At 41.6% G+C, this 68462-nt stretch overlaps 1 protein-coding gene across 1 annotated transcript; it reads left to right on the top strand.

Moving 5' to 3' along the window:
- The first annotated feature begins 9121 nt into the window (after window positions 1-9121).
- Window positions 9122-39263, top strand: ALG14 (ALG14 UDP-N-acetylglucosaminyltransferase subunit). The gene is made up of 4 exons (XM_063427302.1): window positions 9122-9390; window positions 11239-11390; window positions 21512-21634; window positions 37671-39263. Exons 1-4 carry the CDS (start codon window positions 9255-9257, stop codon window positions 37899-37901), a joined length of 642 nt encoding a protein of 213 aa, XP_063283372.1. The 5' UTR covers window positions 9122-9254; the 3' UTR covers window positions 37902-39263.
- The last annotated feature ends 29199 nt before the right edge of the window (window positions 39264-68462 follow it).

Here is a 68462-nt window from a genome sequence, read left to right as displayed (position 1 = left end):
CACCCCCCCTCGTACTAAATCTCCCCTTCCGGAACCAGAACCCACCCCCATTAGAAACGAATATCCTGATTTGGCGCCACTTCAGACTTCCGGTCAAGCTTCATCTAGCTCGGCTCGAAGTGTTTTATTTACGACCTTTTCCCAAAACCAACCTCCCACATCCCCATACCCTATCTCTCCCCGACCGGAACCCATGACTGACGCCTCTCTACGTAGCCCCATCCAAACCCGACAGTTGACTGGTGCCCAACAATTAAAGCACTATCAGATGCCTCTTCGTCTGAATCCCGGGTCAGCTTATATCGATGCCGCAGGTCAAATGGCACACGCTGACCCAGTCTTCGTATATGTCCCATTTACCACAACCGAACTTTAAACTGGAAGACCCATAATTCCTCGTATACTGAGAAACCACAAGCTATGACTGATCTGTTCACCTCAATAGTACAGACGCATAATCCGACATGGGCTGATTGCCAGCAGTTACTAATGACTTTATTTAACAATGAGGAAAGGACAAGAATAAATCAAGCAGCCATAAAAGCACTAGAGGATAGAGCCCGTGTTTTGAACCAAGCTAATCCAGCAGCATGGGCCGCAACACATTATCCCAACACTGATCCCGATTGGAACGTAAATGGTGCTGATATGGTTCAACTCAGAGCCTATAGAGACGCTATAATTGCTGGCATGAAAGCAGGAGGAAAGAAAGCCATTAACATGTCGAAGACAGTTGAGGTGATCCAGAAAAGCGATGAAGCGCCCAGTGTCTTTTATGACCGATTATAGGAGGCATACCGCTTGTATACCCCCTTTAATCCGGAAGACGCAGACAATTCCCGAATGGTTAACTCCGCCTTTGTCAGCCAAGCATACGGAGATATTAAGCGCAAGCTACAAAAGTTAGAAGGGTTTGCAGGTATGTCCATCACCCAACTAATGGAGGTAGCAAATAAGGTCTATATGAACAGGGATACAGAAAGTAAGAAAGAGGAAGAGCGCAAGATGCGTAAAAAGGCTGATATGCTAGCGGTAGCGATCGCAGGCGTAGATAAACGGGGCCCAGATAGAGGCAATAATAGATGGAGTAGGGAGCCTTTGAGTAGGGATCAATGCGCGTATTGCAAGGAAGAAGGGCATTGGAGGAACGAATGTCCGCAAAGAGAGCAGTACGAGAGAGACCAACCCAGGGCAGGCTACGGAAACTTTAGAGGCAGAGCGAGAGGTAGAGGAGGCCCCGGAGGGAGTAATGGTTATAGAGGGAGTAATGGGAACAGAGGAAGTGTTAGGGAAGACAGGTATATTCCAGCAGCGCAAAGGTCCCGCGATAGAGAAGGTAGGGACTTTGTAGGATTGGCTGACACGGTCATGGAGGACTATTGATACCGACCGGGCTCCATCCCCCTTGGTCGAGCGGAGCCTATGGTCGATGTATCAATAGGGGGAAAAAGGAGTGCGTTCATGATCGACACTGGTGCTGAACATTCAGTGGTGACTAATCTAGTTGCTCCTCCATCTGGAAGGACTATTACTGTGATAGGAGCAACTGGAAGAAGTGCTGAAAAACCGGTTCTTAAAAGTCGACTCTGTACATTGGGAGGCCACGTAGTAAAACACCAATTCCTTTATATGCCTGAATGTCCAGTCCAATTGCTGGGACGTGATATGCTATCAAAATTACAAGCGCAGATTACGTTCCTACCAAATGGAACAACATCCTTAAAGTTTAATGGACCTTCAGGTATTATGACTTTATCCGTACCAAAGGAAGAAGAGTGGCGACTTTATACAGTGTTGACTAGCCAAAACCCTAGGAGTGATGAGACATTGTTTAACATACCAGGAGTTTGGGCAGAGAACAACCCACCAGGACTGGCCCGCAATATTCCACCTATAAAAATTGAACTGAAACTTGGGGTTTATCCAGTGAGCCTAAGACAATACCACATCCCACAGAAGGCTAAGAAGAACATCCAATCCTATCTGGATAAGTTCATACGGTATGGTATCCTAAAATTCTGTACTTCCCCCTGGAACACCCCATTGCTGCCTGTTCAAAAGCCCGGTACAGATGAGTATCGACCTGTGCAGGACTTGAGAGCAGTCAATGATGCGGTTGTTAGTATACATCCAGTTGTACCCAATCCATATAACCTGCTTGCTTTAATTCCGGGCGGGGCTACTTACTTCACAGTCTTAGATCTCAAAGATGCCTTCTTTTGCCTCCGAATTGCCGCAGAAAGTCAATGTATTTTCGCTTTCCAATGGGAGAACGCTGTAACGGGCTCAAAACGCCAAATGACTTGGACAAGACTGCCCCAAGGGTTTAAAAATTCACCTACCCTATTTGGTTCAGCTCTAAGTCAAGATCTACTGGATTTCGAGTCTATCCCAGGAGAATGTGTATTGTTACAATATGTAGATGACTTGTTGATAGCAGCAGTTACAAAAGAAAAATGTCAGCAAGCAACGCACGATCTACTACATATTCTCTGGAAGGCAGGATACAAGGTGTCCAGGAAGAAGGCTCAGTTGTGTTTGCCAACTGTCAAGTATCTGGGATTCCATATCTCTGAAGGTCAAAGGATTATGGGGCCAGAGAGAAAAGAAGCTGTCTGCCAAATACCAATACCCAAGAATAGAAGACAAGTGCGAGAATTCTTGGGGGCAGCAGGCTTCTGTAGGATATGGATTCCCAGCTATGCGATACTGGCAAAACCTCTGTACGCAGCCATCAAAGGTACAGAGCACGACCCCTTCTTATGGACCCAAGAACAGCAAACGGCATTTGAAGATGTGAAGAAGGCTTTGATGAGTGCCCCAGCATTAGGTCTACCTGATCACACACGACCATTCTACTTATATGTACACGAGCAAAGAAGAATGGCTGTGGGAGTATTGACACAGTACTTGGGATCATGGCAAAGACCTGTTGCCTACATGTCTAAGCAACTGGATGCAGTGGCCAGCGGACTTCCACCTTGTCTAAGAGCCGTAGCTGCAGCCGCCCTGCTAGTAGCTGAAGCCGATAAACTCACTCTGGGTCAAGAACTTTATGTACGAGTCCCACATGCAGTACAGACGTTGTTGGATTACAAAGGAAATCATTGGTTTAGTAACAGCCGTATGACCAAGTATCAAGCAATGTTGTGTGAAAACCCAAGAGTGCATTTAGAGACTGTAAACACCTTAAATCCAGCTACCCTTTTGCCGCAACCTACTGAAAGTCAACATGATTGTTTGGAAGTAATGGATGAAGTATTTTCAAGTAGACCAGATCTTCGTGATTTTCCCATCCAGAACCCCGATGTTCAATATTATACCGACGGCAGTAGTTATGTGAAAGAAGGGATCCGCTATGCAGGATATGCAGTAACAACAATAGACAAGGTGATAGAAGCTCGGCCACTGGCGAAAGGAACATCAGCACAAAAGGCAGAATTAATAGCACTAACACGAGCGTTACAATTGGCTGAAGGTTTAAGAGTGAATATCTATACGGACTCTAAGTATGCGTTCTTAACCACTCATGCCCACGGAGCTTTGTATAAAGAAAGAGGACTACTGAATTCAGAAGGCAAAGAAATCAAATACGCAGCCGAAATCCTACAACTATTGGAAGCAGTGTGGGAGCCGAAAGAAGTCGGTATCATACATTGTCGAGCGCATCTGAGAGGAGATGGTGATGTAACCAAGGGAAATCGGATGGCAGATAGTGCAGCTAAGCGTGCTGCTGAATCAGGAAGACAGGAGTATGTGGGGCATATAGCTGCTCTTATACCAACTCCACTGTCCCAATGGACTCCAGTTTATACAGCTCAAGAAGAGGAGTGGTTAAAGACTGAACCGGGAAAGTATTTGGAGAACAAGTGGTATCAGCTAGAAGATGGAAGAATAGTCATACCAGCATCACTAGCGGTAGAAATTGTCCAAAATTATCACAACGGGACACATTCTGGGAGAGACAGTACTGAAGAATCTCTCAGGAAACATTTCTACATACCAAGATTGTCCAACTTGACTCAGGCCATTGTACGCAGATGTGTAACGTGTGCTAAGAATAATGCAAGACAAGGACCAGTAAAGCCACCAGGAGTCCAGTTTATGGGGGGACTCCCCATGTCCGATCTACAAATAGACTTTACAGTAATGCCTAAATCGGGTGGACATCGTTACCTGTTGGTAATTGTGTGCACCTATTCAGGCTGGGTAGAAGCATGTCCTACTCGTACAGAGAAAGCAGGAGAAGTTGTAAGATTCCTGCTACGAGAAATAATACCCCGATATGGACTACCCTGTTCTATAGGATCGGACAATGGTCCAGCTTTTGTTCACCAGTGCCTACAACAACTGACTCATATGCTTGGTATAAAGTGGAGGCTTCATACTGCATATAGACCCCAGAGTTCTGGTAAGGTAGAGAGAATGAATAGAACTATTAAGAACCAGTTGGCTAAAATGTGTCAGGAAACCCAACTTAAGTGGAACGTTCTCTTACCCATAGCTCTATTGCGAATCCGCAGTACCCCTACCAGAAGGATGGGCCTCTCTCCTTTTGAAATTATGTATGGGCGACCACCTCCCGTACTTGGTAACTTAAGGGGGGATTTGAGTCAGTTGGGAGAAGGAATTACCCGGCAGCAGGTTGTAGAGTTGGGTAAGACTATGGAGGAGGTACAGAAATGGGTACAAGATAGATTACCTGTGAATATTTATCCCCCTGTTCATAGTTATCATCCAGGAGACCAAGTGTGGATTAAAGAGTGGAATAATGTACCGTTAGGGCCCAAGTGGAGAGGTCCTTATGTTGTTCTTTTGTCTACCCCTACAGCGATAAAAGTAGCCGAAGTAACTCCGTGGATACATCACTCCAGGGTTAAACCAGCAGCAGTCGATTCTTGGCAAGTTACAGCAGATCCAGAGAATCCCTGCAAGATCCGGTTGAAACGCACTACTCAGTCGGAGTAACGAGGAATTATTGTGGATTACAAATTTTATTGCTACAGGTGTGAGTGAGAAGGCCATAATAAAGCCTGTCCGCTTACCAACACATAGTGTATAAGCCAGGAAAGTCTCGAAGGGACACCTGTGAAGACGAGCAGAACTCCATTCCCTGCAGCCCTCACATCCTGGAAGCTGAGGTTCCATCGCACGGACGAAGACTGAGGATGACGGCGAAAGATGTGCTTTTGATTGTGTTTATTTACATGTGTTTTTATATTCAGGAAGGTAGAGGTACCGACACTCCTAGCTGTGAGGTATGCATTAAGACTACGAGAACAGGTAACCATATTTCCCAAACCCTAATTTGGCATTCACAATACGAATGTAAAGGAGAGGTATCAAGATGTAGATACCTAAATATAGACTATAGTGTGTGCCATTTAGGAGTAGGAGAACCTAAGTGCTTCAGTCCAGAGTATCAACCTCGTACAATTTGGTTGACTCTCAGGAATGGAGATCCTCAGGGGACCCTAATTAATAAGACGGTGTTAGAATCCGTATATTCTTCGGGTGTTCTGCTATTTGATGCATGTAAGGCGATATCAAGTGGTAGAAAACCGTGGAATGTATGTGGGGATCTTAGATGGGAGAGGACGTATGGGTCTAATGATAAATATATTTGTCCCAGTAGTAAAAATAAATATGTAAGTCCTAGATGCCCAAATAAAGACTATAACTTTTGCCCATATTGGTCTTGTGTGGGGTGGGCGACTTGGGGACAGACAGTAGATAAAGACATGATAGTGACTAAGTTGCCGACTAGCCCTTATTGTAAGTCTATGGAATGCAACCCAGTCCATATACTTATTAATAACCCCGACAAGTTCCTAGATAAGTATGGAAATTTATTTGGGTTTCAGATATACGGGACGGGTTTAGATCCTGGGACATTATTGTTTATAGGAATAGAGACTGATACGGTATCCTCCCAGACTCATCAAGTATACCATTCCTTTTATGAAGAGATGAGTATAGATAATAAGATCCCCCATAACGCTAAAAACCTGTTCATTGACCTAGCTGAAAGTATTGCCGGTAGTCTTAATGTTACCAACTGCTATGTGTGTGGAGGTACTAACATGGGAGACCAATGGCCTTGGGAAGCAAAGGAGGTAATGTCCGGTTCTGAGGCAGTTGACCAACTAATATCTACACAAGCCGATTATCATTTGAGTGTTAGAGGTAAATCTGAGTGGAGATTAAAGACCTCCATCATAGGTTATGTTTGCATAGCAAGGAAAGGAATAATGTATAATACTTCTGTAGGAGAATTAACTTGTCTAGGGCAAAAAGCTTATGATGATGATACTAAAAATACAACTTGGTGGTCGGCTTCAAATGTCTCAGAACCATCTAACCCGTTTGCTAGATATGCCAGTTTAAAGGATGTGTGGTTTGATTTATCCATCACATCTACCTGGAGAGCCCCAGCAAATTTGTACTGGATCTGTGGTAAGAAAGCCTATTCGGAGTTGCCACAGGACTGGGAAGGGGCATGTGTGTTGGGTATGCTCAAACCATCCTTCTTCTTGTTACCGATTGAAACAGGTGAGACTTTAGGTGTTAAAGTGTATGATGTGAATCATAGGAAGAAAAGGGGACCCTTAGAGATAGGCACCTGGGAAGATAATGAATGGCCTCCCCAACGTATCATAGATTATTATGGGCCAGCCACGTGGGCAGAAGATGGTACCTTTGGTTATAGAACCCCTATTTATATGCTCAACCGCATTATAAGATTACAGGCGGTGGTTGAGATTATCACTAATGAAACATCACAAGCGCTCAATCTCCTAGTGAAACATAATACCAGGATGAGGACAGCAGTATACCAGAATAGATTAGCCTTGGATTACCTTTTGGCAGTAGAGGGAGGTGTATGTGGGAAGTTTAACCTAAGCAATTGCTGTCTTCAAATAGATGACGAAGGGCAAGCAATAGCTGAGCTTACTAGCCATATGGTTAAACTAGCGCATGTGCCTACTCAGGTATGGAAAGGGTACAATCCAAGTAGTTGGTTTGGTAGCTGGTATGAGTGGTTTGGAGGGCTTAAGGCAGTGGTAGGTGGAGTCCTACTGATTTTACTGTTGTGTCTACTCCTACCGTGTCTTATACCCTTAGTAGTTAGGTCTGTGCAAAGCCTGATAGGAAGTATAGCAGAGAGGAAGGCTGCTGCACAGATAATGGCGATATATAAGTATAAGGCTCTAGATCAAGGAGAACCAATGCAGGAAGATGAGTGTTAAAAGATTCACATCATAAGATAAGTCTGGTCTGGTTCAAGGTAACTTGCGGTGTAAGCAAAACTAAGGTTATGTGATGCCTCAAGTAATTGTAAAATATCAAGAGGCATCAAAGGGGGGAATGTGGTGGAATCTCGGTAAAAATAAATTTAGTAGGCCGAGATTACCACGTGGCATGTGTACGTGCATATGCTGACGTATCGATCAGTTGGTTGCACGAGGCAAGATACGATCAGTAGTGTACGGAGCATGTGCAAGAATACAGGATATAGTATTCCCCTTCTCCATTGTGCTGGACAAGCCATGCGGTCAAACAGGAAGTTAATTCTTATTTGTGTTGATTGGTTAAGAGAATGTGCGGGTGGAGCTTAATATGGGAGGAGTTATATGCCTATATAAGGAGCCTGCACTATTGTCCGGGGCTCAGAACTTGTGGTATTTTGGTGACGCTAGTCCCTCTGAGTCCCGATCGGTGATCCAATAAAGAATCTCTTCCTTCCTGAAGAAACCTGTGTCCATCTCTCTGTGCTTGGCTTCCGTCAGTTTCTCCGGTATCAATATAGGCACATAACTCCTCCCATATTAAGCTCCACCCGCACATTCTCTTGACCAATCAATACAAATAAGAATTAACTTCCTGCTTGACCGCATGACTTGTCCAGCACAATGGAGGAGGGGAATACTACATCCTGTATTCTTGCACATGCTCCGTACACTACTGATCGATACGTCAGCATATGCACGTACACGCCACGTGGTAATCTCGGCCTACTAAATTTATTTTTACCGAGATTCCACCACAATATCTAGATATGAGGAAAGTCAGTCATGGTTAGCTGGAACCTACGTGCAGGTGAGCCTGTAGAAAAAAGTGAAGCCCCCTGGCAGCAAATAAAGGGTTAATAGCCCACATTTTACTTACCTGATTCCAGCGCCGATATCCCTCTGCATTGGATTGGGCTTCTGCTCCCACGTCAGAGCGATTCGTAAACGTGCGCTACATGCCGACATACATTAGGACTTACCCATAGGAAAACATTCAATGATTTCCTATGGCATTTTTTAAGACACTGTGGCGGCCTCATGTAAAACTCCATGAAGTGCCTCTAGTGGCTGGGAGGCGTTAACTCTGCAATATAATTATTTCACGTTCAATTAACATTGCAGAAGTACGTGGACAAGGGCATTGCACCCAGACCACTTCAATTAAGATATATATATATATATAATGCCAAAATACCAGAGTATTGCAGTATGCAATTACACCTTTTTTTTTGCATTTACCTAATATTTCCAAGACAAGCTTTCAAGAGTTTTCCTCTCTTTCTGAGGTCTGAAGCAATACTGATCAATCTGATAGAGTTTAACACTTAAAAGAACTGATGTTAGAGAAGGGGAGGGAGGAGTTAGGACAACTCTCGAAAGCTTGTCTTTGAAATATTATGTTAGTCCAATAAAAAAAGTATCATTGCATACTGCAATACACAATGGTATTTGGTCTACTGGACTAATACGGCTAATCCAATCTACACTCTATATATATTTATTTAGCACGTGTTACTACGTCATCCATGTTCAGGCCATTGAGTGATGCTGTAACCCCAAACACAGTACCTCTCTCCCACTAGTCACCCCAGTAACAGCAGCCCTGGGTCAGGGAATGATAGAATTATTTTTAGGGTGTGTGGGTGTTCTCTAACTCCCCTTCCAACCCTCCTACAGGTCTGTGTGTCTGACTTCTCACTATTAAAAATTTGGTGAACCATGTCTGCTGTTCTCAACAACAACTTTCAATAAAGCTGCAGGTCTGTTGAAAGCGCGCGCCATGCGCCGAGGGGCGGGGCTAGTGACGCCAGAGCTCGCTGTGGCCGCAAACCCAATGGGAAGGCGGCGGGTCATCTCCATGGCGAGACGCTGTTTGTGTGACGTCACCGAACCCGGAAGCTCTGAGCCGCCTCGGACTGTAAGACAGGTGCCAGTCAGTCAATCGGTGTGTGGCAGGTTGCCATGACGACCCTGCTTGTCGGCTTCCTGGCGGCCGCCTTGCTGCTGGCAGTCAGAGCCTGGTGTGTGCTGCGGGGTCACGGCACCCCTCGGTCCAGGAAGAAGGAGGCAGTCAGCCTGCTGGCAGTAGCGGGCTCTGGTGAGTGGCTAGCTGCTTGCTGGGGTGGGCAATGGTAGCCCCCAGGCTGCTGTACAGGGACAGTCTCTATAATGCTCTGTCCTCTTTATGGCCTGCAAAGCATTATGGGAGGTGTAGTTGTACAATAGTTGGAGTTCTACCATTGGCCACCCCTCTCCTCCCAGGTGATGTGTTTAAGTGTAGTCACTGCCCTAACATAAACCTACACTCTGTTATGCCTGTGCAAGAACAGTTACAAAATATTACCTGCATAAAGTGTTTATCCTTTGTATATATCAATAACTGACTTGTATTATCTAAATATAAAACATATAAAATGATATCCTGTTGAAATGCTCATGTTACAAAGTTTAGTATTCATCAGTTTAAAGCACCATAAGGTGTACTGGTTAGGCCATGCCAACCTGGCACCTTACCCTGTAATGCAGAGGTCCTCAAACTCCGGCCCCCAGATGTTGCTGAACTACAACTCCCATGATTCTCTGGCCATCTATGTAATTCAAAGAATCATGGGAGTTGTAGTTCAGCAACAGCTGGGGGGGAGGGGGGGCGGAGTTTGAGGACCCCTGCTGTAATGCATGGACATAGTCATTGTGGAGTGAATACGACACACCTGGAAAGTGTATTTTACAATCCTCATTGCACCTTTTTTTTTTTTTTTTTTAACGTAATGACTTAAGTGCTACCTGGATACACTTAGATGTTTTGGTTTTGGTTTCACACAAATGTTTGTTCGCATAAAATAAAAAGATACACAAAAACCAAGTGCAGAGCTGGAAAAATGTCAGGACATGCTCCACAAATAATGTCAATAGATTTATTAAATAGGTCACTAGTATTTTTCCAGTCTCCAACAAATGGTGCTGCACACACTGAAGCAAAGTGCCTCACAGACTCTGGGGTCTATATATCCCGTACAATTAGTATACAAAATTGAAAGATGTCTGGGCAACTTTAAGGTTAGATCCTATAGTAGACTCAATAGGAACATATGCAATGTTTTGGCTCCCAGTCAGAACTTTTCTCAATTGGATTTAATCTCAGATGTCATGGACATCTTTCAATTTAGTATTTTTCCAGTCGACTGTATAGTAGTGCTGCTATTGTTATAGGACAGATCGGTAACCTTGTGTTAAGTGGGAGTAAAGTAAACAAGGCCAACCTGAAGGTTTAGTTTTAGTGAGTGAAATGCAAAATGCCATTTAAGCCATATACTTGTTATAAATAACCCAGAACATTGTAAAAAGCAAGTACGGTGCTTGCTATCCTGTTTCCTGCTAATTACAGGGTAGTGTACAAGACAGAAGTCTTTCTGCTATCAGTGTGATGGATACTGGTTTACCACACATGCTCATGTTTGGAAGAATAGGCTACCGTGCATGCATTATAATCACCATACATTTTAATGTTTCCTGTTGTAAAGCGCTGCGGAATATGTTGGTTATATTACTAATTGTACTTAAAAATTGTATCTGGGGCTCTACAGTCTGCTGCTAGCCTTTTTCATGTGCTGACTCCATGCCTGAAGTCCAAAAGGTAGATCCCCTGATGTTGTAGAACTGCAACTCCCAAGCTGCTTTGTGGTGCCTTTAAAATGCATTAGAATGACAAAGGATAATGGAAGCTGTAGTTTAAAGGCATCTGGGGACCTATATTTTGGGCACCCCTGTCTTAAAACACAGAGGTGCTGGATATTTTGGAAGCATGCAGATACCAGTGTACCACTTATACCCCCTCATACATGTAGTTTATTACATTATACAATATTACATCTCATACATACATTTTCTAACCTGTTAATATGTTTGACATCACTGACTTGTAATGCCTTGTGTTTTTACTCTATAGGAGGGCATACAACAGAAATGTTAAGATTGCTGAGCAATCTATCTACAGCATATTCCCCAAGATATTATGTTCTTGCAGAAACGGACACTATGAGTGAAGAAAGAATACGTTCATTTGAAAGCACTAGAAACCATGAAAGCAGACCGCCTTTGGTAAGAATTATGCTCGAGTAGAAGGATTGCGGGGTTTTAAATACTGTGTTACACAAAACTGATTTCCATCATCACAAAGTGAATTAATACAGGAAAAATATCCTGAATTGTCACAAAGTGTAATGGGGAATATCACTTTTTTAGGGTTTTTAATATTATATTCATCCAAGCCTTATTATTGACAAATATGTTTGTGAGATCTGAAAACTAGAAACAATGTTTCTGCGTCTCATAGACCAGGGGTTCCCATCCTGTGGTACGTGTACCTCTATGGGTACAATCTAGTGCCTCCGGGGGTATGCGAAAAGCAATAATGGTGGTTCTGACGCCAGTTCAGCCGCACATGCTTCGAACTGCGGGTCCATCGGTTGGCCCAGGAACTCAGGGCCACCCGATGGACATCTGCCATAAGGGGCTCGGTCGTGCACAGCGCGCTTTAACAGCGCAACCAGGCCTCTTTTATCCACAGGGAGAGCTGGGAGGAAAACAGTCACTTCCTCCCAGCTCACTCAGATTCTCACTTAGCCACCTGCACAGGAGGGGAGGACAGTGAGCTGAGAGGGGGTGCCGAACCGAGAGAGCAAGCCCCTAACTCCCACCAGCCGCAGCAAGCAAAGGTAGGACACTGGAGGGTAACTAAAAATGTTAACTGTATGTGTGTGTTTTGGGTGTCTGTATCTGTGTCTGTCTTTCTGCATGTGTGGCAGTGTCTGTATCTGAATGTGTGGCAATGTTTGTATCTGTGTGCCTGCTGTACATCTCTGTATATGTATCAGTTTGTGCCAGTCTGTCTATTCCAATGTGCAGTAGTGTTTGTATGTGACTGTACATCTGTATGTTTATCAATGTGTGTTTCTGTATGTGTGTATCTGTGTGTCTATGTATCTGCATGCGTGACATTGTGTGTGTTTCTGTATGTGTGACAGTGTTTGTATCTGTGTGTCTGTGTATCTGTATGTGAACCCAGAGAGTTCCATCTTTACACAAGTCCTTTTGTTTGATCTCTTCCCCTCAGCTATACTATAACCTTATAATGTTGTGTAAGAAGTGGCCAGTCAGGGTTGTTTTTTTGGGTAGGTTGTGAGCAGGTCTGGACTTCTTTTAGTGACAGGATGGCTTTGGAAAACACATACTTCCATGGCTATACTTAGATGTTAATTACTCCAGGTCTCCTGATCTATGATCTCCTGATAACATGTATGAAAAACTGGTTGGCAAGAGAACTGCTGCAGGGATGTAAGCTTTTGTTTTAGCTGGGTGCTGTAAAATGAAACTGAAAGCTTTCATCATTTTCACACTGTTATCAAGTAGATGACCCCAAGTTGTGAAACCAGTCACATACACAGAAAGTTATATACAATTAGTGCAGTTTTGCATATCAGTTTCTTACTTCTGCATGTGTGTCAGTGTATGTCTGTATCTGTGTGTTTGTGGATCTGCATGTGTCGCAGCATTTGTATCAGCATGTGTGGCAATGTTTGTATCTGTATGTGTCAATCTGTATCTTTATATGTGGCAGTGTTTATACCTGTGTGTCTGTGTATCTGCATATGTGGCAATGTTTGTAACTGTGCCCGTACCTCTGTATATGTATTTGTTAGTGTGTATGTAAATGAGTGTCAGTGTTTGTATCTATATGCCTGTACATCTGTATGTGTGTCAGTGTATGTCTGTATCTGTGTTTGTATATCTGCATTTTTAGCAATGTTTGTATCTATGTGTCTGTGTTTGTGTCTGCATCTGCATGTGCATCAGTCTGTGAAACTGTGTGTGCACGCGCATCTGCATGTGTGTATGAGTATAAAACACTGATATAGAGATCCAGACATACAGATACACACAATGGCAAATACAAATGTACAAAACCCACAGAAACAAACACTGCCACACATTCAGATACATACAGACACGTATGCAGATACACACACTGACCCAATGATACACATACTGACACACGTGTAGATACACAGCCATAGTATATCTGCATGTATTTCAGTGTTTGTATCGGTATGTGTGTCAGTGATTGTACTGAAAACAAGTAGGAACAGGGGTATTATAGCATACAAAATACAGAATTGTATCCTTTATTTTAATTTTCTCTTTAAAGCGGTACTGTAATGCCGAACCTTTAATAGACCTTTCTTTAATAGATTCCTCTTCTCTCCCTCTGTCGGGATCTGTACTTAGGCGTGCGCACAGGGTGTGCCTGGCACGAGCTATGTGCCTCCCTCAAAGATCTCCCTCACGACCCACAGGCATGGAGGGAAGCAGGAGAGGACCCGGGGAGCTCTTGCCAGAAACTTCGCCGGGTTCCTCTCGCGAGGTCGGAGTGTTGCCGCGGTTACCGCGGCAACGCTCAGATCTCGCGAGAGTGAACTCTAGCCTTCTGCGGGGCTAGAGTTCACTCTCCAGTGGACCACCAGGGATGGCAGCAGCACAGTCCCCCCTCCCTACAAAAGGTAAGAATGGAGGGGGGATATTAACTAAACGGCCCACACAAACCGCACACACACACTAACAGCACCCTTACACTAACAGCACCCTTACACACACACACACACTCACTAACGGCACTTTTACACACACACACACACACACACACTAACGGCACTTTTACACACACACACACACACACTCACTAACGGCACCCTTACACACACACACTAACGGCACCCTTACACACACACACACACACACACACACACACACTAACGGCACCCTCACACACACACACACACACACACTAACGGCACCCTCACACACACACACACACACACACACTAACGGCACCCTCACACACACACACACACACTAACGGCACCCTCACACACACACACACACACTAACGGCACCCTCACACACGCACACAGCACCCTCTCACACACACACACACTCACAGCACCCTTACACATTCGCACACATAGCACCCTTACACACTCACAGCACCCTTACACATTCGCACACATAGCACCCTTACACACACACAGCACCCTTACACACACACACACACACTAACCGCACCCTTACACAGTGGTGTATCCTGGTTTTGTGCTGCCCTAGGCAGGACAAAACTCAGGCGCCCCCCTCCCTTCCCCCCACCCCGCCTTCTAAATATACACATACGCATACACTAGCTAACAGAATCACACACTCGCTAACAGAAACACACACACACACATACTAACAGACACACTCACTAACATACACACACTAACAGACACACACTCACTCACTAGCAGACACAAACTAGCAGACACACACACTCACTCACAGGCAGACACACACTCACTCACGGGCACGCACACTCACGGGCGGGCACACACTAACAGACACGCACACACACACTCACTTACATGAACACATTTTTTATTATTATTTTTTTATTTAACCTCCCCCCAGCCTCCTTACCTTTGGGAATGCTGGGGGGGGGGGAGTTCTCTTTCTCCCTGGTGATCCAGTGGCTGCTGGGCGGGCGGCTGGCGAGGGAGCATTTCTTCTGAGCTGTCTGCTCAGCTCCCTCGCGCGCCGCAGAGTGGGGCTGGGAGCCGGAATATGATGTCATATTTTGGCTCCCAGCCTCACTCTGCGGTGCGCGAGGGAGCTGAGCAGAGTGCTCAGGGGAAAGTGCTCCCTCGCCAGCCCGCCAGCCCAGCATGTCAGTTAGCCGCAAGGCTAACAAGGCATTTGCCCTGGACATTTGGGGGCGGCGTTTTTTGCCGCCCCCTGGAATATGCCGCCCAAGGCAAATGCCTTGTGAGCCTTGCGGCTAAAACGTCCCTGCCCTTACATATACACACATACATTGCTCTTACACACACACACACGCACAGCACCTACACACACACACACAGCGCCTTCACACACACACACAGCAGTGTGTGTGTGTGTGTATGTATATATATATATATATATGTATGTATATGTGTGTGTGTGTGTATACATACATACACGCGGCGTGTGTGCAATAGGCTGCGCACGCCTATGGATATGTTCTTCATTTCTTCCTGTCTGCTCTAGTTTTCTTTAAAACATAAGACAAAGTAGAGCCTACTTTGTTTTATGGAGGTTTCCTATGCTTGACCAGCTTTCACCAGCGGAAGAGCAAAGTGTGCTTTGTTTCTGGTGATCAAAGCAATTTTCCCACAATTATCACCTTTGGTCCGTGATCTCGCGATGCTTCCTGTCAGTATTCCCGAACGTCCTGTGACTTAGACAGAATGGTGGCGAAACTACAGAACAGATCCTGACAAATAAAAGTCCATAATACTCGTCGCACTTTGAAAATAAAATAAAATACCCGAACCAAAATATAAAAAAAAACCAAAAAAAAACCAGACTCTAAAAAAGAATCCATACCGTGGGAATTAGGGAGTTATCTACTAAGTGGCTGCAAGATGCAGCCGCGGCACGAATAGGATCGGAGTCTCATTCATTAGAATACAATTCAGATCCGAACAAAGTCCCGAATTGCGTCCTAACACAAAAAGAGAAACTGTTCTCATTCTGTTAGGACGAAATTCGGTAGTTTCTTCAGCATTCTTTTTAAGTTACAGTACGTTTGGGAAGACTGACAGGAAGCATCGTGAGATCACGGATCAAAGGTGAGAATTATGTGAAAATTGCTTTGATCACCAAAAACAAAGCACACTTTGCTCCTCAGCTGGTCAAGCATAGGAAACCTTCATAAGACAAAGTAGTCCCTACTTTGTCTTATGTTTTAAAGAAATCTAGAGCAGACAGGAAGAACAGATCCTGACAGAGGAAGAGAAGAGGAATTGATTAAAGAAAGGTAAGTTCGGCGTGACAGTGCCGCTTTAAGTGTCCTTTTCCCTTTAATACATTTTGATTATTTGTCTGCAGCTATTTGCTCAGTGCATGCATTATAAAATCGTACATGTATGTAAGTGTTTTGCTTGTTTGTGTGTTTTTTTTTTTTGCTTTGGTTTTTTTATTCCCAGAGCCTAAAAATAACTTCACAAAAATGTTTTTTTACGTGTCTTTATTGAACAAATTGATCCAACATTCATTGTATCTGTTGAAAACATGTGACTGGTATAAAGTAATTAGGAAGAGCACAAAACAGGGTGCAAGTGAATACTGAGAAAGGTTTATAGACTTTTCCAACATTTGTGTGTAGGTGTCGGTGTGCCTGAGACATCATGGGGCAGCAAAGTTGCTTTCTTTGAAACATATATTTTTTTATTTTTTTTTATTATTGTAACTGCATTATTTGCCCAAATAAATGCTTCAATTAATTGCCTTTTGTGAGAAGAGATAATGTTTACATTTGTCACTAAGAATGCCTCTTGTGGCCTTTGATATGAGAGCCACTAGAGGCACTTCTTCACTGAAAACTTTCAGCTATTGAAACTCTTCATATTTGTCATCGCCTCTCATGTCATTTGTCATCCCTCTCATGAAGAAGCATTGCATTCAGATCTTCTCTATGAGAAGTATCTTGTTGGCAGAATGCGAACTATTACAGTGCATGTTTTGTAGGGCCCCAATGGTTCTCTATGAGTAACAGTAATGTGACCCAAGACCAATGTTCAGGATGATCTCACGGCTAACATAGCAGTTGCAATGCAAAGACCAGGACATCACTGGACTCAATCTAAACATGAACAGGTACACTAACATTATTGATGAATGTATTGTTTTATAACAAAGTGTTCCTTTAAAAGGACACTATAGTCACCAGAACAACTACAGCTTATTGAATTTCTGGTTCAATAATTCTGGTGGGTAGAATCATTGCATTCAGGCTTTTTGCTGTAAACACTGTCTTTTCAGAGAAAATGCAGTGTTTACATTACAGCCTAGTGATAACTTCACTGGCCACTCCTCAGATGGCTGTTAGAGATCCTTCCTGGGTCATGGCTGCCAAAAAAAAAAAAAAAAAATTGTTATGCGCAAGGATAATGTCCAATCCATTTGGGTTTGTAACGCTTGGGACATTACTTAAAATGTCGTCTAGATAGATTCAGTCGTGCCTCTCTGCTCTTTAGAAGAGCAATCATTGGTTTTTGTAGTTTATCTCAGCCACATTTGTAAATATTTTGATGCATGTGTAGCAGGTACCCTCAGCAGATCTAGGGTGCTTTATATGACCTGGATCAAAAAGGGGTTTACACTGCCATCTAAAAAGATATATTCGATTTCTCTGATTGTTACATTTCTTTTGGGTCTGAGAAAAAAATTACAATGAAAAGATTCCACATCCTTATCTGAGGACTCCGATTCAGAAGAGGAAGAGATTTCGCTTGAGGATGTTTTATGAGTCTGGTTTGACTCTGAGTGGCCTTCCGAGCCCATTTACATTTTCCTTCTTCTCGACAAAGTTTGTGGTGTGATGAAATAACACCTTTATCCATTTTGCATTGATAACGCATATCATCAAGTGTTTCTTGATCCCTCCCTATAGAGCATGATTTGAAACGCTTAGGGGATTGAATAGGATTATCTGAACAATGTATTTTCTGGGTGGCCTTCCGAGTTTTCCTTAACTCTTTTTGACAAGTTCCTGTAGAATACTCTGCTGCCCAGAACAGGTCAGAAGGGCCTTGAATTTCTGTCCTCTCTGGAGCGGACTGTGAAATAACCAAAGACATTGACTTAGCAACTGAATCTTGCATTGATGGCATTTCTATCATGATGGCAGTAGACCTTTTATTAACAAACTCATTCAGAAAAGTCTGCAAATTACTTCACTGAGGAATTCCATTTCACCTGCTGCCTCAGACTGTTCTTTGTTTGCCATGTCTAGAGTGGGAAGCAAACACCTATAAGGAAACATGAGTAAGTAATATATGGGTAGAGACTCGCTAATGAACTGTGTGACAATTGAAATTATAGTCCTTAACTGTCCAGGCGAGCAGCAAAGAACGATATATATATAGGCCACTACTCCATACTAATTCTTCTTGACCTCTCAGCGGCCTTTGACACCGTTGATCATGCACTCCTTCTTCAAACTCTTCAATCGCTTGGTCTCTGTGACTCTGTCCTCTCGGGGTTTTCCTCTTATCTCTCCCAACGCTCATTCAGTGTCTCCTTTTCTAATGATACCTCCTCCTCTCGCCCTGTCTCGGTTGGAGTCCCCCAAGGCTCCGTCCTTGGTCCCCTTCTATTTTCTCTTTATACTGCCTCTCTTGGCAAACTTATTACCTCTTTTGGATTCCACTACCACCTGTACGCTGATGACACCCAGCTATATCTCTCCTCCCCGGACCTCTCCCCTGCCGTCCTGCAACGTGTCACTGCTTGCCTTTCTTCCATCTCTGACTGGATGTCCTCCCGCTTTCTGAAACTCAATCTCTCAAAAACTGAGCTCCTTGTCTTTCCTCCTCCTAATACTGATCCTCCTCTTTCACTCTCCCTTCAAGTTTGTGGTACCAACATCAGTCCATCCTTGCAAGCGCGCTGTCTTGGCGTCATACTTGACTCTGGTCTCACCTTTGAGCCTCACATCCAGCATGTTGCCAAATCCTGTAGATTCCATCTTAAAAACATAGCCCGCATCCGCCCCTTTCTTGCACCAGATACTACCAAGGAGCTTGTCCATGCTCTGGTAATCTCCCGCATGGATTACTGTAACCCTCTCCTGATTGGTCTTCCCAAAAGCCGTACTGCACCCCTACAGTCCGTAATGAACGCTGCTGCTAGACTGATTTTCCTCTCTAGTCGTTTCTCTCACACCTCACCCCTCTGCCAGTCCTTACATTGGCTTCCTGTATGCTATAGGAGTCAATTCAAGGTACTAACTCACACCTATAAAGCACTGAACAACTCTAGCCCCTCTTATATCTCCTCACAGATCCATAGGTATGTCCCTTCTCGGTCTCTCCGCTCTGCCCGTGACCACCTCCTGTCCGTTGTCCGCACTCGTACGGCCAACTCGCACTTGCAGGACTTCTCGCGGGCGGCTCCCTTCCTATGGAATAGCCTGCCTACCGCCATCAGACTCTCCCCTAGTCTTGCATCTTTTAAGAAGTGTCTTGCATCTTTTAAGAAGTGCCTTAAAACCCATCTCTTTAGGAAAGCATATGGCCTCCAAGACTAACCCTTACCTCACATACCTGTCTCTTGCCCTCTCCTAAAGGGCAGTCCACCTTATTTGATTGCAAATTCCTGTCCTAATGTGTTTTACACCCCACCTCCTATAGAATGTAAGCTCGATTGAGCAGGGTCCTCTTCAACCTATTGTTCCTGTAAGTTTATTTGTAATTGTCCTATCTATAGTTAAATCCCTTCTCATAATATTGTAAAGCGCTACGGAATCTGTTGGCGCTATATAAATTGCAATAATAATAATAATATATATATATATATATATATATATATATGTGTGTGTGTGGGGATACCTGTTTTATAACCTGTGCCTTATGCCGATTGGCTGTTCATGTTACCTATGATCATGTTTGGTTGCCCTATGCTTTTTCTCTTCTACCTACACTGTTGAACCCTTTAACTGCTGTGAGTTGTAAAGAGAGACGATTGCATGATATGAACCTCCTGTCTGCCAAAATGTTGTTGTTTTTTTTAGTCCCCCTACTGTTGTGCATTGCAATGTTTACCACTAGATGGAGCAGCACACTCATGCATTTTCATTTATTTTTTGTTCCTGCTTTATGAAGAAGATGGGATGTTATTTTTCGTTAAACATAGCTACTTATTTCAATGGTTTAGGTTCTTGAACTACAACCATTTCTGGAGACAAACTAAAATATTAAATGGGTTCTGCGTTTTGGGTGTCCTGCTGGGAATTATTTTGAACAATGCCATGCAAGTATAGAAAGTGCAGAATTGCACACATTTGTCTGTGCTTACTCAGAGTTGTAGAACAACAATAAGGTCACTTTAGCCCTAACCTGCTACAATGGTTTTCACTGACCATCTGCTGTCTGATAAGTGACTGCTTAAGGAGGTTGGGAGCTCCAGAACAGGAACATTTCTGTATATTTATGTTGCATTCTCTCTCCGTTTTCCAACCTATTTTTTCCTATTCCTTTTCCAGCACTTTTAGCCCACATATATAACACCAATATATTACACAGAGAGCACCCGTCAACTAAACAACATCTAGGTCTAACATGCCCCATTCAACATCTGTACATTATCAGTCAATTGTGCCGCATATATCTAATACCTATATTGCTGTAAGTATTCAGTCAAATACAATACTCTGCATCTCCGTTATTCTTCATACAGCTCCAATCAAGTAGGCAGCGTCTGTTTATCACCCACTCAGCCAAATAAATACACAGAACCCCATACTTCCTCCATAGTATGCCAATCTATTCTACAGAATCTATATATATATATATATATATATATATATATATATATATATATATATATAAAACCTATGCAAATTCCATAAACGTGACTCAATCCATATATAACCCTCAAAGCACCATGTAACTACCCGCAAACCACCATATAACTGCCTGATATTTCATGGGCAAGAAGATGTTACAAAGTACCCCTCTGGAGGCATGTTTGTGGTGTAGTAGGTGACATTTGTTATTTACTGTTTGGGTGTAAATGTCTCATGACACTTTCAAGGTACGGTGCCAGGCCATTTGCGCTAGTTGTTCTAGGCAGATGTGATATGCTTGCCTTACTAGAAACCTCTTGACTAATTTATTTGTTTATCTCTTTTACTTAATAGTAGGTGTGTCCTAATAGTTTTAAAATGTAGGAGTAAGTCAACAACCCACCTGTCTGAAGAGGCAGAAGAAGTTATGCAGCAGAATTATGCTGAAGTAACATATTCAGATACCCTCTATATTCAGATACCTTCAAACTATGCTCCTCCTCCAATCTCCAGTCTGACAAAGGGTGGTTGGACATATTCAAATTTACTCCATGTGCTGGGGTAGTAAACTCACCCGAAAATGTACAGATTTAAAATGTATCGTTTTATTAATGTTTGTTGTATTTTCTATTACCGCTTTACTAGTATGGAGTCCTATACTAATAGCCAGGTCTTTAACATTACTCACCACTGCAAGCCTGGAGGGTTCATGGCCCACTCACCAGGGGGTGAGTAAAGTAGAGTTTTCTGTCTATCTAATTGTTTTATTAATTATAATGGTTTAATTTTGCATTGTTTGCAGTATTCCATCCATCGCATTCCAAGGAGCCGTGAAGTAAGACAGTCGTGGATCTCCTCTGTTTTTACCAGTATAAAATCTGCACTACACTGTTTCCCTCTCACTGCTCGGTTGCGGCCAGATGTGGTATGTTCAAATCTATCATAAAGTTATTTAATTTTCATTAATGAATGTCATGTTTAAAGTGACTGGACTGTAATAAATGTTCTGTTCTGTGTCTATAGTGTTATATGTATGTTTTGTGGGGGGGGGGGGGGGGGCGGGAGTTTGCAGGGTTCGTGTGGGGGCTCTTTACTAAAATGAACTTGTTAGAAAAAACATTTTTTGTTCTCCATCCCTCCCCCCTTCCCTTCCTCATGCCTACCATTCTCCTGGCAGGTCGGAAAGTGGGACAAAACAGGGGAATAAGTAGACCGGGAACTCCATGGCGCAGTGGCCGTATCGAGTTCCATGGAGTTGACAGTTAACTACTGTTGGGGTCGTTCAGGAGACAAAATGACTGCCGTTTGCCAGGGAGCATGCGTTTGGTAATATGTTTGGTAGAGGGGAAGGTACAGAACCAGGGGGGCTGTGAATAAGTCTTCTAGAGAACAGTAAGGGTACAAAGACAGGATCCGCCACACATGCATAGCACCAGAACACTTCCCTCCCCCCCCCCCCCCCCCCCTCCAGCCCTTTAGCTTCCCTCTGAGTTCTTCTGAATATTATTTTTCTAAAAGTCTTGCTGGACCTAATGTTCTCCATACAGTTAAACCACCGCTCGCTGATTCAGTTGACATAGAGCAAGATTGAATAATGTAATGAACATTTTTGCCCGTTCCATCTTTTGTAATAAGCCGCAATCGTGCAATGCTTCAGCATCAAGAGTGTATATGGAGCCAATCATTTTCCAGCAACTCGTTATATTTACAACTGCCGTAAAGAATTCAGACTGAGCTGAAGTCAAGAGTGCACTACCTGACCAGTGTTACGTTATACAGATGCCACTTTATCTAATATTTATATTTATTAATAAGCAATACATTTTTAGAATAGTAATGATGTATGCAAACACTAGGGATCGACCGATATTGATTTTTTAGAGCCGATACCGATACCGATATCCTGTGAACTTTCAGGCCGATAGCCGATATAATTTGCCGATATTCTGTACATTTACCATTTTGGAAAATAAAAAAAATATTTCTAAAGGTAAATGCACAAAATATACATGCAACGTGTAGTGGATGCAGTGTGTTTAGACAGGGGAGCTGTGTATGTGTGTGTAGTGGATGCAGTGTGTGTGTAGTGGATGCAGTGTGTGTTTGTATAGTGTGTGTTTGTATAGTGTGTGTGTATATAATGCAGTGTGTGTTTGTATAGTGTGTGTATATAATGCAGTGTGTGTTTGTATAGTGTGTGTATATAATGCAGTGTGTGTTTGTATAGTGTGTGTATATAATGCAGTGTGTGTTTGTATAGTGTGTGTATATAATGCAGTGTGTGTTTGTATAGTGTGTGTATATAATGCAGTGTGTGTTTGTATAGTGTATGTATATAATGCAGTGTGTGTTTGTATAGTGTGTGTGTATATAATGCAGTGTGTGTTTGTATAGTGTGTGTGTATATAATGCAGTGTGTGTTTGTATAGTGTGTGTTTGTATAGTGTGTGTATATAATGCAGTGTGTTTGTATAGTGTGTGTGTATATATAATGCAGTGTGTGTTTGTATAGTGTGTGTTTGTATAGTGTGTGTGTGTGTGTGTGTGTTTGTATAGTGTGTGTGTATAATGCAGTGTGTTTGTATAGTGTGTGTATATAATGCAGTGTTTGTATAGTGTGTGTATATAATGCAGTGTGTTTGTATAGTGTGTGTGTATATAATGCAGTGTGTGTGTTTGTATAGAGTGTGTGTGTATATAATGCAGTGTGTGTATATAATGCAGTGTGTGTGTTTGTATAGTGTGTGTGTGTGTGTATATAATGCAGTGTGTGTGTGTATATAATGTAGTGTGTGTGTTTGTATAGTGTTTGTGTAGTGTGCATTATATATACACATACTATACAAACACACTGCATTATATATACACACACACTATACAAACACACTGAATTATATACACAGTGTGTTTGTGTAGTGTATGTGTATAATAATAGTGTGTGTGTGAGGGGGCATTTTTTATTAAAACATTTTTTTTTTAATTTTTATATTAAATTATTTTTATTTTTTTATATATTTAATTATTATTTATTTTCTGTTGTCCCCCCTCCCTGCTTGTTGCCTTGCCAGGGAGGGGGGATATGTTAATCCCTGGTGGTCCAGTGGCATTGGCTTAGCTGGGGGAGGGGAGGGAAGTGGGGTGGGCAGCAAGCGTTTACTCACCTCCCAGCAGCTCCTCCAGCTCCCCAGTGTAAATCTCGCGAGACCCGCGGCCGTCAGAGCTGGCCGCGGGTCTCGCGAGATTTACACTGGGGAGCTGCTGGGAGGTGAGTAAACGCTTGCTGCCCGCCCCCCCCCCCCAGGACCGCCGGGCTTGTAATGAGCCTGGCAGTCCTGGGGAGGTATTATCGGCAATATCGGTATCCCTATTGGCCGATACCGATATTGCCGAAAATACCGAATATTGGCCGATTATATCGGTAAAACCGATAATCGGTCGATCCCTAGCAAACACCCTCCATGCAAGTGTTTTTTTTTTTTCTCATTTCTTAAAGATTCTTTGGTTGAGGCTTTAGCATCTATCAAAGTTACACCAAGTGTAGTTTCTCTTTCTAATACCACAATATTGATTAAGACCTTTCAGATTCAGATTTTTTTTTCTCCAAATTAATTTAGCATTCTAAAATTGTTTTATGTTTTGATCTTTTCTTAAAAGCCTGGCACTGACAATAAACTAATGACAAAAAAAAGTTAAAGTTCATAAAAAAAAATAGTTTTTTTTGTGTGTGTAATTCGTTTTTTGTTTATAAATTTAAACTATCAGTGGTATTTTGAGCAAAGAAATGTGGAGGTTCCTGTTCTTTAATGTCGGATAATATCTTGATAAACAAAAGTACTTAAAAATAGCAGAAAATAAATATAACACTTCCTCTCAATAAACTTAAAATATTTCAAATCAGTTTACTAAGTTTTCCTTCTCAACCAAGAGAACATTTTGTTCTTTGGTGCCCTCAGGTTTGGGCCAGGTTGGCTACTGATTTAATAGTTAATCTGTGAATTTCTTCTCGCCAGGGCTAAAAAACCAATGGCTACTGGGGATATTTTGAGCTATGTACTAGAACTCTAAACAATTATGGAAAAGCTCTCTCTACTGGCTGATACTTATTCATTTAATTTAACTCTGGGCCTCTGGTAACCATGGTGACTTCAATCTATGTTTATTTTCAACAGTCAATTTCCTCAAAATGTGAATTGACCTGTAATGTAAACTCCAAGATGGCATATAAAATGCTAAACTCACTGCTGTCATACTTTTTTCATAAATGTTTCTGTCGCACGAAAATAAGCAGCGGGACTTGGTTGTCGAGTGTCTGGAACTCCAAGTCGGACACTCGACTCTGCGAACATCGGTCAACTTGCGAACGCCTGCTTCTTTTTCACAGGAGAGCCCTGTTCAGTAGGTTTATTTGCACGAACCTGGTGAGCAAACGCTACCAATGAGCCAGGGGAACCGTCCGTGGTTTTGTTTGGTTTGGGACCAAAATTGACTGACTTCTACTCATGAAACTATGGAACTGTTTGGGCAAGCGCCTCGTGAGCGGTCGGTCAAAACTTTATCCGGTGGCAATTCGTATGTTTTTGTGGGATCTGAGCGCTATCTGGACAACTTGGGCGCTCAGATCCAGGCTATCCAGGGATATGACATTCATGGGGGTTCCCATAAGATTTATGTGTATCATGTCGAACAATTGTGACTCAGTAATTTAATGAGCGTGTTGCGGGAGTTTCTGTGGGTGTGTATACTGTACCCTTGACTTGCATAAAAGCCGGCCATCTGGCCTGATTAAAACATTCCTGTTGTACCCTTCATCTAGTCTAGGCTGATGTTTGGGTATTCGTCTGACTACCCGCTGTATTTACTTGTATGCTGTAATTTATTCTGGAGAACGTACGAATCAGCACCCGAACTGCGAGCTATGATCACCAAGTACCTAGCAGTTCAGGAGGAACCAAACTGACGGGTTTCTGAAATACCAGCGTTCATTACACCTGCCGCCCCAGAGTACCATCCGTACCAGAAACCCTCAGCACAATAAAGTAATAACTTGTCTGTCTTGTCTGTCTCACAGTAGTATACTGCAAAAAATAATATGCATGCACACAGGCCATGATTAAGGCCTTTTTGTCAAAACTTATTTCTGCTGTATGTTTGCATAAATTATATACTTTACTGCATGCTTCCATGAGGCCGTCCAATTACTACTGTTTTTGATGCCGTTGGATTTCTCACAGCCCCACTATTTCTTATAATATAAACTGAATAGAAATTACTGTAAAAAATAATTAAACAAATTAAATAGGATTTGCTGCTTTAGAAATAATCCCACTCAGAACAAGGCAACAGAGTTAGTCCTCTTACAACTTTAGTATGAACGCACACTTGTAGATAGCGTTGTAACAGACATGAACTCATAGACTGTCGAGACTTTAATCTCCTATTGCTGCATGGAGTCTCCAAGATCGCAAATATGGCTAAGACAGAGATTATCTAAACCTTGTATACTTCAAAAACAACCAGATAACCAGAGAGCTGGCTCTCGTGTCACCCAGTGACCCTGAAAATGAAATTTACACTATTTTGTGCTGTGAGATTTATTAGTTGGCATAAAGAACATACTGGAAAAATCCAGTTGTTGTCAAAGCTGATTCCATAATGGCAACTTGTTCTGTGTGCTGACATTTGGAAAATCTTGATCTCCGGTGTTGTGGGTAATAATTATCTACTGTGCCATTCCCAGCATACTCGAGTTCTGGGGGAGACAATAGGTTTTTATTTAGAAACTATAAATGTAGCCGTTGTCTTGAAATGGCAAAAAGGAAAAAGAGGAAAAAAAAAAAAGTCCTCTTCTACCCTCTCTGTACCCTTAGTTTCAAAGTGTTTTTGAAGTATTTTGTAGATAAAAGCAATAAAGCGGTATTGAAGGTCACAGTTTAATGTACACATCTAAACGTTACTGAATTCACTGGTTATTGAGACATTCCGGGGTACATCTATCATTCTTTAAATGCATTATATAGATTATCAATGATCTAAAAATGTTGAATAATGCTTGAGTTAGCAATTATGAATGAGTCCCGCTTCATCAAGTGAATGGAAACTTGCTGTTATCACTGTCTTGTATAAATGCCTCCCTTTCATTCATTTTTTTATTTCTCTGCATCAAAATAATCTGCCGCTTCCATCTGTATTTTCAACAACTCTGTGCCCATTGGAAATACAAGAAAATGTAATATAGTATAAGTGCTATACCACATTGTGTTAGACAGGGGTGCCCAAAAGGTAGATCCTTAGATGTTTTAAAACTACAGTTTCTGTGATGCTTTGCCATTCTAAAGGCATTCCAAAGGCATGCACGGCTTCATGGGAGTTGTAGTTCTACAAAATCTGGGGATCTGCCTTTTGGGAACCCCTGGTGTATGATGTGGGAGACAAATGATCTGTAATCTTTCATAAACATATGCCCCTTTTATTTTACTACTGCCTTTTCTTGCTGTTATTAATTTAAAGAGAGAGGGTGCATTGGGACCACATGTATATTATCTGGTCCTATATTGTTACCTGTTAGCACCAACATTGCAGAAAGAGACTGAGTCAGTCCACTATATTGTATTTCATCACACAAGCGTATTACTTATAGGTGTTTGATGATAACTGTTTGACAATCTTTCATCTGTGGTTAACTTTTCCTTTCAAAGTGCCTCCATTGTTTTCCCATAATTGCTAGCAAATACATAATTTAAAAGATATTCTTGCATGCACCCATGTTGCAGGAGGAAGCAATCTTTAGGCAATAATCCTGAAATAGCTAGCATGCATGGTATCCCAGAATTCCTAATTTATGGGTGCATTTTGGATGATGCACGTTTCTGCCATAGCACTTGAGGTAGTGTATCACATGCACAGCCATTTGTGGCCTCCAGGCACGTAGTGGTATAGAGTAAGGATGGTCAGAGATCATCATTACAGATGATCTCAACATGGCAGCTGCTCTGCCCACTGGGAGAACAGGATAGTGCTGGCAAAAAAAGTTTATTTTGATTCCCAAAATAGGGTCCTGAATCTAAAAGTTAAAAGGAACATCCTAACGCTAAGGATTTATTTGTATTCATGTCATTCGTGTTTATTTAAACTGATTTGCTGTAACATGGGATGAGAGGGCTTGTGGCCTTGCAGCATCGTAATGTTTCCTGATTATACAAGAGCAGCTGGCCGCTCTAAAGCACTGATGTTTGAGGCATTCATATAATGCAGCAGTAGAACATTATCACTCCTATCCTTGTTAGGATTCCTGTCATCAACTTGTTCTTGATTGACTGAGACATTTAAAGGGTCAGTCCAAACACTATAACAACTTTTGCATTGTTGCAAGGTCTAAGGTATACAGAGTACTTTGCACCCACTGGGAGATCTAAAGCTGCCGTAGATCATCTACTTGAGCGATATCTGTGAAAAGGAATCAAAGGAGACCCAGATAAGTGTCAAACTGTTTAAAAATGTGAAGACTCTTAACATTGGGACTACAGAGGGCTCTATTGTTTTAGAGTGCCCCTTTAAACTGTCCAATAGTAACTTGTTCATAATCCTTTACTTTCTCTTTGCTTACTTTGAAAACCTGCCCTTGAATGACTGCAATTAGGGCTATATGTCCCCCCCCCCCCCCCTTCTTTGAATTCCTACATTCTTAGCATTAGATCTTAAATACACAGGAAATTGTCATCATTTCTCTTCTGTCTGCTGATGTTTATGAAGGTACACCAGTGTGTGCTTTATGGATTCGTGCCATATTATTTTTATCCTCAGAAAATGTATATCTATATTATAGCTGCCACAGAATGTATAGTTTAAGCAGTGGTTAGCAACAGTTTTTTCCTACTCATTTGGAGTCCAACAGGCAATGTTTCGACCTGTCTTTATGATGAGACCTTTTGATAGATAAAGAGATGGGTATGAACAAAATATTGTGTTTTGCCTGGGTTGTCACTGCTTTCTGTGAAATGCTGGGGCCCTGTTTAACTGCCCCATGTTCTGCTTGGAATAGACCGATTCCATGTGGGATCAGAGAGAATTCCAGCTGCCCTTTGAATGTCCTGGGAGAGCTGATGAGTAAACACAAATACAGGTGCAATGAAGGGATTTTCCTCTAGCAGACAGCTCGTTCAATGAACCTCTGACATCAGGAAGGAATAAAAGGGATTTAACTTTGTAGTTTAACTGAAAAATGCTACTTTCCACTGGAAATCCTTGGGCAGTTTAAGCTTCATTAATCCCAGTCATGGAAAAAAAAAAATCCTTTATTGCACTTCTAGTCCCTTGAGTATTTTGCTCGGCAACAACATGAGCTGAATATGCAATGTAAATATGTATTTGTTATTCCTAGTTAAATGCAAACTGTAGCCGCGTTTTGCTGAATTTGAAATCCTGAAATTTAGCAGGTATGTTATATGGAATTCCTTGAGGTTTCTTGGATGTTTAATTGGACAACCAGGAAAGTTAAATTCTTGCTAAATTGTCTAGACTGGGAGTGATTGAGTAGCAATTTAACAAGAGAACACTTCATTGAGAGGTTTGCTTGCACATATTTTGTGTGTAAAGTGTAAAGTGAGCTCATGATGCGATGTACTTTCCCTTATATAGGTCTTGCAATTGCTGGTGATACAGATATGGATTTCTGCAAATCTTTTGGCAGACATTCTACAAACGACAGAGCCAACCCATATGTTCTATATTACTGAGAAATGTAACAAACCTTACTCCGCACTTCTGTTCCTTGGTTATTGGAAACTAACTCGAGGTGCAAATGTCAAAACGTATTATAAATAAATAAATGAAATAAAATGGACACGATGTGGGTGGCATTAAATGTTTGTTCATGGGGAAACTTTTTTACAAAGAAGATATGCATTGACATTGTTAGTTTTTCATAGATTACTTGGAAACATTTGGAATCATTTATTTTAGTTTATCATTCACTGTTCAATAAAACCAAATTATGCTTTTCTATTATAAACTCACCCATGGCAGCCATTTTTAAAGGACACTATTCTTCACTAAACATCAAATTATAGTGAATAAAATACTCAAACTGCAAATTTTAGGATAAAAAGCCAAGATGAATATGAGAATTTTTTGTTTTATTTATTATTTCTCCTAAATTTTGTATTTTGGCCTAAAATTTCTAAATCCCTGGTAAATTCTTAATTCGCAGTTTAGTGGTTTTTGGGGTGTTTATTTTTTTTTTGTTTTTTGGAGGCGTGGGGGCGGCTAATACTCCACTTATGCATTGCGCTATCCAGGCAAGTGTATAAGTATAAGTACACTTTTCTAATGATTTTATGGCATAGAATGGTATGTTTAAATGCCTAGGTCATGACCACTATGAGACCCATGGTAAATATTAGGGGATTATAATATTTAATTGGTGCTTGTGGGCAGTGCCACTAATACAGCATATTGAATGTCATTAAACATTATTGTACTAAAGGCAATTTTAAGGATTGTGCACTCACTGGTTTTAAATATCAGCATTAATGCTGTGTGTTCCTGTTACCATCACAAATTCTAAGCTACCTGTTTCAGCAGATCTTGTTCTTTGCATATTGGCAATTGTAGGTTCAAAAGAGTGACCATGCAGTTGGGGATATTGCCTCCTTTGGTTTGTAAAATAGACTGCCCTATAAAGACCACTTTTCAATTTTAAAGGATTAATGGTATTTAGGTTAATGCAGCTTCCATGCAGAGGAATCAGTTTGATGGGTTCTGTTTAATATAAACATGTTGTCTATTTACCATCACATATACATCTTTCTATCTTTTCATATGCTCATGGACTATGATTTCTGTCTGAATGTACAAAGAGCTGCAATGTTTTTTTTTCTTCTGGATTTTAGGCAAACACTCATTTTATGGTTTTGTTTTTCACTGAGCCACAGATGTCCTTCATTAAAGGCAATAAATATTTTTATGTTTTTAAGTTTCAAAATAGCTCTACAGGTCATAATCTGAATTACACGTCATCGGCACTTGGTAAAATATTTGTAACTGCCGCATTCCTGAAACCCTTGGATCTAATAATCACTTCTTTGTGACCATACCATTCTATGTAGCTTGTTTGAAATGTGGGCTTCGACATGCAAAGATCATATGCTCTATAATGTTTTTGTTTTTTCTCACAAAGAAGCCAATGAGGGAGGGGAGCATGGAGCAATAGCCTAACTGAGCAGACATCTCTTAGCGAGCTCCAATCCAATTCAGCAGTAAAGCCTGATTTTATCCCTAAATTGCAGATATACTTACCTCATATCCAGCTATATCCACCAGTGTTGATATGGGGTAGAAGGGATAAGTAGTTCCTCCAGCGCTATCTGGAAATATCCAGGATCTTCTCTTACAAGGCTTCAAATTAGCCCATCCTAAAAGTGCAGTTTCACATGGCCAGGACAAGAGGTACTCGAAAGGACCATCACTGGATGTCATCGACTAGATATCGCAGAGTGGGGACTTAGAAGACACATCCTCTGAGGAGGAAGAGAATACGCCTGCCAAAAAAAAAAACATGAAGTCATTATTGAAGGACATTAGGCAACTCTTTGATGCAGCTCTCTTCTTTTTAAGAGAAAACATCCACACCTTAACGGACCAGGTGAAATCCAACATCCTCACAATGGTTAACTTACTCTACCGATATTTTTTTTCGGTCATGATTTTCATTAATGTTTCTCCTAAGAGAGTCCAAGGGCAATCCAGTGTAGGAATGGCCACTGAAGGCTTTTAGCAGATCGTGTTAATGTTTAGAAGCTGATGAACAATACAGAGTAGAAGTTTCAGTAGAGAGTATTTAGATCCCATTACATTAGCCGTAGCTAAGCCTGCTTAATTCATTCCACCTTTGTTAGGCTCTTTTAATGTATTTACCAAGAGTGACAGTGTAAAACTATCCTCTTTCCACAAACACCCCTCCCACCATCACAGGACAGAGAACTTGCTAATCCCTTCTCTCTTGTTAATAAGTGCAGAAAGCATTTCTTTTGAAGCAGCAGTGTTCAGACGTTTCAGTGACCGCTTATTATTTGTCTATTTAATATCCAGCTAGAGATTGTTGGCATGTTTGATTTTAGCTCTAGTGTAAATCTGTGTAATCTTTCCATAAATACTCTGGAAATCCTTTTAAGCTTCAAAAAGTCACATTGTGCAGGTAACACAGTAAACATATGAAACAAATAATTATAATTGGATTACGAAAGGAAAGCATTACTTGCCTTTTACAATTCTAATTAAATTGCAGAACTTGCACAGATGAGTGCTACAGCTGGTAAATCCCAAGCAGACTAGAAAGAGGCACCACAAATTGGGAAACTCATTCTGGTCTATGAAGATATTTTTCTTTTGGTTTAGTTTTGACCCCATGAAACTGCTCAATGAACTAATAGTGGCTATACCATAGTTTTACAGACTGATTCACACTTTTGTGACCTTCCAAGTAGCCAACTGGTTATGTGTGCATTCACAGGCTGGAGGGAGGTCCATCTCAGATGTCCATGAGACCATGAATCTTAGACAAGAAATTACATCACTGGTTCAGGATGTTTTTACAAATCAATGCATTTATAATCCTCAGTGGGCATGGAGACCTTGGACCAAGTAGCTATGTGAACCATGGCCTATGCCATGGAAAGTTGACCTTCAGCACTCCAGATGTTGTTGACTACATCCCCCGTAATGCTCTTACACCCATAATGCTGGCAAAGCATCATGGGAGGTGTAGTCCAAAACATCTGGAGTGCCAAAAGTTGCCTATGCAATAAGCCTATGCTGCTATGGTGCTTAACAAGTAGGTTGTTTGAAAGTGTCCTACTCCATGCACTCTAAAAAGTTAATGTAGGCACATCCATCTCCGCATTTCACAATAACATTAAATTCCTGGTATGGTTATATAAAAAACACTATAGTGCTAGGAAAAGAAACCTGCATTCCTAACGCTACAGTGTCCCTATCTTCTGTTTAACCCGGCCAGTGCAGTAGAAGCATCTCTAGTGTCAGTATGACCTCTTCTAGAGGCTTGTTTAACCCTTCATGGTAAACAATGCAATTTCTGCAAAATATCCGTGCTTTACCTTGAGGGGTTAATTATTCAGAACCACTGTACTCAGACCTAATTGAGATTAAATGGTCTGGTTCACTTTAGTGGTTCTATAAAGGACCACTAAAGTCACAGAGGCCACTTCATCTCAATGAGGTGGCTTGGGTGCAGTGGTTCTTTAGTTTCCGTCAGGATTCCCTTTTATTTCTGAAGTTGTGTCCTTAAGGGGGTAAACTTTTTTTTTTTTTTAAATACAGGTTTGTATTCCTAAAGCTTTAGTGTTATTTTAAGCTCAGGGAGTGCCTGTCCCTTTTAACCAAAGTCTGTCAGACAAGTACATCTTCGAGCTGTAGCTGTTGAAAGATAGCTGTTCCAGAATGAAATTATGTTGCAGCAAAGAGTTTAGTATAAGATCACTCACTTGTTCTCCCATGTCTGGGCAGATTAAAGACTTTATAGTAACTTTTACATGCAACAATTCTATCTACAAGATCTAATAACAGGGCAAGTAGAAAACCAAATGCTTGCAGAGGCTCCAGAATTACAATTTCTATAACTGCCAAAGCCTGTATATATGTATATAGATCGTATACTTTGATAAGAAAGGAAACCAAATTGATTTATTACATCACAATAATAATAATCATCTTTCAAGTATCGCTTGAAACCTATTTATGTGAACAATATTTCAGGAGACGGGTTAGAGACGAGTAATCCAAGAGGGAATATAAAATCCATGTTAATGATCCATGGTAGTAGAAAGTCTAGCGATGGTTAAGCAGTAGCACTAAGGCTTACATGACTTAAACCATTATTCACTTTCTAATAAATTATTCATCAACTTGATGGGAGTCGGGAAGTTGGAACATTCATTTTAGACACGGAGCACAAAGCCTTACTTTAACACCCATAAAAAAATATTTATGCAAATGAAGTGATGCTGCTTGGTAAGACTATCCATCCTGTGGTCTTTTATTTTAATGTTTCTTTATTTTTATTATCCTGACCTTTGTAATCACCAGTGGGTGTAATGCACACATTTTTCTAATCCTGTGGCATGGGTGAAGTCATAGTTGGCTGCAGTAATGTTTAACTCTGTGCCAGAGATATGGTCAACTTAAAGGAACACTATAGTCACCTAAATAACTTTAGCTAAATAAACCAGTTTTAGTGTATAGATCATTCCCCTGCAATTTCACTTCTCAATTCACTGTCATTTAGGAGTTAAATTGCTTTGTTTCTGTTTATGCAGCCCTAGTCACACCTCCCCTGGCTATGATTGAAAGAGCCTGCATGAAAAAAACAAAACTGGTTTCACTTTCAAACAGATGTAATTTACCTTAAATAATTTAATCTCAATCTCTAAATTGAACTTTAATCACATACAGGAGGCTCTTGCAGGGTCTAGCAAGCTATTAACATAGCAGGGGATAAGAAAATCTTAATTAAACAGAACTTGCAATAAAGAAAGCCTAAATAGGGCTCTCTTTACAGGAAGTGTTTATGGAAGGCTGTGCAAGTCACATGCAGGGAGGTGTGACTAGGGTTCATAAACAAAGGGATTTAACTCCTGAATGGCAGAGGATTGAGCAGTGAGGCTGCAGGGGCATGTTCTATACACCAAAACTGATTCATTAAGCTAAAGTTGTTCATGTGACTATAGTGTCCCTTTAATCTGACTTCCCTCTGGCTTCTAAATGGTGACTGCTATGGAGCCATTGTTTATTAATTTACTGAAAAACAGTTTGCTAGAAATCAGAGTGATGCACACATGGCACTTGTTTCTATGGTTTTTGGTAAAATGTAGCCATACAGCACTAATGCTATTGGAGTTACTAAATAGGCATTTGAACTAGTGCAGAGGTAACTTTTTTTTCTTCTTCTTTGTTTTGTATGCATTAGGGTTGATGGGTGCTATGGCCGTTGCTGCTACCCAGAAGTTTGAGCGCAGGACTTGTTTTTGTATATTTGTATTCACTTTTGCATCACACAGTCATGTTGCAATCCTGCCACCCGTCCCATGTGTTCTCTATTCAAGGTTAAAGGACCACTCTAGGCACCCAGACCACTTCAGCTTAATGAAGTGGTCTGGGTGCCAGGTCCTTCTAGGGTTAACTAATTTTTTTATAAACATAGCAGTTTCAGAGAAACTGCTATGTTTATCAATTAGTTAAGCCTTCCCCTATTTCCTCTAGTGGCTGTCTCACTGACAGCCGCTAGAGGCGCTTGCGTGATTCTCACTGTGAAAATCACAGTGAGAGCACGCAAGCGTCCATAGGAAAGCATTATGAATGCTTTCCTATGTGACCGGCTGAATGCGCGCGCAGCTCTTGCCGCGCATTCAGCCGACGGGGAGGAACGGAGGCGGAGAGGAGGAGGAGAGCTCCCCGCCCAGCGCTGGAAAAAGGTAAGTTTTTACCCCTTTCCCCTTTCCAGAGCCGGGCGGGAGGGGGTCCCTGAGGGTGGGGGCACCCTCAGGGCACTCTAGTGCCAGGAAAACGAGTATGTTTTCCTGGCACTAGAGTGGTCCTTTAATAAGTATGCAAGATAATGTATCTTGGATGTAAAAACCCAAGGGCAGAGTACAGAATATTTCATAGAGTCCTAACCTCAACATCTGAGGAAAGGGATTTAGAGATGATAATTTCAGATGACTTAAAGGTAGGCAGACAATGTAATAGAGCAGCAGGAAATGCTAGCAGAATGCTTGGTTGTATAGGGAGAGGTATTAGCAATAGAAAGAGTACTCATGCCGTTGTACAGAACACTGGTGAGACCTCACTTGGAGTATTGTACGCAGTACTGGAGACCGTATCTCCAGAAGGATATTGATACTTTAGAGAGAGTTCTGAGAAGGGCTATTAACAAGGTTCATGGATTGCAGGATAAAACTTACCAGGAAAGGTTAAAGGAACTTAACATGTATAGCTTGGAGGAAAGACGAGACAGGGGGGATATGATAGAAACATTTAAATACATAAAGGGAATCAACACAGTAAAGGAGGAGACTATATTTAAAAGAAGAAAAGATACCACAACAAGTGGACATAGTCTTAAATTAGAGAGGCAAAGGTCTAGAAATAATATCAGGAAGTATTACTTAACGGAGAGAGTAGTGAATGCATGGAATAGCTTCCAGCTAAAGTGGTAAAGGTTAACACAGTAAAGGAGTTTAAGCATGGGTGGGATAGGCATAAGGCTATCCTAGCTATAAGACAAGGCCAGGGACTAATGAAAGTATTTAGAATTTTGGACAGACTAGATGGGTCGAATGGTTCTTATCTGCCGTCACATTCTGTTTCTATATAGGGGTTTAGAAAAATACCCCTCTCTGTCTCATTAGAGATTTCTTTGCCTGAAGCTCAAGGAAGCAAGGGGAATTGTTAGTGTTGGGCCCAAGAGGCTTGCCTTGACGTGGCAGGTGGGCTTACATCTAATGGCCATTGGTGTTATTAAAACCCCCAACTTATTTTAATATGCGTACGGATTTGGGCTAGTGCGCAAGTAACTCTCTTGCTTGTTTTAAAAGTAACGCTATGACATCCCTGTGTGAGGAATATGAGGAAAATGTCACCATTACTTGGGGGACATTCTGAAAGGGAGACATAGAATTGTGTGTGTTAAGTGTGCCATGTGTCAGTGAATGTGTACAGCCATAAAACATTTGCTGATGCCATTACTCCTAAAATGATGAAATTTTTCCCTATACTTGTATGAGTTAATAGCCAATGAAATGATATAATGGATAAAATAAATTTTATTTTGAAATGGAAAGGACCATTTAAGCACCACAACAGCATATACTTATTATATAGTTTATGGTGCTTGGTGCATGGATGTTCCAGTTGCTAATAACTGTATACAAAAATCACTGCAGCTATTAGACTATATTTATCCCTCTGCCAGATTAAATATTTATACATAATGCACACACTGTTCAGATCCCTACTTCCCAGACTGTGTGAGAAGAGCCTGGGCAATGGCTGCTCGGTTCGGTGATCCGTTACAGCTCAGTTCACAAAACTAAACAGAACTTTCATTAAAATTGATAGCAGTCACATTGTGGCTACTAACTGCTTATTCAGCAGTTCTATTCATCTGCTATGATGAAAAGACCTTCCCTCAAGTATATATCCCATAAAACCTTGAGCAGAAGACTGTGTTTCTCCTCTCCTTCAAACACACACTACTCTTGGGTGGCAGCAATGGCTATTCACCAGTCCAATTATATACACAATATGAATTCAGAAAATTTACCGGCACACTATCCCAAATCGATATGTTAATGTATATTAATATTATTATTGCCATTTATATAGCGCCAACAGATTCCGTAGCGCTTTACAATATTATGAGAGGGGAGATGTAACTATAAATAGCACATTTACAAGAAAACTTACAGGAACAATAGGTTGAAGAGGACCCTGCTCAAACGAGCTTACAGTCTTTATAAATGATTTTTGGGGGCATTGCTACAGCAATTCAAGTGTAAGCTCACCTGCCAACGTCAAGTCAAACATCTTGAGTGAGTTTTATGCAAACCGTTTACCTTTTGCTGCGTTCGGCCAAAAGGCAGAATCTTCTCTCTTATTAGCGATTTCTGTTATTTATATAGATAGTGATTTGGGATAGTGCACAGGTAAACTGTCTGGCTTTTTCTTGAAGGAAAGGAGTTTTGGGGATAAATTCAGTTCCTTTAGACTAGACTGAAAACTTTCTGACTAGCAGAATGACTTCTTTCTTAGCTTGCCGTGCATGTGCAGCAGTTGCAGGAACTTAAATTAAATTTACAAAAATAAAACTAACGTCCCTTTAATCCACAAACCTTATTTTACAATTTTGTTTCCTTTCATTGATCTATATATATTTTCTTTTTCTACTCTAGATCTTATGTAATGGCCCTGGCACGTGTGTTCCAGTTTGCTTGTCTGCGCTTCTTCTTGGGATCATTGGCATCAAGAAAACAATCATCATTTATGTTGAAAGTATTTGTCGCGTGGAATCATTGTCCCTAACCGGACAAATCCTCTATTATTTTTCAAATGTTTTTATCGTTCAGTGGCCTCTCTTAAAGGACAAATATCCCAAATCTATATATCTAGGACGATTAGTTTGACTTCCCAAAACATAATAAATATAATTGCAAATCCAGCATTTTCGTACAAAACAGGAGGTTTGCAGTTTGTGTTGGCCAAATCTTATGGGACCAGATAAATAGGTGGGAATCCATACAGTCTCCAAAAAACAGTTAACAAAATACCTTATGTGATTTTGTGAATGTGGCCAACCTCAAATTACTGTAAGGAATCTGAATGTAATCAAGTCTCCTCGTAACTTTTATTTACCAAGCAAAACAGAAGGCAGCAAAGAAATATCTCACACAAAAGCAGCAGGGTAAGCAGTCTGAAATATTGGGATTTTTTTTTTTTTATAAATGTGTATTTTTTTTATTCAGTATTTAAATGGTATGATAAAATGTAGTGGTATTTAGGTGTACTGTTTTCCCAATCTGGCGATTATCAGCACTTTTGTCTCCCATTAACAAAGCTACAATCACTACAACAGAGAAAAGATGCATAGTTTCCATGTGTTTAACGGAGAGTAAAGGCTAAAAATAGTTTTTTAAAGGTCTGTTAAGTATTAGTGGAGTAAAGAAAAATAAAACGATCAGCCTTTAACATGTGCCTATTGAGTAGGAAGTTCAATTTTTTCCCATTTTAATGTGCTTAAATGATCGCTAACATATTCTCTGCAGGTTACTCGATATGCACATTATTCAAAGTAAAATTTGCACCTTAATGCGAATTAGTTGTAATGTTCCAAGGGAAGAGAACTATTACCACGTATGATGTGAGTGAAGTCCCTTCTGGTTACACTGTGTATTTGTTTTATGTATAAATTGACTTGCGGTAGTGGGCCTGATTACTTATGCTAATAGAGCTTCTGAAAAGCTTGGAGTGTGCAGCCTCCTACACATAAATATGAACCTTAGACCTTGCAGAGGAGCAGAGGAAATGGCTATTGATTCCACATAGCTCAGCAGGATATATGATCTGTACCAGAGCAGTAATATAGCCACTGACTGTATCTGTGGGGGTTACGGCTGCTCTGTTGCATTAATCATAAACTGTGTCTGTTGTTTTTTTTGTTGTTGTTTTTTTTTTTTTTTTTTTTGCCAGGCCAGCGGAGGATTGTTGTATGCGCATGGCTATATCTCATTGACCCTCATAGTTTGAATCCTCTATATTAAATGTTATCTTTGTGATACATTGTCTCTGTCTTCCATGATGAGTGAATGTTCTGGCTGGTAAAATCACAGAATTATATAGCTATGGCTCATAATAGGGATCTGTGGTTTCACCTACTATTGGCTGAAATTGGCTGTCTGTCGTAGTTTATAGTTGGAGGTTTGGATTACATATGGGTTGACTTATTAAAGGGACATACATCACTTTGAGACAATTGTCTCATTCAAAGGTTTTAGCTTTGAGTGAGACAGATGCCTCACTATGCAGGCTGGAAAAAGCAGATACATTTTTGTTTTTTCTTGTTTAATCTTTACCTACTTCTTTTTTATGCTTTCCACACCCACTCCTGGGGTGACACTGATATAAACAGTCAGTGTCCTATCCCTAGGAATGCTGGAAAACTGCACTTGGCATGGCTGACAGATTTACACAAAAGTGAAGGTGGAAGATCTCTTCACCTTAAAATATCGTGACGGGGAGAAGAGAGGGAGTCCGATCAATTTGATTCATGCAGGGCAAACTCCAGTGTTTGCGTTCTCTCTCTTACTGCACAATGGTGTACTGTTCCTGTCATTAGTGGACTGGTCTGAAACTGAGACAGGTAGGTAAGAGGAGGCTGAAGAAACTCCTTAACTGAGGGGCATGCTCAATAATGCAATCTGACCAAGTTTAATAGTAAGTTTGTAAGTTTAGAATACTTTTTACATTTTTTTCTTGCTTCATTTTGGTTTCTATATTTGTTTTAAAGTGTTTGCTTGCTTGCTTAAAACATAATTGTCCTGGGATGCATGTCACTTTTTTAATTAAATGGATGGGGTAAAGAGGCCTAAACAGTTATAGCTTTGTTTTATTTACTATAAATATTATTTATGTACGTTATGCATTCTGCACACAAAAAACTGACTTATGATCAAAATCCTGGGGGAGTATAAGGAAATGTGGGCTAGTCTTGTGTTACTCCATCAATATGTTTTAGCTGCACTAAATCACTGAATTATTTATAACGAGTCACCATATATTTGTGCCGTGCAATAGAATGAGAAAACTAACCCATTACCATCATTTGAACATAGGATAATTTGTGTTCTTGAGAGCTCACGGTTGTAAGACATTAGATTAGCCAATCTGTGTAAGATTGGTCCATTCTTAGCGTGACAAATCCATACTAATACATTCTTTTTAGTGACACTAAACCTTTCACATCATTTTTCACATTTAAAATAGTGGGCAGAATTATAAATACACTTTGCTTTTGTATGGGAAAATTAAACTTGAAATGTGCAGTACTGGCATTGTTTAAAGAATTGTGCAGCCTTTATTTCCCTTATCACAATGCATATCTCTCTTCATCATTCATAGCACTGATCGGTCCATAAATAATTCCTGAGTAGGATTTTTTACGCTTTCACCATTAGCACCATATTCTAAGTAAAAGATGGGAGCAGAACTGTGAGTTAGGGGGCATGATGAACATTTCAAATAACCAACTAAAAGTAAAAAAAATGTAAATTAAATGTCTGCATCAAAAACAAGTCTACGTTGGAACAGTTTGCATACAGTTCCCAACAAACAGGGACAGGGGTGTCAGTAGGGGCGGGGCCAGAGGGGGCCATGGCCCCCCTACATCATGCAGCCGCCCCCCTCCCCCAATTGAAATTGAAGCCGGAAGAACTGAGTCTTCCTACAAAAGCTGCAGGAACATACACATACAAGATCACATGTTTTATAACTGCCCCCCTACTTTTGTCCTTGGCCCCTTATGTGTACCCTCTAAATATGAATCCTGGAGATGCCACTGAACAAGGAATTATAGAACATAAGCGGAGCATCTTGAGAACATGGTAGTGTTTATCGAGAAATACTGTGAAGGTAAGTGTTTTTGTGCATCTGCTAAACCTCAATAAAGGAGGTACAGAAAATTGGCAGTTCTTTATTAAGGACATCTGTGCATCAATTCCTTAAGTGTTTGAACAAGCATAACTATAACTCTTAAAGGAACTTCGGTTTACCCCAATGGTTGCTTTCCAGCACAGATCTCCCTGTGACAACTGGTTTCTTCTATGCAGTTTCAGGAAACGCGGACTGCCGCGTTTAGAGTGGTTAGTTCATAATATAAGCCAATCAGTAGCTACCCATTCATAAAATAGTGCATAAGTTGTTATGGTGACCATACAGTTTGAATGCAGTGTCTAACTTTCATGGGGTGCTACTGGGGGGAAACTTTAATAGAGTGTGTGCTGTGACATATTTGTCAATCCACAACCAGTTTATGCTATCTTGAAAATATTTAGTCAGTACAGCCTGAAATAAATGCTCACTCTCAATTCAATATGAGTTTAGAACTTTACATGGACCTAATCTGGGCTTGCACAAGCCTTTTTTTTTTTTTTTTTTTACCAAAATGGGAGCTGTCAAGTGAACTAAAATTTTCAAACGACCACAAAAGGCATTCTTCTGGTTTGTTTTTTTTTTTTCTGACTACTGTTGTACATTATTGAGCATCCTATTTTAAAACTTAACCTAAAAGTACACAGTTTTCAGTTCTGATATTTTGCCTACACTTTGCAATTTATTCTTTACCCCCCCCCCCCCCCCCCCCAAAAAAAGCAGATGTTCAGCCATAAAAAATAATTATAATTGCTGGAGAATGACATTGTATGATCCAGAGGAGTGTTACTAAGTCCTTGTGTCTGAGAATTTGATTTGTTAAATTCATGAGCTAGGTGGTATTTGCACATGATGCTACAAGCTCTGTCAGCAAGTGTGAATGTAACTAGCAGAAAGTAAATAGTGATAAACACGTGTCTCTGTGATAAAGAATGAATCACACTGGCAGTCTGAGACTTACTCGTACTCGTTAGCACTTACTCGTACTCGTTAGCATTTATTTGCTCACCCTTATCCAGCGCCGGGCTCCCTCGGCACTGTTGACCTCTCCTCCTCCATCGACGTCAGCTACTGGAGCCGAATGCGCACGCATGGCCAGAGGCGCGCCAACAACAAACATGTATTCCTGACCCTATAGTGCTAAACCCACCATTAAGGTGGCTAGTGCCCCCTTTGTGACATCATCAAAATGGCAGATTATTTTTTTTGCCAATCCAATGCTTTCCCATAGAGAGCATTGAATTGGCTAAAATCAGCCAGGGGGTGGAGCCAAATGCCATTTTGGCCAATCAGGACCTCCTCATAGAGATGCATTGAATCAATGCATCTCTCAGAGATAAATTCAGCGTCTCCATGCAGAGCGTGGGGACGCTGAACATCAGGGCTGCTTTTTCGGCAGCACTGAGCCAGGAAGCCCCTCCAGCGGCCATCTAAGGAGTGGCCACTTGGAGGTGCCCCTAGAGGCAATGTAAACACTGCCTTTTCTCTAAAAAGGCAATGTTTACATGAAAAAATCCTGAAGGGATCTATTATACTCATCAGAACAACTACATTAAGCTGTAGTTGGTCTGGTGACTATAGTGTCCCTTTAACATCTGGCAGTTTTTAATGAATCCATTTTTCCTTTTGTATCACTCCCCATTATTTCCTTTCAATTGTAAGCTCGCTGACCATCTTGGTCGGTACTTTAAATAAAATGACTTAATGTGCTAGTTTTGGTAGATACCAGCTTGTCATATAATATATCGAACTGTCTTTTAACCTGTTAAAGGAACACACCATAAAGCTTAAGTGCTTTATGTGTTAGTTTGCCTTTAATCCATCCATCCATCCCTTGTCATAAACTAAAGCCAACACATTTTACATTTCTATACATGCGTACAACTGGTACAAGTAAAAAGACAAAGGTACTATACATGTAAGAGAAAATACAAAATGTGACAAACAAATACTGGTGGAGCGGAGGGTGCTCTTCCTGTAGGAATTTACAATCTAGATGGATAGGAGGGATGAGAATCAAGAGGTGTGGACTGAAAAGGTAGGAATGATGTTAATATGGAGTGAGAGGAGGATGTTTAATGGTTAAGTGAAATGCTTTGGCTACTTAGTTGAGTGGTAGGTTTCTCTGTACAAGAATGTCTCAAGTGTGTTCCTGGGGGTTGGTGCTGCACAAGAGAAGCCCTGTAGTCTAGAATTGGAAGAGGTGATAATAGAAGGGGCAGGTCATTGTTAGATCTTCATTGGTTTGCTTAAGTATATTTATTGATTAGTGAGTAAAGGTAGTGAAGAGCGGCGTTATTAACGGCTTTGTAAATGAGGGTGAGAATTTTGACTTTAATTATATGTGCAGAGAGGTGAAGTAGATACTGGGCAATGAGTAGTGTGGATGAGCTTGACAGAAGCATTTAGAATAGACTAAAGGGAGTAGAATCTGGAGACAGGATGGTCAGTTTGTATGTTATTGCAGTAGTTGATACAGAACAATAGCAAAAAAAGTGGATGAGTTGCTTAGTGGAGTATACACTCAGAAACAGACACATTTTGGAAATATTGTGTAGAATGGTTCTTTGTAAAACAATGGCTAATGTTTGCCCTTTATAAATACAATAAACAGATTATTTAAAAATCAGATTAGTTATGACCGTGGCTTACAAAAAAATGAAAGAAATGTGGTGCAGGGTTTCATGTCTGTATCAATTCCATGAGATCCTTTGTAAAACAGCTATTTAAATGTGTTTATGCATCTTTCTGGCATGTGCATGTGTCTGTCTTAAGAATCAGCTGTCTTAATGTTTTCAAAGGATTTTCACATGAACAGATGGGGTGGGAGGGAACACTGTGTACTGGCTGTTTATGGTTCTATTATGTTATAGAAAGTATGTGAAACTTGAATTAAAACCGTGTGGCAAGGAATTGGTATAGGATGATACGGTAGAAAAGTGGAAGCCTTATGGGTATAAAACCTTCATAGAAGCTAAGAGAGCAACCTAATAATTGTAGAAATACAGTACAAACCCACATACATGTTTATCGCAAATTATAATAAGAGGGAAATTTGGGTCTGATTTTAGTAATGGGGAAATGTAGTCACCTGAACATTGATCTAGAAAAAAAACACAAGGGAAACAAGTTTAACAACTAGTTAAATGGCATTCCTGTCTCACAAACTAGACAAACAGATTCTTGTCTGGATCCGGTAATGAATAATGTTGGTTTGTTTTTCAAAGATCTTGGTTGTGGAAGTGAGAAAAAAAAAACCCATAATAGTAATACCTTTATATCAAAGGAACACTTTTTAGTGTAAGGAATGCATTGACATGTTCCTCAGCCCCTGCGGCCCCCTTTCCACATTTAAAGGGTTAAATAAACCTTTATTCACTTGCCCTATCACAGTGCCAAGGTCCCTTGGCTCTGCATCGTGATCTGCCTTCTCCGACATCAGCCGTTGTGGAGAGCGCAACAAGCGCATTAGGCCTTCCACATATGCTTTCCTATGGGGTCCTCTCTTACGCTGGATGTCCTCATGCAAAGCCTGAGTACGTCCAGCGTCGATTCACAGAGACAAACTCTTTGAAATTCCAGAAAATTGAGGTTTTAGTGCCTCTAAACCTGCAATGTTTTACATTGCAGGACTAAGGGGGGACAGGGACTCTGCACCCAGGTCACTTTAATGAGGTGAAGTGGTCTGGATGCCTGTAGTGCCCCATTAATTTTGCAAAAACGCACTCTATTTACATCATTAAACAAATGATAAGAAACCGTTAAGTGAGATTTGACTACAGTTCTGGATGGTGCAGAGGTTCTCCGTTTAAAGTGGTTTATTAGCAATCTTGGCTTGAGAAAGACACATGCGTGTCGAAATGTTGCTCTTTCACTTTGATGGCTGAATAAACAACCTGAAACACTAAATACAATACTCTTTGTAGACAGCAGCCACAAGTTGAATAAAAGAGTGCTACTTACATTTGTCTGAGTAATCCTTAAAGCTTTAGTGATTTGTAGAGTAGTTATAGATGAGAGGGCATCTAGGAGCAGGATAAAAAAAAAGTAGCTTTAGTATTAAACTAATATGAAAAAAAAAAAATGTTGTAAAATATGCAATAAAAACGAACGCATTGCCACAGCAAAACATATACCACATAAAGGCTATACCTGGCCAAGATACATAACAAGAACGACAAGCCCTCACCACTTCACTGGGCACGTACCCCTAGCTATAAAGTACCACTTACCAGGATGCGACTAAAACATAAAAATGTGCAAGACTTGACAGGCCATACAAATGTTATTGAATGTATGTTATATCGATCTACAGCACAAGCTGTTGTGGCTGTGCTACAATATATGTTCTTCTATGTACGATCAAAATAAAGAATTATAAAAAAATAAATAAACGAACGCATTGCACCTTCTCAAAAGGCTTGTTCAAAGTGTATGGGGCACTCCTGGAAGTTGCCGGCTTATATAGGTGTTTGAAAATTCAAATTTGGCGCCAAAATAATGTCATTTGGGTTAATTGATTACCTATAAAATGACATCATAGGTCAATGGAGAAAGAGAAATAACAATTTGAATTGAGTGTAATGATTGGGGAAAAAGAAGAGAGTACGGTAAATGTAATTAATAATGTACCTATTTATATCTTTGATGCTATGAAAGGACAAACATCCAAAAATTATATAAATAAAAATATTGTAACGGACCGTTTCAGCATAAAAGGGGAAAAATCCGTTTAGGCGATAATCCCCTTTTCCCAAAAAGGCACAGCTACTGTAAAAGCACCAAAACTCACGAACTGGATATAGGTGAATAAGGTAGCACTCCAGCTGGAACCTCACAAATAGCTGCTAGCAGATGAATAGGAAAAGCAGACATCAGCTTACACTCCTTAGCAATCAATCTCCAACAGCATACAGTGAATCCCCCCAAGAACGAGACAAGGCTCCGTGTTGAGGGTCAAGCAGTGGTCTGAGGTGCTGGGGCACCCAGCCTGGTTTTTATTACATGAGTACACATACAGGCCACACCCAGGGGGAGGCATAAAATAACCAATGACGTAGATGTTACATCCCACACATCCCCTCCCCTTAGTGTGACACATAATCCCATTATGCATACAGTTCAACATATACTTTTACACAACTTTCATAACTTTAAAACCATACATCACATTCACATAAAAATACATATCCTCAATCAATCCAGTCAGGGGAACAACATTAAAAAAATGGCATGGATCAGACCAGGGGTTCAAAAGTTACTAAAAGTATCTTTTATTCCCCATGGCTCAAACAGTAAAAGTAAAACATCCCCACAATGCATCCTGGCTTCCTCCCTTCTGCCCTGGAGATAATTGGAGAAGGAATCTAATTATCCAGGACTAGAGGCAGACTCTATTAACCACATGGTTGCAAAACAACATAAAACTCTTTAAAATACATAAAGTCACATTTTATACATTAAACACAGACATTTAACATATCCCCAGATAGCTCAGGTCTGCGTGCACATTATTAGGTGAATGGCACGCAGACCACACAAATACAGTTTAATTGCCATGGAGCCAAAGTCTTTCCCATAGTCTTTCATTATATGAATAGGCTCCATGGCATAGCCATCTGGGGGTATCACTGCTCACACAGGGCAAGCACCGAATGGCCCCACTGTATTTAAAGGGCCAGAATGAGTGACATGCACTCTGTTAGGGCCGAATACTGTTTGTAAAGGGCCCAATCTCCCAGGGCCATAGTCCAAAGGCAGCAGGCAGGCAACCAGGCTCCTCCAATACAATGTGGCGAGATTGGTTTCGTCACATCTCTCCCCCTTTCCAAAAAGACTAACAGGGTACCTGACCTCCTGCCGGTCGGTGCCCTTGTTAGTCCAGCAACCCACCCACAAAGCAAAAAAAACAGTACAGCCCACCCACAATAAATAGTTACTACACCTGGGTAGAGGAGAAGTCTGTCCATGTCCAGGTGCCTCACCACGGCTGTGTAGGGGACTGGTAGGCTGCCTTGGTGGGTTGCTGAGTGGGCAGAGACCAGTGGTACTCTGTCCTGGTGCCAGCACTATCACCGGAGTAGTCTGGTTGGAGCCTGGTTGCTGGAGACGGACTGTCTCCCCCTTAGTTGCATAGCTCTGCTGCTGAGGGGGGAGACCGGTTGTCTCCCCCTTGGATACACAGCTCTGTCGTGGGGGGGTAGGACCGACCATCCCTACCCCCTGTGTGGTAAGTGCAGAGACCACGGTCCCATCTGCACTGGTGCGGGGTTTACAGTCTCCCCCTGGTACATTAAGCTGCCGCTGGGGAGAGGGGGTAACAAGCTCCTCTCCCGATAGAACACTCTGCCCATTAATGATCCGTCGCTGGGGAGAGGTGGTAACAAGCTCCTCTCCTATACATATTTCTAGTCTTTGCGGAGGGAGACCGACTGTCTCTCCTCCCAATACAGAGTCCTGCCGCTGGGGAAAGGAGACAGGGCTCTCTATTCCCTGCTGGATACTCTGCCGCTGGAGAATGGAGACTGGGCTCCCAATTCCCGAAAAATCACGCTGCCGCTGGGGAGGGAGGACGCTGCTCTCCTCTCCCTGTTTTCCACATTGCCCTCCTGGCATATCACTCTGCTGCTGGGGGGCAGGAACAACTACCTCTGCCCCCTGTAACTCAGCCTGCCACTGGGGAGGGAGGATACTGCTCTCCTCTCCCTGCACTTTACATTGCCCTCCTGGCATATCACTCTGCTGCTGGGGGGCAGGAACAACTACCTCTGCCCCCTGTAACTCAGCCTGCCGCTGGGGAGGGAGGATACTGCTCTCCTCTCCCTGCACTTTACACTGCCGCTGGGGAATGGAGACTGGGCTCCCAATTCCCTGCCGGACCGGTGGAGAGACCTCGGTCCCATCTCCACTGGCCACCTGGGGTTCTTCCCAGTAAAACTGTACAATATCTTCCCAGCGGAAGGGGTCTGGATCTGGGTCTGTCACCTTACTGTCCTGCTGAGCCTTCCCAATGAAGTGGAAGAGATCTTGGTAGTTTTGCTCCAGTTCCCACTCCAGGGTTGCTAGGTGAGCCAGGTCTTGCTCTACCTCATGGGGGTCATCCCACTCATGCCTAGCCTCCCTCTCATAGAAAATGTCCTGCAGTCTGGTTTGCGCAGGGCTCCCGAAGCCAGGCTCTGCAAAGGACTCCCATAACAAGCCAGGACCATCAAATTCTTCTCCCTCTGGCTTGTCATGTTCGGCTGTCCAGGGTATATACTGTGCCATATACCACCAGAGCGCCTGGAAGGCATCCTCCAGCCATAGCTCCTGCCATACCCGGTGCTCTAGTTCCTTCACCCATCCCTTCAGGGGCTGCTCTCCCAGGAAGGGTATCCGCAGTGCCAGTCGTGTCTGCCATCGCTGCTCTTCACTGGGGAGACTCTTGCCCCGCTGGTACTGTACGTTATCCAGGGCCTGGTACCAGATGCCTTTCCTTAATGCATCCCGGTCATCCATGTCACCCTCATTGTACTCCACTGCTGGTTCCATCTTGGTGCTGTCAGGGTCGCTGTACTCAGACATGCGTTGCCCTCAAATTGTAAATCCAAAGAAATGGTGTTCTGTAGCTGTCCTTCTGGCTGTAGGAACGATCCCGCCGCTTGCCACCAATTGTAACGGACCGTTTCAGCATAAAAGGGGAAAAATCCGTTTAGGCGATAATCCCCTTTTCCCAAAAAGGCACAGCTACTGTAAAAGCACCAAAACTCACGAACTGGATATAGGTGAATAAGGTAGCACTCCAGCTGGAACCTCACAAATAGCTGCTAGCAGATGAATAGGAAAAGCAGACATCAGCTTACACTCCTTAGCAATCAATCTCCAACAGCATACAGTGAATCCCCCCAAGAACGAGACAAGGCTCCGTGTTGAGGGTCAAGCAGTGGTCTGAGGTGCTGGGGCACCCAGCCTGGTTTTTATTACATGAGTACACATACAGGCCACACCCAGGGGGAGGCATAAAATAACCAATGACGTAGATGTTACATCCCACACATCCCCTCCCCTTAGTGTGACACATAATCCCATTATGCATACAGTTCAACATATACTTTTACACAACTTTCATAACTTTAAAACCATACATCACATTCACATAAAAATACATATCCTCAATCAATCCAGTCAGGGGAACAACATATTAAAAAATGGCATGGATCAGACCAGGGGTTCAAAAGTTACTAAAAGTATCTTTTATTCCCCATGGCTCAAACAGTAAAAGTAAAACATCCCCACAATGCATCCTGGCTTCCTCCCTTCTGCCCTGGAGATAATTGGAGAAGGAATCTAATTATCCAGGACTAGAGGCAGACTCCATTAACCACATGGTTGCAAAACAACATAAAACTCTTTAAAATACATAAAGTCACATTTTATACATTAAACACAGACATTTAACATATCCCCAGATAGCTCAGGTCTGCGTGCACATTATTAGGTGAATGGCACGCAGACCACACAAATACAGTTTAATTGCCATGGAGCCAAAGTCTTTCCCATAGTCTTTCATTATATGAATAGGCTCCATGGCATAGCCATCTGGGGGGTATCACTGCTCACACAGGGCAAGCACCGAATGGCCCCACTGTATTTAAAGGGCCAGAATGAGTGACATGCACTCTGTTAGGGCCGAATACTGTTTGTAAAGGGCCCAATCTCCCAGGGCCATAGTCCAAAGGCAGCAGGCAGGCAACCAGGCTCCTCCAATACAATGTGGCGAGATTGGTTTCGTCACAAATATATATGAAGAAAAAGTGGGCAAAATCGTGGTCATTACACATAGAATGATTTATAGAGGGCTTCATCAAAATGGCAGACAACATTATCACAATCTTAGTCTTTATTTTACCCTTACATTTTATCTACCTCACCCTCTGTATCTAATATATGAAAACATGCAACAATTCCTACAATGTTTGTTTGAGCTATCAGAGATGGCTACTACAACCTCACCCATAAGTTTATCTGACAAAAAACATGAAAATTTAAAAGATATTAACTTTTCACGCAGAGCTGCAGTCTAGGGGTCAAGTAGGTCTTCAAGATATCAAAACAAACTTGCCATATCTTGGCCAAAAATGCGATGTCCTTGACCAATCAAATGTTGCCTTGGTTCATCTGGATGGACCTCAAGTCTCTTCTAGGTGGAAAGACATTTCAATATAGACCATAACAGATCTACCAACCTTTTTGATGGTTTTATCTACAATTTTATGCAGGCCTGGCTGTTTGGTACCTAGCCTGAAATGGGAATCTTCGTTATGGGGACTTTTTAAAATCTTATTTGACCCCTATGAGAAGCTCATATGATTGCAAACCCTGCTATAAATTACCTTAAAGATTTTGTAAAAACAAACGCCTTAAATGATGCATATAGACTAATCTGCACCATTATTAGTTACAACATATTTTATTCCCATCATCAGAATTGCTATTCTTAAATCAACTGCATCAATCACCAAAAACTCTCCGTGCTTTTCAAAAGCTGTAAGATAATGTGGTCTGACCATATTATTTTGTATTGCACTACAGACTTATTTCCTCAACACCAGAATTCTATCATAGATTCCGATATGAGTACTATTCTAATATCCAACTGTGGCAAACACGTACAGCCTCCATTAGAGGCACTCTCTTCTATATCGCGAGTATACTTAAGAGCCAAATAGCTACCCTAATAATAAAACCTTTGAGAAAACATTCAAGACATAGAAAAGAAAACACAAGAAAATTCTTTCCCCAGAACATGGCTTTTCACTGCCAGAGGCAAATAATGTCTGAGCTCTCAGTTCAGACGTTATTCAAGACCTTATTCAAAATAAGCACAATATAAAGCGTTATTCACTAAAATAAGAATTGTTGAGAGTTCACAACGGAACTGCAAATGTTAGGCAAAAATAGTGAATTAGAATATACAAGCTAAAAAGATGTTGAATTTTTTTTCCAACTTTAAATTGGCAGTTCCCTGATCAATTCTCGAAATTATCAGTTTAGTGAACAACTAAAATTATTTTTATAAAAACTTTATATATTTCTTTATCTATTTCAATTTCTGATCCTTTACTCAGATACTGATAACTTTCATACCCCCTCCCCCCCCCCCCCCCCCCACATATTGGCTTTCTTAGAAATGCTACAGTGTGCTACTGTACTTCTAGCCAGATGTTCCATAACTCTCCAAGTAGACAATCTCCTGACTATGCTACCAGGACTTGGTATGTGATATGTATAGAAAAAAATGTGCGTATGAGAAATTCATGATCTGACCTTTTTTTTATTTCTTTAAGTATGCCAAGAATGTAAACATAGGTAATAATATTAATGGCACTGTAAAATCAGACATACTAATCCTGGACTGACTAACAGGGGAGGTAGCGCAACTAAATATATGCTATGTTAGTCGTAACTTACTTTGTGTCTACAGTAGATGTGAGAATGGATTTACCATATAAATAAGTTCAGCCATGCAAATAGGTATAAATCTGTGGACACTGGAAATATAATGTACTGGCTGAGAATTATGGGAAATATATATATTACCGTATTCTGAGTGGTGGTGCTCCCAGGGGTGACACCTAGGTGCAGAATGTTCAATGCAGTTTAACATGTGACAAGGTTGGTGAGCATGGCTTATAGGTAGGCATATGACTAGGTTGGTTAATCTATGCAATTCAGCAGGTATTTGGCTGTATGGGGATATTTGACGAATGAACATGACTGGGTGTTGATGGGTAACAGGTTATGGGTATGTGACAGGGTATATGACGGGTGAATGTAACTAAATGGGGCCTGTGATAATGACAGCGTAACTTTCACAGTACAGCAGCACATCTTGGAATACCTATTTTTAGTGTAATAACAGAATTTCTGTTATAATAGTGCAGAGTGTCTACTATAATTATATGCGGAACATTAAGGGAAAAAAAACACTTTAAGGTGTTCACTCACAATAAAAAGAGCCCCAACTTGGCTCTTGTTTAATCACCCTGGAGCCTTTAGTAAGAGACTCATTCCCTCTTGTGGTGGCACTGTTGTTTCTTCAGGTACTGTTGAAACACCAGTACTACCACAAAAGGTAAGAGGTCTCCCTTGATTAAACAAGAGCCACATTGGGGCTCTTTATAGTGTGAGTGGACACCTAAAAGTACATTTTTTTCAAATATTTGTTCAACCTATAATTGTAGTAGACATTGTGCACTATTATATATCTTTTCAGTTTTTGGACATTTTTACTGACTGAAAATGTCACTGCTGTTAAGTATCAGAACATTTTTATTTGGTTTTATTACTTTTTATACTTAAAAGGTGCAATTTGGCAATTGTGTCACTTTAATGTAGAAAATATTTGTGTGTTTTAAACAGAATACACAAAATCACTTACTCTTTGCCTTAGCACATTACAGCTGTTGCTCCTAAAGGTATAGTCACACGTTTACAGGGATAATATAATATAACTGCATGCATCATTTGTTGTATTTCTCTGCACTTTATATTATTTGAAAACTAAGCACTTTGTCAATTGTTTTAGGTCTATCGTAAGCGCTACACTATATTTTGTTTTGTATTTCCCCCAACCCCCCCTGCACTCAGCTCTTCTTGTTCACCCCAGGGTCAAAGCTCCTCATCTCAAATCAAATGAACCTGTTCATCCATTGTCTGTGTCGTATATATTCCATGATACGTAATAAGTTACAGAACTTAACCAACCTGCTGATTGCCCAAAATTCTGCCAAACTGTAATACGTTTGAAACGGTACGCACAAGTCTAGCAAAATTTCTCAGAAGTAGCAGGGTACGTAATACTATTATTTGATATACTACTTTAAATATAATTTAGTAGTTTAGAGTATGTAAAACAATTACTTGCCTTCAGTTATATGGCCAAAAAAATACATTTGTTTCTCAGAGTTTAACTAAAAATATGTCAAATGTTTATTCTAATAAATTTATCAGGAAATTGAATTGCCACAGAGGGAATGTAAGGGTCAAGGCAAAGTCATCAGCATTGAGCGTGAATTTATTATTGTCTTTATTTCAAATATTGTGTCTCTGTGTAATGGATGCATTGTAATCTCCTGTATCCAGCAGTGAAAACATCTGCCTTATTTACACTACCATAATTTAAGACCGGCAAGTCTTGCAAAAATTCCTTTCAGAGAGCCTTCTCTCTTACTAATGCAATGAACAAAGAGTCAGTGCCCTATTTATATGATAAACAGAATTTGCCCAGTGCCTCTCAGGACAATCTAAGTGGATTAGCCACTTAGAAAATCTCATACTATAGTCCTATCCACAGTCATTTAGTCAAATGGTGCAACTGGTCACTTATAAATGTTTATTAAAAGCTGTCAGAGTGACAATTGCATGTGTAATAACTTTTATAATTTCCTGGTGTGTTTTACAAAAACATTCTTGCCAATGCATCTTTACAATTTAAAAATAGGCCTTGTCAAATGTAATGTACATCATTATTATTGTGAGTACTTAGTTTAAATTATACTCTTTAATAATGATAGTACAACCAGGGATGTATCTTACACAAGGCAAACAAGGCATCTGCCTTGGGCGGCACTTTGCAGGGGGCGGCAAAAAAAAGCCGCCCCAAACGCCCAGGCAGATCTCTTGCTTGCCTCGTGTCCTGGGGGGCTCAAGACCTGGCCAGCTGGCCATTTTGAGCCCCCCCCCCCCCTACCCGACAGGCAACGAGGGAGCATTACTCACCTGAGCTCTTCTTGCTCAGCTGGGAGCCAGAATATGACATCAGACCGGCTCCCAGCATCACTAAATGGCGCGCGAGGGAGCTGAGCAGGAAAATCAGAGCTCCCTCGCCTACTCAGCCTGTCCGCCCGCTGCCTGCCCGACCAGCAGCTCTACTGGACCGCAGGTAAGGAATCCACTCCAGCTCTCCCAAGGAGGCTGGGTGGATTTAAAATAAAAAATAATTTGTGTGTTGGGGGAAATGTCTGTGTGTCTGTGAGTAAATGTGTGTGTCTGTGAATGTGTGTGTGTGTCGGTCAGCGAATCTGTATGTGACGGTCAGTAAGTTTGTATGTATCGGTCAGTGAGTTAGCGCGTCTGTCAGTGTGTGTCCGAGTAATAGTGTGTGTCTGTCTATCAGTGAGTCACATCAGTGAGTGTGTGTGTGTTTGTCATTGTTTGTCAGTGTATATGAGAGTGTGTGTCTATCAATGAGCGTATGCATCTGTCAGTGATTGTGTGCGTCTGTCAGTCAAAGTGCGGCCTTGACTGGAAGGGGTGGGGAAAATATAAATTAAGGGGGGGTGTTAACCACAACACCTGGGAGGAGTTTCTTTCCTCCCTTGTGGTCTCTGAGGTCATCACTGTGTGCCGGGTTACATGACCGGGTGCAGCACACATATAAGAAAGCTGCTCTGGAGCGTGCAGCGTCAGACACACTGCCAGTCTGGAGACAGGGACCAGATGACGCCGCTCGCTGTGATGAGGTAAGCAAGGTCGCCGCGAGCGGCGCGGGGGCAGGAGACCTGACACTAGATTTGCCCTGCTTGACAATTCGTCCCAAGCATGGTTAATTAAAGAAGAGATCAGGCATAGAGCTGAGGAGAGGAGGATAGCCTGGAAGTGGTTGTTAGATGAAGATTAACTCCCACAAAGCAGCTCTGGAGTGGAGGAAATGTGAGTAAATCAATATATTTAACATGAAATACATCATGTATATTTGTGATATATGGTGTATTCAATGTATATGGGAGCGATTTCAGGTAAGCGAAAATTTGCAAATAGCAGATTCATGGCAGTAAATCTCTCAATAAGTCCCTGTAGGTCAGGGGTGCCAAAAAGCTAGATCCCCAGACGTTGTAGAAGTACAACTCCCATGGTGCTTTGTGTGTCTTTAGAATGCTTTAGAGTCCATTAAGCAGTTTTAAAACATCTGGGGGATCTACCTTTTAGGCAGCCCTGCTGTAGGTCGTTCCAAGAATAAACGTGCCTATAGCATTTCAGTCTACATGTTTCGTCCTTTTGGACTTTATCACGACTAATTCACCGGGCCAGACCACCCAGGCCATCAGTGAGTTGAACTGTAGAAGCAGAGAGCAGAACAGCTAGTAAATAATACTCCTACTAAGAAGGTTTACGACACCACGAGTGTTGTTGCACTAATGCAATTTTTCAGCAACAGACATAGTGATTGATAACCAGCTCAGCTTCCAACTAATGAACGATGATTGTATCACAAGCTTTTCCTTTTAGTTGAACAAAAATTGTAGTCCAGCTACTCAAGGATCAATTCAGCAGGTTTTTTGGAACAGAGTGCAATGTTTCGATCCCACAAGCGATCTTTCACAAGCTTTTCCTTTTAAGCAGTTTGCCCATGAACAATAAACTTTTATAGTGGATTTCTATTGCAGATTGTTTTGACTGCCTTATATTGCCATTGTTCATGTGTGATTTTTCAATAAGCCAAACTGTTCTCTCTCTTTTTGTTCCCCCTGCGCCTCTTTCTAGCCTAAATAGTCTGCTCCAATTGTATATAATTACTACTATAATTGTTTTATGTAATCCATCTGCACGTTTTATGTTGAGAACTTTAGCAGTAGATACATGATGGGTATGTTGTTATGGGACGTATCAAGTGTTTATTTTAGAATTTCATTAGCAGTGTTCTTTTTGTTTTATGTTGTTTTATGTCATCGGTTACACAATAAACAAGCTGTATTTTAGTATGCCACGACAAACGTTCCTCTGTAGGAAAGTCAGAATAAGGTTCTTTTTACCTTATTCTTTACATTTATGTTGATAAACATTCCAGATTTTAATTGACATATAGCCAAACTACTCCTGGCGTTAAACATCATTTTGGAATATATTCGAGTAATAATCTAAACATTCTGATTCTGGATAACGTAAAATGACTATCTTTTGTTCTACAGCTGGCTTGTATCATTTTATGGAGGTTTGGTCATGTAATGAGGACTACTTCAATCTGAAATGCATCCGGTATCTTGTCTGGTTCTTGTGGCTAAAAAAGCAATAATGTAAAAAGCCTTCATTTTGTGTTTTTCTTGTGTCCTTATTCACACTACTTGCTTCTTCTTTGTCTGTTTACTGGTGAACTGAACTTATCTCAAAAAGGAACCTTCAATGACCACCTTGACCTACAGATGGGATTTGACTGTTCTATATAGCTTAGGGCATCCACTAATTGTCTAATCATAAAGGGATACTATAGGCCAGGTGCGGATCCAGAACCACATCTTAGGAGGGGCACTGGTGGTGGTGGGCTATAGCGGGGTGAAAAGGGCTGCAGCGGAGGGATAGGGGACTCTAGTTTAGGGGATAGGGAGCTGTACACACGTGTGGCCACACACAGGGATATGGAAATACAATTAACACACAGATACACACATGTACCCACACTGACACATACACAGTGATACAAACATATACCTTCCGACACATACACTGGCTCACACACAGATACAAACATATACCTACACAGGCACACACCTACACATAGATATACACATACACACACTGGCACACAGATACACACATACCTTTACATACACACATTGGCACATAGATACACACATACCTACACATGCAAACTGTCACGAACACACAGATACACACATGTACCCACACTGACCGATACAAATATATACTTTCAGACAAATACACTGGCACACACATAGATACAAACATATAGCTACACAGGCACACACAGATACACATACCTACACATAAATACACACACACACACTTGCACACAGATACACACACACATAACTACACACACATACCTAAAGCTTATGAGCTTAAGGTATAAATTTACCACCCGGACAGTTTCTGCTCACTGCTGATACCCCTGAGGACGGCGTGTGGTCACTCCGAAACGTACGTCGGGTTCTTCTGTGTTTTTAATACTCTTTGAGCACTTTGCTCTGAGCACCTTTTTCATTTGTTTTTCTAGCATGTGTGTGTAACCTGGGGCTTCAGATGTTATGACAGCATTTAGATTAGAACACCCACGAAGGTGTTTTATAGGAGATGGGGTATTAGCATAGCACTACTGTTTGGTTGGGAGTGTGTGTTTCTCCCTTCCCCTGTTCTCTCCTACTGCTTTGTTACCTGAGTTATGTATGGGGGTACATATTGCCTTCTATCCCCTCTCCGTTTTTTGTGAGGGTTTCTTTTTGGCTATTAGGCTCTTGACTAGCCCTGTTCCTACCATACATATTTCTCCCTATATTATTCTGTCCATCACTGATAACCCAGGTTTTTAATAGATTTCAATAAAGGCTTTTTTATTTTTTGGCAACTACACTACTGTTGAGATTGGACTGGGTATTTACCCTCTGGGCGGTCTTTATATAAGACATCCCTTTTTGGGTTTTTTTTTCTTCCTTTTTTCTACAATTTCCAGGGTTACCCCCTTTCAACCAGTCCAGGTGACCTCTATACTCTGGAGGCTCGGCAGTGGGATACGGGAGTGTCTTTTCCTCCCCCCCCCCCCCCCACTTTCCAGCCTTTTGAGTTTCCTTTTTCTTGTTATACCTACACACACACACGCACACATACCTTTACATACACACACAGATACAAGGTAATATAATATACAGGCAAAACTCCAGGTACTGAAGGTGTATTTATTGGACGGTAGAACATGGGTGTTATGTACAACAGATTGTAAGTTTCTGTAATCCTCATTCACTGTCATTCTGCAACCAATGGGGCTTTGCTGCTGCCTTTTCCCAGCAATGTATAACCTGCTACACCATGAGTACTGACTAGTTATTTGTATGGAAGAACACCTGCTAGCCTCAGTTACCGTCTACCAACGCATACTTACTGTTAACAAGCTACATAAACCAGTCTGGTCCTTGTTTTGTGATTCGGACAGGTATGCTGCTATTTGACCCTTCACTCGTTAACCTTTGTACAATGTTTTGATGCATTCCAATCCTTTCAGAGTCCGTGTGAAGTTCACATTTTAGGCCTATATAGCCAAATTGTAAAAAAAAAAGAGCTCAACAATTTGATTAATTTCCAATTCACATTGTAACCCTAAGTCTGACATTCTATTGCCTGAGTTGTTAAAGAGACACTCCAAGCACTAGTACTACTTTTAATGCATTTAATAGGTGTTGGCCTTACTAGTATGATGTAATTTTGCATGTGAAAACCTTTATAGTTTCTGCACAATGCTGCACTGTAAGAATGCCCTTTTGCCTCGGGCAGTACTAAATGATTTGAACTACAACTACATTAGAAGGAATGGACAACCCAGGGGGACATATAGTGGGGACATCACTACCTGTTTGTCGGCAGACATGTTGTGAATGAAAAACATCTCACTCAGTGTTGTTGTGGCTGAGACTGTGTGCATGCAATAAATAAGGAAGTCTCTCTGCAGTGAGGGGGTGTGGCTAAAGAGGTGGACTTAAAGGAACACTATAGTCAACTTTAGCTTAATGAAGCAGCTTTAGTGTATAGATCATGCTTCTCAGGTTTCACTGCTCAACTCACTGCCATTTAGGAGTTAAATCACTTTGTTTCTGTTTATGCAGTCCTTGTCACTCCTCCCCTGACTCTGATTGACACAGCCTGCGTGAAAAAAACAGTTTTTTACTTTCAATCAGATGTAATTTACCTTAAACAATTGTATCTCTTTCTCTGTAAATTGAACTTTAATTACATACGTGTGCACTTGCAGGTTCTAGCAAGCTATTAACATAGCAGGGGATAAGACAATCTAAATTAAACAGAACTTGCAATAAAGGAAGGCTAAACTTTAGATGACTTTACAGGAAGTGTTTATGAAGGCTGTGCAAGTCACATGCAGGGAGGTGTGACTTATAAACAAAGTTATTTAACTCCTAAATGGCAGAGAATTGGGCAGTGAGACTGCAGGGACATGATCTATACACCAAATCTGCTTCATTAAGCTAAAGTTGTTTTGGTAACTATAGTGTCCCTTTAAGGATGTAGTATACTACAATACATTTACATTTTTTGGTGCAAGATCTGTAAAGATTTTATTATGAAAAAAATGCAGCATTAGTGAGGCCAAAATCTATTAAATGCTAAAAAGTTGTATTGGTGCCTGGAGTGTCCCTTTAATATTGTTGTCACAGATCAGACCCTTTGTTCACTGTTATTGCTTGAATTACTTGCCAGTGGGAGTTTGCATATTTGCAACATGTATTCTTGACACTGTAGTGGTAAAACCACTGCTTAGATGGTCGGCCCCTTCGGCATTACTTTAGAAAGGTGATTTTACTCACCTTTTTTTCCATCGTCACACTGGTCTTGCCGCAGCTGGTCTGCCTCCGTGGCTGAGATCATCAAACTTGACGATCTTAGCCAATCCAATCCTTTCCCATAGGAAAGCATTGGGAGACTACTGCGCATGCGTAGCAAAACGCAGTGCCGCACTAATCAGCATCTCCTCATACATATGCATTGAATGGAAAGCATGGAGACGCAGACGTCAGTGATGTAGCACTGAGATAGTAAGCACCACTAGTGGCCATGTGAGTGACTGCCAGTAGAGGTGTTGCTAGGCAGTAATGTAAACACTGTGTTTTCCCTGAAAAGGCAGTGTTTACATTAAAATGCCTGCAGGAACATGCTATAGACACCAGAACAACTACATTAAGCTGTAGTTGTTCTGATGACTATAGTGTCCCTTTAATGTCGGAGAACCAATAATGTGCTCAGGAAGTAGGAGCGTAGGATCATTGAAAGACTCTCTGTCTGATACAATCCAGGCTGGCATGAAAGTTAACACGTTCTTACTTCTCCCAAAGACTGTGCACTCAAATATGCATCACTGACATATAAAATAAGTAAGCTGACTATTTCATTCAGGCCTGATTCCCTTTTAGAAGGAAAAGCATGTTCCCATATCTCCTGCACACAAGGATGACTGCTTCCAGTGTTCACAATGAGAGCTAATCACATGCAATATAAAGTCATTCATTCTTAATAATATATTTCAGATGCTTCTAAATGTGCTCTCTGTTCCAAATTATGGGTATGTAATATTATAGGCTTGCCGCTTTCAATGTGGTATTCAAATAAGTTGAATCTCAACAAATATACATTTAAAGAAACATGGGACTCTTAATAAAGACTCAGACGTACGGATCACGCAATACTACGCAGTATGCAAATATGTGCGTCTGGCATTATGGATGTTCTAAGCATTGGGTTTTGCTCACTAAACAAATAATTGTGACTGTCCATGAAATTACAATACTTAGATTAGAATATCTCGTTATTATCATGCTGGTTGCTTAGGTTGCATTATTGACAGAAATATTTATTTTATTTCTTAAGCACCTACATATTCCAAACTATTAGGGAATAAAAGTATCGATGCGATGGAATTACTGCTGGAGAATATGACAACTACCGATGAGTCCAAAAGCTTTTCTCTGTTAGATGTCCGGTATACATGCGCACCGCTGAGGCATCATGGGTCGGCAGAGTCGCCAAAACATGGAGCTGCAGCGAAGGTAATTAAATGTTTTATATACCTCTGTTGTATTATTCATCCCTGTAAATGCGGAAATATAATTTACTGGGTGAAGGAACAAAAAATGGCAGTTTTCCTTTATTCTCCAAAGCAAAAATATTGTTAATATTTGACCAATCAAATGCCAATGGCCTCTGCCCTTAAATACTGTAATCTCCGTGATCTGAAAGCAGTGCAAGCAGAGCTGCTTTTCAAATGCAATAAATATTATGTTCCCCTCCTTGAACCGAGTTTTACTCCCTTTCCTAGAAGGAAATTCATGCTGATCGTATTACATAAACAATATAAAAATAAAGGTCATTGGAAAATCACAATGTACAAAATCCACAAAAATGTACCATGAACGCAGGCTACGTGCAATCATTAACAAGTGCTCACACAGCCACATTACTAACTGTATATTACACTTCGCAAAGATTTGTTAAATGCACGTATGCAATTCAAATAAACTGTGTAACATTAATGATGGTAAAGGAAAAATGTCTTGATAGAACTTGATTTAATATTTTTTGCATAAGATTGTCAAATGACTTAATACTGTTTGGATAAACTTTTAAAACCATTTAATACGTTAAAAAAAGTATTTCAATATTTAGATATATATATATATATATATATATATATTTTTTTTTTTTTTAATTTCAAGATAATTTTTAAAAGTTTATCAAAAAATATTAAATAATTTTAAAAAAGCCTGTCTAAAAATATTAAATTGATACCATTGTTTTAAATGCCTATTAGTTACACCCATTGTACAGCGCAGCAGAATTTGTTGGCACTTGAATATGAATAATAATAATAAAGTCACACCATGTAATAAAAATTGGTCGAGATTATTGGGAGTTACACTCCCTGGCAGCTGCTGCGATAATTCACCCTCCCTCCTGTTAATGATATACCAAGAGAGGAGTGATCAAAAGAGAATTGCACTGTGTTTGTCTCTCCAGCAAATAATTGAAGAAGTCTAAATTACAGACCACAACTGCCACTTGGGAGTAGACCCTGTGATGCAGCATGGGGTGGGGGCAACAGGGTGCAAAATTTCAAAAGAAAAAAAAAAAACAAGTAGTACTAATAAATAAGGAGTAGATCACCCTCCCTATCACACAAATCTCCCAATGTCCGAACATTCTACACAGTTATTCAACATAACAGGGCAAATAAACATTGCCATGTAACATTTTACAGTATTTGTCTTGCTAATTACAGCCATACTGCCCTCATCTAATCCTTATCTGTGAATTACGGTACTATTGAAAATCCACCTCACTCCTAAAGTAATGTGTGTAGAGTATACATGTGAATAGAATATACACATTACTTTAGGCATGACATGGATTTTCAAAATCAAGGTGGGTAGGAAGAGACGAGATGGGCCTAATGCGCATGTATCTCAATGCTTTCCTGTGGGGTTTTCACTGACACTGCAGAGCATGAGGACATCCAACGTCATTTAAGGGACTCTAAGATTGCCAAATTCCAGGAAGTGCCTCTAATCACTGTCTGACCTTGAGTCAAAAACTGCAAAGTTTTACATTGCAGAACTATATGGAATAGGGACACGGCACCCAGACCACTTCAATTACATAAAGTGGTCTGGGTGACTATAGTCACCCATTAAAAAGTCCAGGCCTGTGGACACTTTATGGCTGTAATTGAGCGCTCATGTTTTTATGTCCTCAAATATTATGGAAAAACAAGGATTAGAATAATGTTTGTGACACTAAGTGATGTTTGCACACACATATACATTCAATTAGCATTATCCCTAAATTGGACACACCAGTTAGAATAAAATCAGGATTTCTGTGTATCACTAGATACTAGTGATATTAATATTTCTAATATAATTATTTACACACATACTTCAAGCATTGCATGATTGATGACATTCTTAACACTAGCATGGAATCAACACATAAATCAATGTGTATATCCCTTCAGTATCCTTAATTTATTTAACGTATCCTACATTCCTGTACATTCCTTTTAGCTAATGGCCTGGGCCCAGATGGTGTCGATGTAAAGATGAAGATCAGCAGCCATCAACATATGGGAATTTATGGGATTTGCATCAGTGAAACATTTAGGGGAAAAAAAACCTTTTTACAAGTCCGTGCAATAGTTTGACCATATTTGTAGTCCAATGCTATTTCTTCTTTGACAGACTCATTTTTAAGATAATACACCGATAAGCATTGTTGACTATCATAAACCCATTAGCTACTGTGCAGTCCTCTTAACAGTCAAAGGGAACTGCCCAGCGGTTTATTACTGTTGTTTTAAAGGCCACACTGTCTGAGGGATAATCTCAACCCACTGCTCCAGACTTCAAAAAAATAAATAAGCTAATATTGGATTGCTTATTATGCAGAGTCTTACAAGATCCACCATTTTGTTGTTGTTTTCGAATGCATGTCGTTGTTCCATGCTGTCATACAATGTGCTCGTGGGTTATTTTTCCTCTAAAAATATAAATTAATGACAGTATGATAAAACAGTAATTCCCTCCTTGCCATCACTAATTGACTTCACTCTTGAGGCAGATGAATTCAATATCCCGATTAACACTTTGCTGTGCAATGCATCCTACAAAACTATGGTGGAAAACCACTTTATGGACATAGACTCAACCCGCACCCCCTTTTTCTAGTCTCATTTCACTTTTTTGAAAATTTGCGTCTCTTCACTTCTTTCTTTTCTTGGTCATCATTAGTGATGTCGCGAACATAAAAATTTCCATTCACAAACGGCGGACGCGAACTTCCGCAAATGTTCACGAACCGGGCGAACCGCCATAGACTTCAATAGGCAGGCGAATTTTAAAACCCACAGGGACTCTTTCTGGCCACAATAGTGATGGAAAAGTTGTTTCAAGGGGACTAACACCTGGACAGTGGCATGCCGGAGGGGGATCCATGGCAAAACTCCCATGGAAAATTACATAGTTGATGCAGAGTCTGGTTTTAATCGATAAAGGGCATAAATCACCTAACATTCCTAAATTCTTTGGAATAACATGCTTTAAAACATCAGGTATGATGTTGTATCGATCAGGTAGTGTAAGGGTTACGCCCGCTTCACAGTGACAGACCAAACTCCCCGTTTAACGCACCGCAAGCAACCGCAAACAGTCCATTTGCACAACCGCAAACTCCCCATTTGCACAAGGTTGGATACCAAGCTAGCCATGTCCCGTTCCTTGTCCTCACTGATGTCATTGAAGGTCTCTTCCTCCACCCAGCCACGTACAACACCAAGGGTCCCCGAAAGGTGACAACAAGCCCCCTGTATGTTTTTTTAAAATGTACACTACTGTTACACCAGATATGAGTTGCACTGGTGTGACACTGTGCCCTGGCAGGCCCTGAAACGCACACGTGTGAAGGAAACTATTATTTCACAGCCAAATTTCTAGGTTTTTTTTTATGTACACTACTGTTACACCAGATATGAGTTGCACTGGTGTGACACTGTGCCCTGGCAGGCCCTGAAACGCACACGTGTGAAGGAAACTATTATTTCACAGTCAAATTTCTAGGTTTTTTTTTATGTACACTACTGTTACACCAGATATGAGTTGCACTGGTGTGACACTGTGCCCTGGCAGGCCCTGAAACGCACACGTGTGAAGGAAACTGACTGCTATTATATTACAGTCAAAAAAGTTCTTTTTTGTTTAATGCAAGCTATTGTGACACCAGATATGAGTGGTGGCACTGGGACCACCTTAAAAATATTGGATATCGCTAAAAATCATGATCACTATATACTTTCTCTACAAACCTCTAAAACGAACCAAACTACTCATCCATCCGCTATACCACTTTATCCCACGTAGAACTAGTGCCCAATTAAAATACTTAACTCTTACTTACCCACACTCAGTCATGCCACACACATTTCACCACTACTCTCACTGAATCCCTCTGACGATGGCTAAATTCATCTTCTACATCAGAACACTACTCCTAAGATTGGGTTGTATCCATGTCTCGGGTCTTTCATTTAGAATAGGGGCAGCTTCGGTCTCCTTCAACACTGACACTCCAGTGCATATTATTAAAAGATTGGGCAGATGGAAATCCTCAGTCTACAACCGATATATTCCTCAAGAAATGAGGAAAGCTTTTAAAAGTTTGGCTTTGTAAATTTGATGCAATATGTGTGGTTTTCTTTAATACCTTTTCACCCTCTTTGCATGAACCCGATTTACATATATTACTAATATGTTTCTGAACATATATATTATATTATTCACTCACTCACTCACTCACTCACTCACTCTCTGGGCCGGCCTAAGACATCATGCTGCCTAGGTCCAACGATAAATGACTATGGGGATAATGTATAATAAACACAGGTTACTGGATAGGGGGGGGGGGGATAATGTATAATAAACACAGGTTACTGACTATGGGAGGGATAATGTATAATAAACACAGGTTACTGGCTATGGGAGGATAATGTATAATAAACGCAGGTTACTGGCTATGGGGGGGATAATCAGTGGCGTACATACCGGGGTCGCAGGGGTCGCGGCTGTGACCGGGCCCGGCCCACCAGGGGGCCCGGCCGCCCTGCGACCCAGGTATGTACTCACTGGGCCAGCCTCTTCTCCTGGGGGGCCCAGGAGCCGGCCACCTCCGGGCCCCCCGAGGCTGGCCCTGCTTACACCCGGCGGGCAGTCAGGCTGGCGGGCGCGCGAGGGAGCACTCTCCCCTGAGTGCTCCCTCTTCAGCTCCCTCGCGCACCGCACTGAAACCGGAGCCGGAAGATGACGTCATCTTCCGGCTCCGGCATCAGTACGCAGCGCGCGAGGGAGCTGAAGAGGGAGCACTCAGGGGAGAGTGCTCCCTCGCGCGCCCGCCAGCCTTACTGCCCGCCGGGTGACACCACTGGACCCCAGGGAATCCCCTCAGCTCTCCCACAGGTAAGGAGGTTGGGGGGATTAAATAGAAAAAAAAACAAAAAAAAAACGTGTGTGTGTGAGAGTGTGTGTTAGTGAGTGTGTGTTAGTGAGTGTATGTTAGTGAGTGTATGTTAGTGTGTGTGTGTGTGTGAGAGTGTATGTTAGTGAATGTGTGTGAGTGTGTGTTAGTGTGTGAGTGTATGTTAGTGAGTGTGTGTGTGTGTGTGTTAGAGTGTGTGTGTGTAAGTGTTAGAGTGTTTGTCTTAGTGTTAGAGTGTGAGTGTGTGTTGGAGTGTGCGTGTTAGTGTTAGAGTGTGTGTCTGTTAGTGAGTGTGTATGTATGTTTGTCACTGAGTGTGTGTCTGTCAGTTAATGTGTGCGTGTGTGTCTTAAGCACTTACCTTTCTCCAGCGCCGGACTCCCTTGGCGCTGGGGATCTCTCCGCCCCGATCCGCCTCTCAGCTCCGAATGCGCATGCGTGGCAAGAGCCACGCGCGCATTCAAACCGCCCATAGGAAAGCATTACTCAATGCTTTCCTATGGACGTTCAGCGTCTTCTCACTGTGATTTTCACAGTGAGAAACGCAGAAAATCCTCTAGCGGCTGTCAATGAGACAGCCTCTAGAGGCTGGATTAACCCTCAGTGAAGCATAGCAGTTTCTCTGAAGCCTGGCACCCAGACCACTTCATTGAGCTGATGTGATCTGGGTGTCTGTAGTGGTCCTTTAAGTGTATGTGTTTATGCATGCACTGGCGTACATAACGTGGTCGCAGGGGTCGCAGCCCTGCGACCAGGTGCCCGCCGCCATGTGTTGCGGCCCCAGCCCGCGCAGAGTAAGCGCGCGCGCGGGGGGGGGCCCACGGATCAGTTTTCGCACCGGGGCCCCATGGGTTGTGTGTACGCCACTGGGGATAATGTATAATAAGCACAGGTTACTGGCTATGGGAGGATAATGTATAATAAACACAGGTTACTGGCTATGGGAGGCAGTGGCGTACATACCAGGGTCGCAGGGGTCGCGGCTGCGACCGGGCCCGGCCCACCAGGGGGCCCGGCCGCCCCTGCGACCCGGTATGTATGTCACTTGGCTAGCCTCTTCTCCTGGGGGGCCCAGGAGCCGGCCACCTCCGGGCCCCCCGAGGCTGGCCCTGCTGTCACCCGGCTGGCCTGTCCTGCGGGCGCGCGAGGGAGCGCTCTCCCCTGAGTGCTTCCTCTTCAGCTCCCTCGCGCACCGCAATGATACCGGAGCCGGAAGATGACGTCATCTTCCGGCGCCGGTATCAGTACGCGGTGCGCGAGTGAGCTGAAGAGGAAGCACTCAGGGGAGAGCGCTCCCTCGCGCGCCCGCAGGACAGGCCAGCCTGCCGGGTGACCAGCCCCCCAGGAGCCCAGCAGCACCACTGGACCCCAGGGAATCCCCTCAGCACTCCAAAAGGTAAGGAGGCTGGGGGGGTTAAATAAAAAAATAAAGTGTTTGTGTGTGTGTGAGTGTTAGTGTGTGTGTTTTACTGTGAGTGTTAGTGTGTGTGTTAGTGTTACTGTGTGTGTTAGTGTGTGTGTTAGTGTTACTGTGAGTGTTAGTGTGTGTGTGTTAGTGTTACTGTGTGTGTTAGTGTGTGTTTTACTGTGAGTGTTAGTGTTACTGTGTGTGTTAGTGTTAGTGTGTGTGTGTTAGTGTTACTGTGTGTGTTAGTGTGCGTTTTACTGTGAGTGTTAGTGTGTGTGTTAGTGTTACTGTGAGTGTTAGTGTGTGTGTTAGTGTGAGTGTCAGTGAGTGTGTCTGTTGAGTGTGTCTGCTAGTGAGTGTCAGTGAGTGTGTTACTGTGTGTGTGTCTGTTACTGAGTGTGTTTGTATTAGTGAGTCTGTTTGATGTCTGTTAGTGAGTGTGTGTTTTGTAAGTGAGTGTGTATGTATGTCTGTCGCTGAGTGTGTCTCTGTCAGTAAATGTGTGTGTCTGTTAGCTAGTGTGTATGCGTCTGTTCGTGAGAGTGTGTATGTGTGTGTCTTCAGCACTTACCTTTCTCCAGCGCCGGACTCCTTTGGCGCTGGGGATCCCTCCGCCTCTCAGCTCCGAATGCGCATGCACAGCAAGAGCCATGCGCGCATTCAAACTGCCCATAGGAAAGCATTACTCAATGCTTTTCTATGGACGTTCAGTGTCTGAGAATCGCGGAAGCTCCTCTAGCGGCTGTCAGTGAGACAGCCACTAGAGGCTGGAAAAACCCTCAGTGAAACATAGCAGTTTCTCTGAAACTGCTATGCTTTCAGCTGCAGGGTTAAACTAGAGGGACCTGACACCCAGACCACTTCATTGAGCTGATGTGATCTGGGTGTCTGTAGTGGTCCTTTAAGTGTGTGTGCATCTGCATGCACTGGTGTACATACCGCGGTCGCAGGGGTCGCAGCCCTGCAACCCCTGCGACCAGGTGCCGCCGCCATGTTTTGCGGCCCCGGCCCGCGCAGAGTAAGCGTGCGGGGGGGGGCCCACGGATCAATTTTCGCACCGGGGCCCCAAAGGTCATGTGTACGCCACTGATGGGAGGGATACTGTATAATAAACACAGGTTACTGGCTATGGGGGGACAATGTATAATAAACACAGGTTACTGGCTATAGAGGGATAATGTATAATAAACACAGGTTACTAGCTATGGGAGGATAATGTATAATAAACACAGGTTACTGGCTATGGGGAGGATAATGTATAATAAACACAGGTTACTGGCTATGGGGAGGATAATGTATAATAAACACAGGTTACTGGCTATGGGGAGGATAATGTATAATAAACACAGGTTACTTGCTATGGGGAGGATAATGTATAATAAACACAGGTTACTGGCTATGGGGGGGATAATGTATAATAAACACAGGTTACTGGTTGTGGGGGGGATAATGTATAATAAACACAGGTTACTGGTTGTGGGGGGATAATGTATAATAAACACAGGTTACTGGCTATGGGGGGATAATGTATAATAAACACAGGTTACTGGCTATGGGAGGATAATGTATAATAAACACAGGTTACTGGCTATGGGAGGATAATGTATAATAAACACAGGTT

The sequence above is a fragment of the Pelobates fuscus genome, chromosome 7 (genome assembly GCF_036172605.1).
Source record: "Pelobates fuscus isolate aPelFus1 chromosome 7, aPelFus1.pri, whole genome shotgun sequence".
Taxonomy (NCBI): Eukaryota; Metazoa; Chordata; class Amphibia; order Anura; family Pelobatidae; genus Pelobates; species Pelobates fuscus.
Note: the sequence above shows the minus strand (reverse complement) of the source record. Positions and strands in the feature narration are given on the sequence as shown.

What these genes read in the sequence shown, in the direction of transcription:
- ALG14 (XM_063427302.1), top strand. Translation starts at nt 9,255, where the DNA reads ATGACGACCCTGCTTGTCGGCTTCCTGGCGGCCGCCTTGCTGCTGGCA. An exon ending in GCTGGCAGTAGCGGGCTCTG is followed by an intron (nt 9,391 to 11,238) that starts GTGAGTGGCTAG and finishes TTTACTCTATAG; the next exon opens with GAGGGCATACAACAGAAATG. An exon ending in ATGAAAGCAGACCGCCTTTG is followed by an intron (nt 11,391 to 21,511) that starts GTAAGAATTATG and finishes CATTGTTTGCAG; the next exon opens with TATTCCATCCATCGCATTCC.